Source organism: Lepidochelys kempii, chromosome 14 (genome assembly GCF_965140265.1).
Source record: "Lepidochelys kempii isolate rLepKem1 chromosome 14, rLepKem1.hap2, whole genome shotgun sequence".
NCBI lineage: Eukaryota > Metazoa > Chordata > Testudines > Cheloniidae > Lepidochelys > Lepidochelys kempii.
Window position 1 is genome coordinate 32646037 of NC_133269.1, and position 70934 is coordinate 32716970.

A 70934-nucleotide genomic window follows, 5' to 3' on the forward strand; every position below is an offset into this window, starting at 1 on the left:
TAAAACGGATTTATTTGGGGTTTGGATCCCATTGGGAGCTAGTTGCTGGAGACAGGTGACCTGTTGAGCAGTTTTGGGTTAAAGTCTGCAGCGTTGGGGGTGTGGCCCAGACCTGGGTCTGTGTTTGCAGCTGGCAAGCATGTCTGGCTCAACAAGGCAGGGTTCTGGAGTCCCAAGCTGGAAGGGAAAATGGGCTCAGAGGCAAATTCAGCACGTCAGGTGACAGGGCATTGCAGGTGTTCTCCTCACCCTGGTCGAATGCCTTGTGTGGGTTGTACCTGGGGGGTGCAGGGGTGGAATGAGCCGGGGACGTCTGCCCGTTTGAGTGATCCATAGCAGGCATACGAGGCACTTTTGGGGGAGCCTTGTCCAGGCCTGCCATGGGTCAGCTCTCTCAAACCACCACCCCTGGCAGCACAAGCCTGACCTTCCAGCCCCCTGCAGGCCTCGCTCTCTGTGTACAGGTTAGCGATCGACACTCCCAAAACCTCTGAGCGTCCCTCGGGAGTTCTCAGCCCGTTCCCCGGAGCACATGCAGAACTGTGACTCTAATCCCACAGGCGCGGTCCACAGCAGCTTGTAAGATTCAATTCAGGCCAACCACTCTATTGAGAACACAGCAATTAGATATACAGAAAACAGGAATGAGTTTATTTTCAAAGAACAGAGATGCAAGCGAGAGTGAATAAATACTGGTAACACCCATTGTTTCATGTTCTGTGTGTATATAAATCTCCCCATTGTATTTTCCACTGAATACATCCGATGAAGTGAGCTGGAGCTCACGAAAGCTTATGCTCAAATAAATTGGTTAGTCTCTAAGGTGCCACAAGTCCTCCTTTTCTTTTTGCAAATACTGGAAAGTAATGGTAACATAGGATTTTGTTTTCTAACACTTTCTAGAGCCGGGGTTCTCACAAATTTTTGGCAGCCTCAGAATGAGGCTCTGACAATACTTAACTAACTGTAGGAAAAACAAACCAATAAATTACATGTGCATATTTACATAGGGATTTTTTGCATACTCAATAATAAATATAAGGTACAGTTGTGTCTTATCTTTACTGGACCTAAACACAGAACAAACCAGTGCTTTGCACAGTCTTGTCTTTTTTGTTGTTCTTTTGCTTTTTTGGTCAAAGGTGGACTGCTGTACAACAATTCTGAACTAAATTTAAAAATGCTTTACATAATAGAAAGGATAATGACGAATAACGAAAGAATGTATCTGCCAATATGTCCAAAGTTTCTTTCACACAAAAAAAAACCCAGTCAACATAGCCCAGTAATAATAATGATAACAGTAACAACAAAATCTGAGCTGTTGCTGTTGTCTTTTCAGCTTGGTTTTTGCATCATTTAACAGCTTGCGCCTCTGAAGCTCACCGTAGTAATTTGGTTCAACTTCCCTTGCACAAGTGCTGTAGGGACGTTGCACGACATACATTTCAATTTGATGAATTTCTCTCTCACACTGCAACTTGTTCAGAAATGGAATCAGATGGCTTCGGAAACACAGGAAACTGCCTTTCCCCCTGGTGCTGAAGTGTTTCTTTTTCTTTCTATGTTTTGCTTTTCTTAGCAGAAGGTCCCAGAGGAGCCACCTGCTGTCACATTCAAGGTCATTTTCTGGCACTAGATTACCTGAAATACTTTCTGATACCCAGTCACATATTAACTTTTTCACCTCCCTCCCCACCCCCATGAACAATCGCAACCTACCCAAACACCACGCAGTGAGATGGCCCATAGCCACTTACAGAGCTACAATAACATGAGATGTAAACACAGTGGTTAGAGGTCTATAAAATCATGAGTAGTGCAGAGAAAGTGACTAAGGAAAAGCTATTTACTTGTTCCCATAACACAAGAATTAGGGGCCACCAAATGAAATTAATGGGCACCAGGTTTAAAACAAATAAAAGGAAGTTCTTCCTCACACAGCGCACAGTCAACCTGTGGAACTCCTTGCCTGAGGAGGTTGTGAAGGCTAGGACTATAACAGGGTTTAAAAGAGAACTGGATAAATTCATGGAAGTTAAGTCCATGAATGGCTATTAGCTAGGATGGGTAAGGAATGGTGTCCCTAGCCTCTGTTTGTCAGAGGGTGGAGATGGATGGCGGGAGACAGATCACTTGATCATTGCCTGTTAGGTTCACTCCCTCTGGGGCACCTGGCGTTGGCCGCTGTTGGCAGACAGGATACTGGGCTGGATGGACCTTTGCTCTGACCCAGTATGGCCGTTCTTATGTTCTTAGCCAAAGAATACACTTTGTGACTTGAAAGAAAACCACACCTATGTAGCTCAGCTCTGCCGGCATGGTACTATTTAAAAGGGAGCACGCATGAAGATTTATGGCATTTAGAAGACACCTTTAATACTTAACATCTGAGCGATTGTTGGGGCACTTTGGAGGCTCTTGTGGCTGCAAAACAATCAGCTGCTGGCTGCATTTGAGAAATGCTGTTCTGGAGTCTAAATGAACAAGGCCTTCCCTTAGCCACATGCTGGGGAAATGAGGTAAGACTCCTTCTCATGAGATCACTCCCTCTCAGCTGCAGAGAAAAGCTTGACAACGTAACCCTGAGTTTAAAAGGTTCAAAAGCAGATGGCACATACGGAGTTTAAACGAGACACACTTATTGCTTGAGGGCCCCACTGCCTGATTTTGAGATCTTGGCTTGTTCAAGTAGGTGTGAGTTGTATAAGTGTCACTTCTAGGAGTCTCATTTTGAGCCCCTTTCGAGTGCGGTCTCTTTTCCCATCTGTCAAGGTTTCTTCCCCACTTTGAACTCTAAGGTACAAATGTGGGGACCTGCATGAAAACCTCCTAAGCTTACTTTACCAGCTTAGGTTAAAACTTCCCCAAGGTACAAACTATTTGACCCTTGGACTTCCACTGCCACCACCAAACGTTTAACCGGCTTTCTGGGAAAGTGTTGTTTGGAAACGTCTTTCCCCCCAAAATCCTCCCCAAAACCTTGCACCCCACTTCCTGGGGAACGTTTGGTAAAAATCCTCACCAATTTGCATAGGTGACCACAGACCCAAGCCCTTGGATCTTAGAACAATGACAAAAGGATTCAGTTCTTGAAAAGAAACATTTTAATAGAAGAAACAGTAAAAAGAAAAGGATCACCTCTGTAAGATCAGGGCGGTGAATACCTTACAGGGTAATTAGATTCAAAACATAGAGAATCCCTCTAGGCAAAACCTTAGGTTACAAAAAGACACACGGACAGGAATATTCATTCTATTCAGCTCAACATATTTTATCAGCCATTTAAAGAAATCATAAGCTAACGCATATCTAGCTAGATTACTTACTAAGTTCTAAGACTCCATTCCTGTTCTGTCCCTGGCAAAAGCCTCACCCAGACAGACACAGACCCCTTTGATGTTCTCCCTCTTTCCAGCTTTTGAAAGTATCTTGTCTCCTCATTGGTCATTTTGGTCAGGTGCCAGCAAGGTTATCCTAGCTTCTTAACCCTTTACACGTGAAAGGATTTTTCCTCTGGCCAGGAGGGATTTTAAAGGTGTGTACCCTTCCCTTTATATTTATGACACCATCACATACATCTCAGGTTTGCTACAGATCCACCGTCTTCCCATGTAGCACCGTGAGCTGCTGACCCCTTTCTCGTCGTTCAGATACGCGCAGTCACCTCCTCCTCTTAAGTGAAACCTGCCACACAGAAGCCAGGGAGCTGCAGTCAGGCAGAGGCCGGGCATTTCACACCAGTCCCAGCCAGGGGAGCCATTCTCCACAGTGCAGGCCTGAGTGCGGAGCAGCTACTCTCCCAGCCCCTCAGGAGCAGAGCTCAGGACAGCGGGGGCTTTGCAGAACCGCTGACTGTTCCTGACCCTCTATGCTGAGCAGCCCACAGGGGTGCTGAAGAATGGACAGTCCCCAGCAGGACAGAGAGAATTTGTTAGACTGATTGTCAAAAGGGACCGGCCCTCTAACAAGAGGGGCAGACCATCACCAGAACCAGACGACTGAGCAGGAAAAGCGGGGGACAGGAAGGATCTCGCCTCCTTGAAACACATGGAGCAGAACCAAGATGACACTGAAAGAAGAAATTGCATTCAGGGGTTTCCTTCTCCGTTGATCTATAACTCTTGAGCTTTCCATTGGGCATGGGGGAAAAAGAGAGTGTTGAAGAAGTTCCTTTGTGAAAGCATGTGTTCCTTGTTTGTAACCCTCACGTAAGTCTCCCAGAGTTCATCTGGTGTGGAGGGTGGAGCTCTAGGGACAACATGCCTCTCGGGAGATTTGGGAGGGTTCAGCACTGGTTTTGGATCCTACAGCAGCTGATTTGCAGGGTCCCACATCCTAAGGAGCATACCAGACAGGGAGTCTGTACCCCAGGAGAATGCCACAGAGGCTCGAACTCAGGACAGTGTCTGGTAGCTCTTCAGACCCAGTGAGGCTGGAAGCAGGTGGGATCCAAAGGTTGGGTCCAATACAGCAGAATGGGGACTGTCCATTGGGGAGCCCTGACCCAGCGCCAAAAGAGCCTGATTTTTCAAAGTACTGAAGTAACCCAGACCAGAGAAGTGGGGGGGGTCTCCATCCCCCTCTAATGGCTGGCCTGCAAAAGAGCTTTATCAACCGGGGGGGAGTTTCAGTTAAAGAAGTGGATTCTTTCGCTCCTATGGCAGAGGCTCATGCTTCTACTGCTGAAGTCCCAGGGTTCAAGCAGCGCTGGTTTTGTGATCACACTTGGAGCCCACTGAAACCCATCGCGGGGTGTTGGGCAGCCATCACTACTGTACCCTGTTCCCGTGGGAGCCCCAGGCGTCCAGCACCTGTGAACCGCAGGCTCCTTTAACATCGGTGCCTTGTTGCAGATTCAGAGGCCTCACCAGCCAAGTCACTCAAACCTGCCGGCTGCAATCCCCAGCGGGACCTGCACCTGCCATGCAGTGCTCGGCATGTTGCCCTCTCTAGCAGCCACTGTTAACCTGAGCTCCCTGCTGCCTCCTTTCCCCAGGGGGGGTCAGACACCCCAGGGACCTTGCTGAAGAGGGCTGGGGGAGAACAGCGAGTGTCCCAGCTGAAATCCCAGCGCGCAGCGAGGGCATCTCTGGCTATGGCGGGCTCTGTCTCCGGCCCAGCACCGTGCTGCGGGGAGGAGCCGAGAGTTCAGGGACACGCCGGCTCCCATCGGTCTCCGATACACGCAGGACGCGAACGGACCAGGGTCGTGTCTGGTGGTTTCACTAGCACTGAATGGTGGATCTACCTGAGCTCAAACCGCTCAGACACCAGAATCCCCAAGCCCAGGGAATTAGTCCAGAGGGGTGAGAGAGACTCACAGGTGGTTGAATTTGGTACCATTGGCCCATTTCCAGGGCTGACCCTGCTCCCTCCAGAGGCCGATCCAGTGGTCATAGACACCCTTATGGCGCAGCAGGAACGCCTTAAAGAAAGCTGAGGGACAGCAGGTATCAGCCCCACCTCCCATGCTCCCCCCCACCGCCCCTCCAGGGCTCTGTGCTGCAGAGAATCCCAGTCACATATTGAAGGGTGCTCAGTTTATTTTCAGGGGGGATTTTCCCCTCCCTCTTGCAAAGCACAAGATCCCCCGGGCAGTCTTAACCCTCCCACCGCACACAGCAGCCCCACCCCGGTGCTCCCAGTCACCCACACCCCAAGTCCCCCTGAGCTGGGGGCAGCTGTTGGGTCTGAGCTCTCTGCAGAGATGTCTCTTCTCACAGAGCAGCCACCGCTCACCCCAGCAAGGCAGGAGGAGGGAGGGAGGCAAGCTGAAGTGGGAGGGGTCAATGTGAAAGGATCCCCTCCTCCCCCGCCTCCTCAGCTGGCTGCTCCTTTCCCATCCCCACAACAGGAGCACTGGCTGGGTTCTCAGTCCCACTCCAGCAGCCAGCAGGCCAGGAGATGCTTGAGCCAGCCCTGCCCTAGACAGAAGCTGTCTCCCTATTTGGGGAGGGGGGCAGCGGAGAATGGGCAATCCCTGTGATCACACACAGACAGTAGGGCCCTGGGCCCAGCCAGGGCTGGCGTTCAGCGGCTGGAAGTTCATTCACTCCGGCCTCCCAGCACGGGAGGGCTCACAGCTGCTCCTCACCCCACGGGGCAGAGCCCAGGTCCTGCTGCAGCAGCCATCCCTGTGCCCAGATTAGTGTCTGGCAACTCGAGAGTCTCTCACCGTTTCCTGCTCACTGTCGATCCCAGCCAGGGAGGCACCCGGGGCAGAGCAGCGGCTTCGGCTGTCGGTCCAGCTCCCTTCCGTCTCTGAGAAATAGTAGCATTTCCCTCGGTATCCCATCCAGCCGTCCGGGCACGAGGGGCTCGCAGGGGGGCACAGATCAGCTGATGAAAGCTGAGAGGTCAGCGCTGAGAATGAAACAGTCACATGGAGGGTAAGAATTGCAACGAGAATTGGGCATTTGACTGGTACAAAAATTGGTCAACTGACCAGTCAAATCTGTCAAAGAGTGGTCAGATATTTTAAAATACCAATTTATCAGAATTGGTTACCTCCCGCCAGGAAGAAAAAGAGCAAGACGTCATTGTCTCCAGTAGGTTTAGCTTTCGATAGATATGGATCTACCTAATTTTTTAAAAAATGTACTTCACTGAGTTATTTTAGCTCAGAAAAAAAAGGCAAAACAATGAAACCAAGTTCTGGAAAACACCAGTGAGGCTCCAAGACGCAATCCGAAAGGCAGGCTGCCTCCTACCCCCAGGGCTCTCGCTGGAGCATTTGACTGCGGCCAAACAGGCAGTCAATTGACCGGCTTGCCAAGCCCATTGGGACCCCCAGCTGGGGCTGGTCCACTGCAATCAGATGCAGGGGGACGGAGACGTTTGTCACTGTAAATTTGCCTGGCAAGAAGGATTCCAGGGACACTCCCAGCCTGCGAGGGACTGACACAGCTCAGAGCATTTCTGGTGGGATAACTCATATGACTGGAGTACTGTCATGGATGGTTATAAACTGTTCAGGAAGGACAGGCAGGGCAGAAAAGGTGGGGGAGTAGCACTGTATGTAAGGGAGCAGTATGACTGCTCAGAGCTCCGGTACGAAACTGCAGAAAAACATGAGTGTCTCTGGATTAAGTTTAGAAGTGTGTGCAACAAGAGTGATGTAGTGGTGGGAGTCTGCTATAGACCACCGGACCAGGGGGATGAGGTGGATGAGGCTTTCTTCCGGCAGCTCACGGAAGCTACTAGATCGCATGCCCTGATTCTCATGGGTGACTTTAATTTTCCTGATATCTGCTGGGAGAGCAATACAGCGGTGCATAGACAATCCAGGAAGTTTTTGGAAAGCGTAGGGGACAATTTCCTGGCGCAAGTGCTAGAGGAGCCAACTAGGGGGGGTGCTTTTCTTGACCTGCTGCTCACAAACCGGGTAGAATTAGTGGGGGAAGCAAAAGTGGATGGGAATCTGGGAGGCAGTGACCATGAGTTGGTTGAGTTCAGGATCCTGACGCAGGGAACAAAGGTAAGCAGCAGGATACGGACCCTGGACTTCAGGAAAGCAGACTTCGACTCCCTCAGGGAACGGATGGCCAGGATCCCCTGGGGGACTAACTTGAAGGGGAAAGGAGTCCAGGAGAGCTGGCTGTATTTCAAGGAATCCCTGTTGAGGTTACAGGGACAAACCATCCCGATGAGTCGAAAGAATAGTAAATATGGCAGGCGACCAACTTGGCTTAATGGTGAAATCCTAGCGGATCTTAAACATAAAAAAGAAGCTTACAAGAAGTGGAAGGTTGGACATATGACCAGGGAAGAGTATAAAAATATTGCTCGGGCATGTAGGAATGTTATCAGGAGGGCCAAATCGCACCTGGAGCTGCAGCTAGCCAGAGATGTCAAGAGTAACAAGAAGGGTTTCTTCAGGTATGTTGGCAACAAGAAGAAAGCCAAGGAATGTGTGGGCCCCTTACTGAATGAGGGAGGCAACCTAGTGACAGAGGATGTGGAAAAAGCTAATGTACTCAATGCTTTTTTTGCCTCTGTTTTCACTAACAAGGTCAGCTCCCAGACTGCTGCGCTGGGCATCACAAAATGCGGAAGAGATGGCCAGCCCTCTGTGGAGATAGAGGCGGTTAGGGACTATTTAGAAAAGCTGGACGTGCACAAGTCCCTGGGGCCGGACGAGTTGTATCCGAGAGTGCTGAAGGAATTGGCGGCTGTGATTGCAGAGCCACTGGCCATTATCTTTGAAAACTCGTGGCGAACCGGGGAAGTCCCGGATGACTGGAAAAAGGCTAATGTAGTGCCAATCTTTAAAAAAGGGAAGAAGGAAGATCCTGGGAACTACAGGCCAGTCAGCCTCACCTCAGTCCCTGGAAAAATCATGGAGCAGGTCCTCAAAGAATCAATCCTGAAGCACTTGCATGAGAGGAAAGTGATCAGGAACAGCCAGCATGGATTCACCAAGGGAAGGTCATGCCTGACTAATCTAATCGCCTTTTATGATGAGATTACTGGTTCTGTGGATGAAGGGAAAGCAGTGGATGTATTGTTTCTTGACTTTAGCAAAGCTTTTGACACGGTCTCCCATAGTATTCTTGTCAGCAAGTTAAGGAAGTATGGGCTGGATGAATGCACTATAAGGTGGGTAGAAAGCTGGCTAAATTGTCGGGCTCAACGGGTAGTGATCAATGGCTCCATGTCTAGTTGGCAGCCGGTATCAAGTGGAGTGCCCCAAGGGTCGGTCCTGGGGCCGGTTTTATTCAATATCTTCATAAATGATCTGGAAGATGGTGTGGATTGCACTCTCAGCAAATTTGCGGATGATACTAAACTGGGAGGAGTGGTAGATACGCTGGAGGGGAGGGATAGGATACAGAAGGACCTAGACCAATTGGAAGATTGGGCCAAAAGGAATCTGATGAGGTTCAATAAGGATAAGTGCAGGGTCCTGCACTTAGGACGGAAGAACCCAATGCACAGCTACAGACTAGGGACCGAATGGCTAGGCAGCAGTTCTGCAGAAAAGGACCTAGGGGTGACAGTGGACGAGAAGCTGGATATGAGTCAGCAGTGTGCCCTTGTTGCCAAGAAGGCCAATGGCATTTTGGGATGTATAAGTAGGGGCATAGCGAGCAGATCGAGGGACGTGATCGTTCCCCTCTATTCGACATTGGTGAGGCCTCATCTGGAGTACTGTGTCCAGTTTTGGGCCCCACACTTCAAGAAGGATGTGGATAAATTGGAGAGAGTCCAGCGAAGGGCAACAAAAATGATTAGGGGACTGGAACACATGAGTTATGAGGAGAGGCTGAGGGAGCTGGGATTGTTTAGCCTGCAGAAGAGAAGAATGAGGGGGGATTTGATAGCTGCTTTCAACTACCTGAAAGGGGGTTCCAAAGAGGATGGCTCTAGACTGTTCTCAATGGTAGCAGATGACAGAACGAGGAGTAATGGTCTCAAGTTGCAGTGGGGGAGGTTTAGATTGGATATTAGGAAAAACTTTTTCACTAAGAGGGTGGTGAAACACTGGAATGCGTTACCTAGGGAGGTGGTAGAATCTCCTTCCTTAGAGGTTTTTAAGGTCAGGCTTGACAAAGCCCTGGCTGGGATGATTTAACTGGGAATTGGTCCTGCTTTGAGCAGGGGGTTGGACTAGATGACCTTCTGGGGTCCCTTCCAACCCTGATATTCTATGATTCTATGATTCTATGATTTCACCCCAGGCACAAGATCAACAGCTGGACGTTCAACCTAGCAACAAACAGCAGGTGAACAACTGAGAAGAATGTGGGAACTTTCACTCAGGGACATGAAAGCCACAAGGGGGCGCCAGAAACCACAGCCATGGGAAGTGACCTGTTGCACTGTGGGCCAGGAATGATGGAACTTAATTCACCTCCTACCTGCAGACTTTTCTCTCCCCAAACACAGCAGCAAGAAAGGCACTTTCTGGAAGCCCTCACGGCAGTGTAACCCTTTCAGAGCCATGAAAGAGCAGCAGTGGGGTCACCCATAAGTGACACCAAAGAGGATTTGAAAGGCCTGTCTAGTTGAGAGGAGTTGGACTCAAACCCCTCCAGATGTTTTCGAGCACGTCACTTTTGTTTGCACCACAGTAACTCGGTAGCTGGTTTTCAAGCCTTCCCATGTGGCTGGCGCTCAGCGAGGAACAGACACTCTAAGTTGGGAAGAGTTAGGAAACGTGGCAGCGGTGATCAGAAAGCGAGCATGTGTTCACCTCACTCACAAGGCATGTCTGACCCTGTAGATTTCACTGTCCAGTGCACGGTAGCCCACACCCCTGCCCTACTGAACTGAGCAGAGAAGTCAGTGACGAACAGTTGATGGCACAGGCTGTCTCCACCATCCATCTCCAGCTCAGATGCCACATGTTCTGCAGAGCTCCCTGCACCTGCAGGTGTGTAACCAACCTTAAGCTCACAGATTCCCACCTTACACAGCGAGAACCAATGCTGCCCATTGCAACAGCCTGCCATTACAGCAGGAAGCTGGGATTCAGGGCGCATCTGTATCCGAGCAATCTGCACCAGTATAATCACAGTGACGCAGTGACATCAGGGCAAACACCTCCTGGAGATGCGCTGGAGCAGTGCGGCTCGCTCTGGTAACTTCCTGCAGCAAACTGCACCAAGGCAAGCTCCTTTGTGCACCAGTGCAGTGCGTCTGCTTTAGCGGTTTGCACCAATTCAACTACACGGACGTCATGACATCGGCACAGAGGATTCCTAATGCAGACGGACCTGGATTCAATCCCCTCTGCCAGCTGCTAAACCCTCCTGGGGCCCAGTGATCGGATCCCAGGACAATAGAGAAATCCCACCCCCGACATTCCCCAGCACGCCCTGCCCCTGACAACGGGGGGATACAACAGGGTTCATGTTCACCGCAAACAGACGCCCTCTGCATGAGCACACGCTGTCTGTGCAGCCCGGGGGAGTGAATGGTGCTAAGGGACCCTTCATGGCCAAGCTCAGCGATTGGGGGGTTTCCACACTGCGCTGGTGGAGGGGTCTTGACTTAATTCTATGGCTCATTTCAATAACACGGCAGCACCTGCCGCCCGGCCACAGGCGTGACCTGAAGATCCAGGAAGGCCAAGCTGGTAACCTCAGAGTAACACAGGGAAGGCAAAGGGCTCAGGGTTGCACTGCATCCTGTCCCACTGGACACCCTGGTCAGGGACTGCTTCATGGCACGTGGCAAAGGTGACTTGGGTCCAAAGTGCTCAGAGATGGGCTGGGGGGGCTAATGTCAGTCAGATCGTCCTGACACAGAGAGTGCCCAGGTGCAGGGGTCTGGGAGGAAGATCCCCCAGGAATCCTCTGCCCCAGGGGCAGAAGCCGGACAGGCCGGGAGGAGAGAGTGAGTGTGGCAGGTCACGGGGGAATGGGATGGGCGGAGATCATAGATGGAGGGGAAGGGAGCGGGGCGGAAGCTGGGAACTCACCTGCCAGAGCAATGATGGCAGCAATCAACGCAGACCATACAACTATCACTGCAACCACAACTCTACAGGTTGGACTTTTCTTGCAGTTCCAAGGAGGGTCTGAAACAGAAAGACCCGTCAGGCAGGGCTGGGAGGACACGTCTCACTGACAGCACCGGGGCTGGAGCTGCCCTGCAACATGCACCGTTCTTGTCTAGTTTTTGTAAAGCTCTCCAACACCACTTTCTACAAACCATTACCCTCTGATCCCACTGAGGGTTTCCAAAAGTTAGTGCCTGTCTCACCCACCGCAACCTGCAAGGTCTTGTGCCAGCAAAGGGAAGCTGCTCCCAGATCTGGAGCTGCATTCGCATGTCCTGAGGGCTGTCCTGCACCATGGTCACTACGGGCAGGTAGGTCATCAACCTCCATCTCTGTCCCAGCTGCAGGATGGCCTCTGGTTCCTGCTCCCTCAGGCACCTGGAGATACTGAAAAAGGGGTGGGGTTGGCAGAACAGGAGAACACCCCATGAGGTTAAGAAATGGCAGTGAGAGCCTTTTCCCTCCCTGGGAGATTATGGTGTCCCTCTGTGGGGACTCCCTTCCTGGCAGATGCTAGTGAGCTATTGAAAGAGCTCAGCCTGTTTAGATTATAAAAAAGATTGGGTGGTGACATCATTGAAGTGTTGAAGTGACTTCATGGAGAGAAAATATTGGGTATTAAAGGGCTCATTAATCTATCAGAGAAAAGCATAACAAGACCCAGTGGCTGGAAACTCAAAAGAGACCAATTCGTAGTAGAAAGAGGGCACACATATTCAACAGTGAGGACGAATCACCAAAGGAAGAAACTAGAAAGGGAAGTGGTGGGAATTCCCCACCTCTTGATGTCTTCTAATGAAGACTAGATGCCTTTCTGGAACGTGTGTAGTCAAAAATTAGCTCCTATGCTCTACAGAAAGCATGTGATATGCAGGGGGTCAGATGACACGCTCTAATGGTCTCTTCTGTCCATAAAGTCTGCTAATTGATGAAAAATGAGCAAGCATGGGGAGAAGCCTCTGATGTTTTACTGTGTTCGGCTTGAGCCCACAATGAACGCTCATTGAGAGGGGTGATCCAGGGGAAGCAGCTCAAACATCCAATGTGGCTGGACAGGGGCAGGACATCAGCACTGCAGGGGAGGGGTGGGTGTGGCAGTGACATCACAAGGGCCTTTGGCAGGACCTCAGCCTATTGGACAAAGGTGGTAGGGAGGCGATGACCTCACAGAGAGATCTTGACATCAGCCAGGCAGGACAGGGGTGCAGGACAGGGGCCACCTCGGAGATCCCTGTGGCTTTGCTTCAGCACGTCTCCTTCTCGAGGTCTCTCCTAGAGGACTGAGAGAGCATTCACTTTCACATTCGTGAGCGCAAGGAGGACCCTCTTCGGAGTTTTCTCCTTTTCTTTTAGTGGTTTTGCTCGAAAACAGACGTCCCTGTATAGAAGGTAAGAGCCTCGGAGAGGTTTGGAACCTGTTCAGTCTGATCCATCAGGTGTCGGCTGATTTTTAGGAATGGAAAACACTAGATTGCGGGGGCAGCATTTTATTTCCGACCTAAGACTTTGTCTCTTAGAATTACTGGGGACATTGGGGTTTCTCCTTTTTGTTTTCCCTTTTCCTGTCTCTCCCTCCTTTCTCGTCTTCTCTTGCATCTTTGTCCTTTTCCCCTGCTTTCCTTTCACCACCAGGACCTGTCTGTGCGTGTGGAGTTGGGACGGAGGGGGGGAGGGGGGGTTGCACTCCAACTCTCATTGCGGGAGGCCCTCCCAAAGACATGTGGCTGGAATAGTGCTCTAAGAGTGACTCCCTCCGGTGGTGACCCGGGACATCTGGTGAGAACTCTCAGCTTTCTGCTTCTCAGAGTCTCAATGCTGATTGGGGGAGTTTGGGGCTATTGTGAGGGAGGAGGCTCAGGTCCTTGTGACCCTCTTTTAAGACCAAGGAAATAGGGCGTAACCAAACATGTATTTGATTGCACTTGCCGCTTTTCTCCATTCATTGTCTTGGAGTAATTCACGATTCTCTCTCTAATGGGCTAGTTCTTCTAAAATACTTTCTAAAGGATTAGGTTTTAATAAAGCCAAATGCAACCCCATACCTCCAGTAACAAAGGAGTCAGGCGGCACCCTACAGAATTGGGGACAATCCGCTGGAAAGCAGTGACCCTGAAAAGGATTTTTGGGTCATAGTGGACAAGCTGTTCAACATGAGCTGTCAATGTGAAACTGTGTTAAAAAAGGTTAAAGCCATTCTTGGCTGGATAGAGTAGTGAGGATGGAAAGGGAAGTGAAAGAGCATTGGTGAGACTGATGTTGGAATGTTGAATCCAGTTCTTGTGTCCACATTTTGAATATTATGTTAAAACAATTGGAGAGGGTGCAGAAAAGATTCATAACTGAGTGATGGGGATGATGCCCTATTATGAGACATTGAAAAAGCTCAATCTGCTTAGTATATACAAGAGAAGAATGAGAAGTGAGTTGCTTGACTTCATGGAGAGAAAATGTTGAGTATAAAAGGGCTCTTTTATGTCTCAGAGAAAGGCATGACAAAACCCCATTATGGAAGCAGAAATCAGAAAAAGGATAATGACAATAAGACCCAGATTTGTAAGAGGGTGGTGTTAGGGGGCTTATTCCTTCACCCACTTACTTCCCTGGTCCTTCTCACATGAACAGAGAGCAACAATACCCGAAGTCCAAAGGTGCAAACAATTCGATGTTTATTGGGGTGAACTTCCAGCAAGCATGATTCCAGTTTCCTTCCTTAGTATCCTCCTTCCCAGCTCTGACACCACAGAGCCTTACACCTATGTCCCTGTTCCGATTCCTGCCCTTAGCCAAGCATGATTCCAACTTCCTTACTCCCATTCCCTGTTCCCATTTCCCCCTTTAGCAAAACATGATTCCAATTTTCTTACCCCCATTCCCTGTTCCCATTTCCCCCTTTAGCAAAACATGATTCCAATTTTCTTACCCCCATTCCCTGTTCCCATCTCCCCCTTTAGCAAAACATGATTCCAATTTTCTTACCCCCATTCCCTGTTCCCATCTCACACACCCACATGCCCCCCCCCACCCCCCCACCCCCCATTGACTACAGATTATATAGTAAAACTTGAGTTCTGCTTAGCTATACCTTAACCAATCATTTTCCTGAAATTTAACTAACCAATCCTAACATAGTGTAACATGATTATGTAACCAATTATATCCCACCACCTCAATTAGTTTACACCTAGCAAAATTAATTATACAGCAGACAGGAACAATCACAGAACCAGACAGAGATTATACAGACAAACAACAGCAAAGTGGGAACTATAATGACAAAACAATACAGAAGTGAGGATTTCACATCCCAGCTATTGATAAGTGAGTTCTTGCCAGACAGGATGCTATCAAACTAAGTTTCCTTTCACATTTTCTAGGCACTTCCCTTTCTCTGGAGGTGATAGGAATACAGTCCTGTCCTGATAGTGCCTAACAGCCCAATAGCACCTTATTTCAATGTGACTAGTTTGGAATGTGAGGATGTGACCGTTCGCTTCCCAGTTTATGGCTGCCTCTGCTGCTTAGCCAAAGGCCTTAGCCTAAGAACAGGGCCTCAGACTGTCACAGTAAGAGAAGGCCCTTACACCAGCAGACAGTGATTTTGATTCTTTCTTTTATACCTCTATCACTAGCCAAGTGATAAGAATACACCTAAATTCTTAGAGTATAGGCCTTTACAGACAGGCCTGAATATCTATATCCTAACAGGTGGTTTGTCATTGGCACAAAGTACCAAGAGAAATGATGGCTTCTCCATCTCTTGATCTCTTCGAATAAAGACTAGATGCCTTTCTGGAAAATGTTTGAGTAAAAGAAAAGCCCAGCTCTTCTGACATACAGGAGGCCTTAGGATACGCAGGGGATCAGATTAAATGCTCGAATGGTTCCTTCTGGCCATAAAGTCAACTAACTTGTGAAAACCTAATTGCGGCCTGGGGAAGAACTTCTGTGTTCTACTATGTAGTCGGTGTCACCCCACAAGGAAGTGACATTGAGTGGGGTGATCCAGGGGAAGCGGCTGAAACATCCAATGTAGCTGGACAGGGGCAGGACATCAGCACTGCAGGGGAGTGGTGGGTGTGGCAGTGACATCACAAGAGCCTTTGGCAGGACCTCAGCCTATTGGACAAAGGTGGTGGGGAGGCGATGACCTCACAGAGAGAACTTGACATCAGCCAGGCAGGACAGGGGTGCAGGACAGGGGCAAGCTCGGAGATCCCTGTGGCTTTGCTTCAGCACGTCTCCTTCTCGAGGTCTCTCCTGGAGGACTGAGAGAGCATTCACTTGCACGTACGTGAGCGCAAGGAGGACCCTCTTTGGAGTTTTCTCCTTTTCTTTTAGTGGATTTGCTCGAAAACAGACGTCCCTGTATAGAAGGTAAGAGCCTCGGAGAGGTTTGGAACCTGTTCAGTCTGATCCATCAGGTGCTGGCTGATTTTTAGGAAAGGAAAACATTAGATTGTGGGGGCAGTATTTTATTTCCGACCTAGGATTTTGTCCCTTAGAATTACTGGGGACATTGGGGTTTCTCCTTTTTGTTTTCCCTTTTCCTCTGTCCCTCCTACCATTCTCTTCTTGCTTCCTTTGTCCTTTTCCTCTGTTCTCCTCCCACCACCAGGAGCTCTGTGTGTGGAGCGGGGTCCGGGGGGGTTGTGGGAGGCCCTCACAGAGAGGTGAGACTGGACTAGTGCTCCGAGAGTGATCCCCTCGGTGGTGACCGGGGCCATTCTTTGGGCTATTTAATGAGAACCCTTAGCCTCCCACCCCTCAAAGTCTCAACCTTGATTGGCTGAGGAGGGGGCTATTGACAGGGAGGAAACTCTGGTCTTTGTTGTTCTCTTTTATGACCAAGCAAATAAGTCACAATCAGTTATACGTTTGACCAATGTGGATGCTGCTCTCCATTCATTGTCTCGGAGCAGTTCATGATCCTCTCGAACATTCCAGTTCTTCTGAAATAATTGCTGAATAATTACTATGAACAATTGTTGGTCTGTAGTTCATTTGAGAGCAATTCTGCTACTGACTGGCTGCATCAGCTAAGACAAGTCCCTGCTCCTTTCTCAGCCTTCGTTTCTCCTTCTGTCAAGAATGAATAACAATCCTCTCCCACTTACCTCACCATGGGTGGATGCTGGGGATCCACTGAACAGTGTCACTCGGAGCAGTGCAGACTAGGGGGTGTCCTATCACACTGAGCCATATCAGATTATAACCTAATATTCAATTTGACTTGTATTTTATTGTTTTGAAATTGTGAAAAGCAGTAACTACTTAGCTCAGAGTGAAGCATCTCATCCAATTTTCTAGAGCATAGTGTCTCCCCTTTGTGTATGACGAGACAGTTGAATGCACTGTGACGGACAGGAGATGCTCTTGTTTTGCAAACAGATATTTTTGCAAAGAATTTTCATCCTACTTGTTATGATTTCAAGAAACAAAGTGGTTTCGTTTGAATGGATTTTCTGACAGAAAAAGGTTTCCATGAAAATGTTCACACCTTATTTCCTGGGCCTTATCCCTGCCTCTGGGGGGTTGTTGTCTGTTAGTTAGAACAGGAATCAGGACAGTTGTCTTCTCTTTCTGGCTCCGTCACCGCTTCGCTGTGTGACACCTTGGGTAGGTCCAATGGGAACAGGGTCAATTCTCTAACTCCAGGCAGCAGGAAGCCTGGGTGAGATAAGGGATGTTAAGGCCATCTGCGAAGGAGAAAGGGATGTTTCCAGGTGTTGAATGTCAAGAACTCTAAACTTTGCTAAAATGGATAGTCTCGAGAAACAAGAACTAGTTGGGGCCAAACTTTAACCATTGTCTTCTATAAAGCCCATTCAGGAATGTGAGTCCCAGAGAGCCATAGAGAGGGGGAGCAACTTGCCCAAAGTCCCACAGATCAAGAGGCAGCAATGGAAGCAGGAGTGACACTCTCTCTCAAAGGCAGGGGGACCAGACATTAGGGCCTGGTTGCAATTGCCAGCTGTGGGAGGGAGTGTGCGACAGTGGTCAGTGAAGGGGTCCATCCATGGCTCTGACACTTGGTGTGACCCTGTGGTCGCAGCTGAGGCCCGTTTGCCGTCAGTAGGGTTGGGGTCCCATGGCTACAGCCCAGTGGGTTTGGGAGGTTCCAGGAAGGTGAGTAAAGTGCTGGGATGTCAGGATCCCGGAGGCGCTGTCACCTCCGCCCTAGGGCCGTGTTCTGCACCCCCTGCTGCTGGCTGAGTTTCTCCGTCCCTTGGCAATCAGACAGACTCTTGTTTTCACAGCCAGTCGATCGCCCTCGTGTCATCACCCTGCCTGCTGGCTGGGCAGGGTAACTCCTGAGGTCACCACCCTCTCCAGCCTGCCTTGGGCTTGGAGAGTGAGGAGGAGGGTGAGGGACGTCTGCTGATCCTGAACATCCGCCATCCATTGTACCATCACTGAGAGCACGTGAGTGGCATTCGGGTTCCTCGGTGTCTTCCCCTCTCTGTTTGGGGGAGAGACTATCTCCAAAGGGGGATTTCATTTGCAAACAGCCCCCAAGAGCCCCTCACTCTTAGGCCAGGCAGGGGCTTCTCCAGAGCCGTCTCCAGTGTGTTTGGAAAGGTTCCAGCAATGGGGCTTCCCAGCCCTTCCCCTCCCAGCCCTTCCCTCCCAACCCTTCCCCAGGCTGAGAGTCTCTGAGGTGAGCCAGACCCTGTGAGCTGCTGAGCCTGGAAATCAATGGGGAATGAGGAGGGCTCTGTGCTTCCTGTGCCGAGGGCCTTTGTGACTTTGATGTGAGGAATGATTTCCCAGGAGAAGTCCGGACTCCTGGCTTCTGTTCCTTCTCTAGCCTGGGTGGGAGAGTGGCCTGGGACGACAGGAGGGGACTGCTTCTCCAGAGTAACCGATGGTCTTTGGGACTGACCTCATTGCTGGAAAAGGATGAGACTTCCTGGCTATTGCAGCAGCAGGGATTATGAGGGGGAACGTTGGGAGCGGATCATGCAATGAACTCCTGCCCGTGTGTGTAGATGGCATTCCCTGCACTCCTGTGCGGGCAGAGGGGGCGGCTGTGGTTGGAGGAGGGAGGAGGAGGGACGGAAAAGGCCCAGGAGTGAAAGGCTGCCTTGAGCCCAGTCTCACCCCTGCTCCCCGCTCGGTTCCAGGATGGCCAGGCTCCTGCGGATGTTGCGGAGGAAGGCTCTGCAGGTGGCCCCAGAGCCTGAGGGAAGCAGCTGCCGTCTTCCCAAGGGGCAGAGCAACCCCTGCATCCCTGCTGGCGGGGAAGCAGGTCCCATCCAGGCCAGACGGCGGAAGTGCCCGGCCTTCTGGAAAAGGACCCCGGCTCCCGGCGCAGGCGCCGAGCTGGGAGAGGCCCCGACCAGGCCCCAATGGAGCTGGCCCAGGCTGCGGTTTGGCAGACAGGACCCAGCCCAGGAGGGGCGCCGGGCAGGGTGGCTCTGGGGCTTGTTGTGTGGGCAGCAGCGGCCCCAGGAGCCCAGACCTCCTTCCCATCAGGAGGCATCGCCCTGCCCGGTCTCTGAGGACCTTCCAGCCCCTGCAGGCCAGGAGGGGGAAGGTCCCTGTCCCAGCACCGGCAGCTCAGCATGGGACAGCGGCAGCACCTGGGCATCTGGCAGCAGCCAGGCCGATGGAGGCCACTGCTTTGTTCCAGGTGAGGAGCCGGGCTGGGCTCCGGGAGGGCTGAGGACGGGATGTGAACACCCTGGGCCCAGATGCTCTCCCAGGGATACGGGGGGGGGTCCCAGCCCAGGTGTCTGGCCTGAGCCCCGCGAACCCCACGGACAGCAGCAGCCATCACACAGCTGCCCCTTCCGCACGGGGACCTGGGGGTGGGGGCATGAAGAGCTGCTGCCACTTTGGTCCTTGCTGCTCCAGGGCCGGGGGAATCGGCACCTCCCCTGGAGTCCTGGCCAGTGGAGGGGGGGTTCTTCTCTGGGCTTCTGCAGCTGTTGGGGGCTGAAGGCATCCCTGAGAGGGAGGTTTGGGGCCCCATCTGCCCTGGGTGCCTGAGGTGGGAAGGGGGGTCTTGAATCCTGCTCTGCCCACCACGCCCCTGTCCTTCCCTCCCTGGTGCAGGGACCCCCCTGGATTCGGAGCAGGAGGAAGGGGTGGACGTGGCCAAAGATGAAGCTGCTCTCAAGGTCATCCGAGAGCAGCTCCAGTGCAGAGATAAGGTACAAATGTTCCCCACTGGGCTGGAACCAAGATTGTCCTGTCCCTTCCCAGGATCCCCACCCCCTGCCGAGGGTCTTGTGCCTCCTGATCCACCACCCCCAATGGGACCCTTTTACATCCATGATGTGGGACCCCCAAGATGGGGGTGTCCCACAACAGCCAAAGTCATCTCCCCCCACAGGCACTGTCCCAGTTCCTGATCCTGCTTGTGTAGGAGTGGTGGGGGATTTGGACAATAGGCGGGTCCCCACAATCCCCCATTGAGGCCTGAGCCCTGGAGCTGGTGTGGGTGGGGCAGGAAGGTCCCTCATTAACAGGTTGTCTCTCGCTATACCCCACTCCCGGTGGGTACAGGATGAGGGGCAGCAGCTCCTGTTCCTTCAGGCCATCTACCCCGCATGTCTGGCTGCACGGGAGAGAGGGGAGGACACGCTGGAGCCGCGCTGCTGCAAGGCGGCTGTGGTGAAGAGGATCGTGGTGAGTGAGACACGCCATACGGCAGCTGGAGGGAGGGGGAGAATTGTGGGGCTGGGGGACAGCTGAGAGTGGGGGACAAGGAATCTCATGGTCCCAGCTCAGTCGTCGGGATGGGGCTGAATGGGGGCAGTTTTGACAGGGAGGAGGAGAGAAGGGGATTGGGAGTGAGCTGGGCAGGAATCCGAGAAGGGGGACAAGTCGGATGGGCAGGAAGGAATTGGAGGAGCGGGAGGTGGTGGGGGATCCTGCTGGCCATGTGGGGCACTGGCTGTGTCATCTCCTCACTGGGAGGCGTCAGTCGGGCCTGAATCTCACATGCTCCTTTGTCTCTTTCACGTCTCACAGGAGCTCATCGAGGAGCTTCCCGATGACTCGTCACCCAGCGCCGTCCTCGCCCACTCCCTGGCTGCAGTGGGCTACCTCTGGTACTGAGACAGCCCCACCCCCCAACCCTGCCGGCTCCCCTCACCCCAGTGCTGCTCAGGCCCAAGGCTGGGAGTCACCATCACTGTCCCTCCCAAGTCACCTCCCAAGAGTGGCGCCTCTGGCAGAGATGGTGGGGTGGGGAGGGTCACTCTCTCCTGGCAGGGCTCTTCTTTTCACTCCCATAACATGACAGGGGCCTTGGGGAGGGGCTCACTCCCGGGCTCCGATACAGGAGGGGCAGCAGGCTCCAGGGAACAGCAGCTATTCCTGTCCTGCCACTGTCTGTCTGGGACACCTTGGCCTTGTCATTCCCTAGCGAAGTGCCTCAGTTTCCATTCTCGCCAGACTGTGCCTCTATCCCTGTGGCTTGGTGTCTGTCTTGGCGACAGTCCCACCCAGTACTGCACAGTCTAATAGCAGCTCCTCTCTCTTGCCAGCACCATGAAACCTGCCCTGGAGCCAGCCCTAGAGACCCACCTCTTGCGAGCTGCCCTTCACTCCGTCTTCACCCTGGGCACGGAGAAGGACACCACCGGCATCCAGGTACCTCCTCCTCCATCCTCCTCCTCTTCCAGAGTAGTCCTTGGTCCCTACTCCCTTGATTAGCTGGAGCTCCAGATTTAGGGGTGGGGTAGTGGAGATGGAACAAGCTGCAGGCTTGGATCCTTCCCTCCAGCAGGGAAGAGATTACCCCTCCCTGGGGGATTTTTCTTTCTTTCTTTCTTTCTTTCTTTCTTTCTTTCTTTCTTTCTTTCTTTCTTTCTTTCTTTCTTTCTTTCTTTCTTTCTTTCTTTCTTTCTTTCTTTCCTAAGCCGTGTTTGGCCCAGAAGCCCAGGTTCCATCCATAGCAACTTGGCTGTTTCCTACTCTTCTGCCTACAAGGCCCTCTGCAGAGACCTGCTAAGCTCATGGAGTAAAGGTCCAGGGGTCATCAATTCTTGCAAATTGCCTGCAGTGGGATGTGAAGGAGAGAGGCCAGGAGATGTGTTTGGGAGTCTCCCCAGTGCTTCCCAGAGACCCCTCTTCCCATCCTGTGGCAGGTGTAGGCCCAGGTTCACTAACTCTGACCCATGCTTTGCAGACTCTGCACAAAGTCATCCCAGAGGTCCTGGATGCCATGCTGGGGAACCTGCTGGCAGAGTCCCCAGACACAGACAGGCTCCACTTCATCTTGGAGGTGAGCCCCATTTCACCGTAACTCTTTGGGGGACTGGTAAGGAGAAACTGGAAGATCCATTTTCTACTCTGTCCTCCTAGCTGGGTCCCCAGTGGGCCGTCCTTGGTTGGTGGGTCAGTGCAATGTAGTGTCAGGTCCTTCCTTCTTGAGGAACAGAGGAAGGAGCTGGGACTCCAAGCCAGAGCTCTGCCTGGTTCTGCTGAGCACTAAGCACAGGGCTCCTGGCTGTCTTGGGGAGAGAGAGTCTGAAAATCCACCCTTCCCTCTCCCCTCCAACACACAGAGCCCATGAGATTAGGGAGCTACTTCTCAGAGAAGAGGCACATGCTCCTTCCTAGATAAACAGGAGGGCCCCAGGGAATCAGCCCTTCCCTCTGATCTGCTCTGACATTCCTGGGGGGATTGTGCTCTCAGTCACTCCCTACTTCCCCCCAAGGATTTGCATAGCAGGGAAGGGCCGAGGGTTCAGTCTTCTTTCTGGTGAACTGTTCAGGAATCAGGAATTCTGGGAGGATGGGACCAGCCCCTAGATTGTCCCAATCTAGAGAGATGCGGAGAAGTTGTGACCTGAAGGGTACAAGCTGCATCCTGGGGGAAAGAATCCCCTTCTAAAGCTCTGCCATCAAGGACTCAGCTATTTCCCCCTGCGCAGAATGTCTCAGGCCCCTGGGGCTGGAGGCGTGGGGGGCTCATTTGTAAAGCAGGAGCAGCTGGCCACTGAGTCTGACCTGCCTCCTTTCCCCACAGCATGTCAACCTCTGGGTCGTGTCCAGGGTGTCGCAGGAGCGAGCCAGGGCCATCAGGAGCAGCACAGCCCTGCTGAGATACACAGTCACTCTCCCTGAGTTTGACGTAAGTGAGCTCCGAGCCCAGCTTGCTGGCTCCAGGTGGAGGCGGGCTGGCTCCAGCGGGCTGCAGGATCTGCTGCTGCTGCCGGGGCTGTGGCTTAGGAGGGTTCTTCATGGGGAGGCAGAGTCAGAGCAGGACTGAGCTAGCTTGAGTCAAGTTCTTCTTGTCCTGGTTCAGTGTTGACCCTGGGCCTTTAAGGGGACCATGCTCCAGCCCCTGCTTGGCATCCCGGGCTCCCTTGGCAGCAGAGCAAATGAAGGTTCGATCTCAAGCTCCTCTCCCCCAGCATCTCCTGTAGAGGGGCTAAGGGGAAGGAGCCCTCTGGCCCAGGGCAGACAGGGAGCTGAGAGGAAAATGCTGATGGAGTCCCCTCTGCTCTCCCTTCCATTAGATCTCAGCCGAGTTCCCTCAGATGGGTCGCCATGTGGCCCAGCTGGCTCTATTTGTCAGCGATCCAGACAAGGACATCAGCCGGCAGGCCAGGGAGGGGACTTACCGGCTCTACCAACTGCTGCTCCAACAGAAGGGTAAGGAACCCAGCTGGGACACGGAACCCAATAGGGGACTGAGAGTGACCATATGTTGATAATGGGACCCTAGACCATTTCTCTCAGACTGACCCCAGCCGGAGGACAAGTCTCTCTCTGCCTCTGTTCTTCTCCATTCCACTGTGCAGCCACCAATGGGATTGGAAGGACACAGAAACTGCAACCAGAATGAGGAGAAAAGTCGCTCTCTCTCTCTCTCTCTCTCTTCCAGGTCTGACCATACATGACGTGGAGGATCTCTGGTGCTATGACTGGCACCAGGACAGAAGGCTCTTAGGCTACAAGAATACAGCCAGAGTGGGGGAGGTAAGGGCACTGTGCCAGGGCATGACACAGCTCAGGGAGTGTAGCTGGCTGGGTTCCCTGCAGTGGAGGCCTCCTGAAGACAGGAAAAGAGCCTGCTCCTTATTTCCAGCTCACAGTTCCTCATCCAGCAACCAGTGGGACACGCTGGTGCCAAAGGTCCCACACTGGGACTGGGCCAGGAGTCTCCTTGTTCTTGTCAGGCTGCAGGTTGGATTCCCCTTGAAGAAACCAAGGAGCTGCAGAGGCCATTCCCAGCGAGGAGAGAAATCACTAAGCTGCGGGGAAGAGACCTTTGGTCTGTCAGCTCCAACCCCCTCCTCCCCTCAACAACACACGCACACTCCTCTAGCCGCTGAGGTGCAGGAGATCTCTCTGCTGGAAGCAAGACAGAGTCCCCTGTCGTCTCTGTGCCCTGCACCGCAGAGTGGGCCTGCTCACACACATTAGAGATCCATTTCCAGCCCATCCTGGCCCCTGCCATAAATTGCCTTCCCGAAAGAGCCACTGGAGGCTTTGGTCCCTCAGCATCTGCGACCTTTTAATAAAGGGGCTTCCATGAGCCCTGGGACCCTGAAAGCCTCCTGGGGAATGAACTGCCTTGGCGACAGCAGCTCTCTTCCCCACCCTTTGGGGCACTAGACGCCATTGGACCGCCAGGAGTTGGAGGCTGGCTCTGGGCAATCTACTCGAGCCTCATGTCCTCTTGGTTTTAGGTCTTTGAAAAATTCTTCTCCGTCGGGCAGAGAAGATCCTTCGTACAGACAGCATTGCTGGCCATCCACGACCCCCTGCTGCGTGTCAGCCAGGCTGGGCTGGTGCTGGTCTACTCCCTCCTGGGGGAAGCCCAGCAACTGATGGGGGACACGGTAAGCAGCTGCAATTGACTCAGAAGCTTGGGGTGGGACCCAGGGCCTCATTCCCATCCTCTCGCCATTTGCTGGCCTGCTAGCAAGGAGCCTAGTGGGGACTTCTGGCCTTCATGGACTTCTGTTCTTAGGATGTGGTGCTCTGCTATCACTCCTGGGAAGGACAGGAGAGTCCCCTAAGTGCCCTCTGGGAACCTTTCCTGCCCCACAGAGCTGCACCCATTTCCCCATGGCCTAGTGTCCATGTCACCCCAGCCACCATCGAGAGTTGCTCCCATCCCTGGCAGCCTGGGAGGCCAAGGACTGACTGGTGATGGTGACTGACTGAGGCACATGGGTGTGGAAAGCTGGTCTTGCTGCTGGTAGGGCCTGACCCGCTCTCGAGAGATTGGGAGGATTCAGTCGTCAGGGGCTGCTGACCTGCCCCATTCACCAGGGCTGCCATCCTGTGGTTTCAGGTTTTGTCACTGGGGTGTCTTGGGGAAAGGTCTCAAGCTCTCCCCATTCCACTTCACTGCTGCCAGAATCCCTCCCACCCCCCGCCACCCTTCTAGAGCCCCCTCCCTGCCCTACCTGGGTGGGGATGGAGGTAGGGGTGGAAGAGAGGGTCCTCCGAACTTGAGCGGTGTCCCCAGGTGGGTTGGAGGTGGAACAGCTGTCACGGGCACTGATGGGGAAGTGGCAGGAGCTCACCCTACAAGGAGGGGGGTTGGCACTGAAGGTCACTAGAGAGGACAGCAAGCCTCCATCCTGGGGGTCAGGAGGGTGAATCTACCACTCAGACATGAGCAGCTGCTGGGTGGAAATGATGGTGCTGGTTCCAGGTGCCCTTAATCCTCCCTGATTCCTGGGGAGTGTCTCAGTCTCTGACATGTTCTCGTTCCCCTGCAGCATGAGGATGTCACAGCCAAGGTCATGGGCCAGCTTCACATGATTCGGCACTTGCACCAGATGCCCGAGGCGCTGCAGGGGCTGTGGCTCATCTGATGCTCTTCAAGGTTCCCCTCCCTGTTCAGCAAGTCCCGCTCCCTGCTGCAGGTACTGCTGTGTCTCACTATAAATGGGGGACTAGTGGAAGCAGAAATGGTGGCCCCTGGCACTCACAGGAACTCTCTCCCATCTCTGTGGAGCTGTGTCCTTCCCACGGCCCCCCAGATACCTTCATCTGGGGCAGGAGCTCTTTCCCTCACACCCATATCCCTCCCCTCTTTCCTTGATCTCACCCCCATCCCATTTCCCATGCTCCCAGGCAGAGATCTTCCTGCCCCATATGGCGCAGAAGGACCTTTGCGTCAGGGCTATAGACTGTCTGCCCAACTGAAGCTCAGGAAGCTCCACCTTTGAGGAGGTGAGGATGGGACAGAGGCTCCGGGCTAGCTTCATCTCCTGCCCTTTATTCTTCCTTTGGCCCTTCTCTGGGCTCTCAGAGTCTGACATGAAGAGGAGCCTCCTCCCCCCGTGTCTTCTAGGTCCTGGGGTGTGTGACAGCCTCCCAGATGGGTGCAAGCAGTAGTAGTTCTCAAAGAGGCCTAGAGGGAAGAGCCCACTCCCTCTTGGAGGTAAGAGCCATTGACTTCTTTGGGCAAAATGGGTTTCTTGGGGGAGAAATGGGATCCCTGCTGCATAGCCTGGCTGGGAGCTTCCCCCATCCCTGGGACAGAGACATCTTCATCAGTGTGCCACCCTTTTTTGTTCCAAGCAGGAGGCTCCCCAGAGAACTCCTCCTCAAACCTGTTCTCCTGGGAGCGTTTCTGGGAGGAGGCTCCCGTCCCTCAGTCTCCAACTCCATCATGCAGTCTCTTTCACCTAACATCTCCGCTCTCCAGCTCCACTTGCCGCAGCAGGACAAACGGACCTTCAGCTCGTAGGGAACAGACTGTGACCTCCTTCTGATCAGCAATGGGGTTTCACCATCCCCTCAGCAAACCTGTCAGCCGGGCTGGACCGGATTTGAAGGAGGAGGGTATCTAACAGGGTGGCTTGGCCTATGGCTGCCTAGCCTGGGGCTAGGCCAAATTGATGACCAAGTGAGCCCCACCTGAGAGGAAACAAGGGAAAACAGCAGCAAAAGTCCAGAAGCAGAGCGAGCTGTTCAGGAGATGGCCTTGGGCCAAACCCTGGAGTCCAGGGTAGGACTGGCTTCTCTCACTGTCCCTAAGGAAGGGGACATAGAAGACCATAGAAACCCAAGAAGGGCAGGCCGAACCGAAATCAGGCTGAGGAAGAACTCCCCACGAGGGTGGAAGGCCTTGTTTCTGTTCAAGACATTTTGGGACTTTGTTTGCAAAGAGCACGACCCAGGAAGGAGTGGAGTAAAGGACAGTCACCTGGTTGGAGGGCTGAGTTCCCAGCCAACAAACTGCAAGAGTGAGTATGAGCGCGGTTGCTAGCCCAGCGAGAAAGCAATGACACAAGGCCTGGCCAGCATCTAGCAGTGAGTGAACTCTGGTACACACCCAAAGTGGCCGTGTTTAGAGCCCTGGGTAGGCTCTTCTGTGGGAATTTCCCATGGGTCAGTGGGGCCGGAATCTCTCCTGCTCCTTTGGTTTCTTTGTGCTTCCCACAAGATGTCTGGTGAACTGCCCTTGGACTCTGGGCCCAGCACCGCTCAGAAATTATTCGCTACCTTCAGAGAGACAGGGCACAGCTCAGCCTGTTGGGTAGGCTGGAGAATCACACTTCACTCGAACACACAACACTGAGGTGGTTTGGGAAGTATAGTAACAAAGAAGAGATTTAAGTGATACTAAGCAAGAGAAAGAGACAAATTTCAAAGAGAGAAACAAAACACAACACACTTTGTAGTGACTAAAACTGAATCTTAACAAGTCACACTCTTTGCCTTAGCAGTTTCCAGACTAACATATCAGCTTTCCTAACAGACCTTCTTTGATGTCCCTGTAGGGTAGAAAACTTCTCTGTCGAATCCGCTGATTTGATTGCTTCGTCTTCTGGTTTCAGACCCTCTGTTATCCTTCTGGGGTGCCTGGACCCTGATTGTAACATCTCTCTGGCCCAGCCTCTTACACAGATGTGTGCTGCAGCCAGCCCAGCGCAGGGAGCAGTGGGGACAGATGATCTCCTCCTGTCAGACCAAGCAACAGGGGTCCCATTGAGGCTTAGATGGAAGATCCCAGGCATCTCCTGGAGGTAAGAACCGTCCACTCTTCTGGGCACTTGGGGCTGTTGCAACAAAGAGGGGGCTCCTGTTCCATAGCCTATTTGTCCTCATGACTGTGTTTTTTTCTTCTCAGAGGATGCGCCCGGGACCCTGGAGACTGTTTCGTGCAGGAGGTTTGAGCAGGGAGAGATCACTCACTGTCCTGACCCATGGGTCATTAACCCGGGTCTGCAGGGTTCCTGGGAGCAGCCACCCTCCAGCACGCCACCTGGAAGCCTACGAAAAACTGCTTACCTAGGACTGACGAAGTCCAGACCCAGTTTGAAGCTCCTATTGGCAGAGTCCCAGAGCAGCTAATCGGCCCCCGGGACCTCCTTAAACCAGCAGCAGGAACAAGAAGCTGTCTGAACAGCCGAGATCCTCCCCGGCTCTGGACCGTGTGTTGGCTGTTCCTGCTCCCACTCCCCAGGCTTGATTTCCTGGCATCCTGACTCGGGGTGACTCATCTGACTTGAGGTTCTGAACACAATTTGTTCTTTTGCTTCTGCTCTTCCAGTGTCCTGACCCAGCTGACTCTCGACTCCTGTCTTGTGAGTGTGGACTCTGCCTCTGACCACTAGGTCTGGCTGCCCATGACCCGGCCATGACAATGACTTTTCTACAATTCCTCCAATGCCCTTTTCTGCTCTCCAGCTCTGCTCTCCCAGCAAGACACACCGATGCCTTGGCTCCCAGAGTCCTGCTTACCTGCTAGTCAAGGGCTCATGGGGAGTGTTTGTCTTGCCCCCTCCCCCACCACAGCTGCTTGTCCTCGGGGACTCTCCCTAGCGCAGAGGAGAATCCGTCCTGGCAGCAATTCAGGAAGTCACAGAGGGATGGTCTGCTCAGCTCTCTCTGCAATGCCACTGCCCGAGACCATTACGAGTGGGTGCCCAGTGACTGTGCCGGCAGCTCCTTGAGAGACTCCTGGGGGCAGGGTAGTCGTGTTTCACGATCACCGCGGGAAGCCATGCGAAGAGTGCGGCATTGAGGAGACTCTCCTGCTGTCCCAAAGGGTTTCTGTTCTCCTGCACGGTCAGACCATGGGGCCAGGTTGCAGAATGGGGAAGAGCTGTTTGGTGACGAGTCCGAGGATTCACCATACAGGTGGCAGCAGCTGCAGATCCTGAAGTCCCTGTGGTCGGGTTACCATGCGTCCGGAGTTTCCCAGACATGTCCGGCTTTTTGGGTTTTAAATTGCCCTCAGGGAGGAATTGGTAAAACTCTCCAAAGGGCCGGGATTTCCCTCCCAATGCAGCACTCTGGGGGCGGAGGGGGAGCTGCGCGCTCTGTGGGGGAGCACGGCACTGTGTCTGGCTCCGCACCCCAGACACACTGCTCTGAGCAGCAGGGTACGGGGGCCGGGGGGGCTGGAGAAGGGGCATGGGGTCCCAAGGGACAGTCAGGAGACAGGGAGCAGGAGGGGTTGGATGGATGAGGGGTTCTGGGGGAGCCTGTCAGGGGGTGGGCATATGAAAAGGGTGTCGGGGGAGTCAAGGGACAGGGAGCGGGAGGGGTTGGACGGGGCAGAGGTTCGGGGGGGAGTCAGGGGCAGGGAGCAGGGGGGATTAGATGGGTTGGGGGTTCTGCGGGGGCAGTCAGGGGACAGGGAGTGGTTGGATGGGTGTGGGAGAGCCGGGGGTCTGTCAGGGGGTGGGGGTGCGGATAGGGGGCAGGGCAGACAGTGGAAAGGTAGGGGCTGGAGTTCTAGGGGGGCAGTTAGGGTGGAGGGGTCTAAGGAGGTGGCAGTTGGAGACAGGGAGTAGGAAGGCTTAGATAGAGGGCAGGGTCCTGGGAGGGGGCGATCAGGGGACAAGGAGCAGGGGGGTTGGATGGGTTGGCGGTTGTGTGGGGGGCAGTCAGGGGGCAGGAAGTGGGAGGGAGTAGATAGGTGGCAGGGCTACCATTCTCCCCCCCCACCCCCCGGAGTGTCCTCTTTTTTGAAAGTTCAAATATGGTATCCCTACCCCATGGGCCCAGCCTCCACTCCTGAGAGTTCAGGCGAACCTCCCCCTGTTCTCAGGGAGGCTTTGGCTTTGGCGGCTGGGCCTGCCTGCCGAGACAGAGGACTCAGTGTTTCCATTAGGCTGCTCAGTTGCCAATGCAGCCACCCAAAGACGTGAAGAATGGAAGCGAAAGAGCAAAGCTGGACCCTCCGCTGATCTCCTGCAACCAAGTGAGCCCAGCCTGGGAGAGACGAGAGAAAGCTTCAAGGTGGCTGGTGGCTGCATGGAGCCAGGGGAGGAGAAATAAATAGTTCATGATGAATCCTACGGGCTTTGTCTTGTGTGGTGAAGGGTTTAAAATGGGTCTAGTTACTATCACATTCAACTTTACAATCGCTGTGTCTGATTGAAGGGCAGGTCTAGAAAGTTCAGAGGTCGCTCGAGGAGCTTCAAGTCTCAGATTCTGTCCCTATTGCCTGCTTTGACCAGCTGATCTCAACCCAACACCGCCCTCAGGTGGTCGCAGTGGTGAGCTTTTCCCTCTTTTTCTGGATTCACCCCGGCATGGGGACAGGATCCATGTGGCCAAGGAAATGGAGAGGCATGGGGGTCACTTGCAGAGGCATGCAGAGAACTTGCAGAGTTGCCTGTTCATGCAGTTCCTATGGGGGAAGCACGGTAGGGTACCGTGCACTCCGGGGCACCATTTCCAATTTTGGTGGTGGCGGGGAGGATAATTTCACCATGATTCCAGGGGCTACTTAGGCACCTGAAAACTCTAGTGTTTTGACAGATAACTTAGCAATGAGCTGACAGGAACACTTGCCAGACTGCTTTCTGGGGAAGACAGAAGAATGGATCCAGGGAATGGTTCTGTAGCTCTGAGCTGTTTGGACACTTTCAGGGAACATTCCCGATGCAAGACAGAGATCCCCAAAGTTATCCTGGGTAACCCTGAGAGACTTATGGAAAACTAGCAGATCCCACATCTCTGCTGTCACTTTGCACGGACAAACTCGGACTGTCCGAACCTGTTCATGTATTTTACCTGCTTTAACCTCTCAAGAACTTTCACATATAAAAGAAAGAAAATTAAATAAATGACATAGGTACACCGATCTAGGGCCGTAGTGTAAAGCCGATCTCAGAGTTGTCCCATTGAAATGGAATTATTCACAGCAGTAATTAAAGTTAAACATGCACATAAGTGTTTCCAGGCCCAAGATTAAGGCCACAGCTTATGAGAGGTGCAGATGCAAGAAGAGAAGAGCTATGCAAAAACTGAAATGCCACTTGGAACCTGGCCCAAACAATGCATCATGAAAAATAAACTCATCTTGTTATACAGTAACAGAGCTGGTTCAAAAGGGTTTTACACTGACAATGCAACCTTTGAACTAAAAATGCCACTTTGGATTACATTGATCATTTGAAAAAAGTTACCTCTTTAAAAAAAACATTTTGGATTTCTCTGCCCACTTGAGAGAGAACATGGAGTTTTTCCCACCAAAACGAAACAAAAAGTTGATCATTAAAAACATTTCCAAATAAGTTTGGAAGAATATGGCGGGGGAGTGGTTTCTTCTTCAATTTTCATGACCCTCTCCACCCTACCTATTTTTGACCAGTTCTAATTGTGAATAAATGTCTGTCTGTACATGAATGATAAATATGTCTGCTACTGAAACATTTACAAACAATGGCTCTCATCAGGAGCACTGAGGTCACATTACACAGAGAAACACCCAGGCCTGCAGGGTTCACATTCACCAGGACATAAACCGCCCCAAGACGGGAATGTCACACACAACACAGCTCGACTGGCCCGTGTTGGTTAGGTGCATGTTTTGCTGTTGCTGGCAAATTGTGCTTTTCTGAGGGTGGGGGGGAGTTATATTTGAAAGGAGTTCTTCATCCTCTCCCACTCTCATCCAGGGGTGCCAGAACAGGGGAGACCAGGGCCCACCACTTTTTACTGGCCATAAGTGTGAGCGACTGGATGATGGGGGAGAGAAGGGAGTGGGGAGGGCAGTGTTTTGGGGGCAAGGGGCGGCATGAAGTGGGAGCTCAGGGAGAAAGGCGGTGTGAGGGAGGGCCTCAAGGAAAAGGGCAGTTTGAGGGGGCAGGACCTCGAGGAGAAAGGGTGGCACAGGGGGTGGGCCACAGTTTTTGTGCCAGCAGCCCCCCACCACCACTTTTAGGAAGCTTTTGCCCATCCTGCCCTCATCCCAAATTAATTTGTTGCAGTAAGAAAACTTTGAGCAACAAGGGGACTTAGAGACCCACCATATAACCGCCAAAATCCTCACCCGCCCCTCGAGCTGGGCAACAGAATTTTTTGGTCACTGGCAATTCCAAAAAAGAGATGGAAAAAAAACGGTTTCAGGTTGAACAAAACTAACATTTTTCCAAATTTTTGATGAACCAAAAAGCTTTAAAAAAAAGAAAAAGACCCAGGAACATTTCAAGGGTTATAACTTTTTGAATTTTTAAAATAAAAGTGAAGGACATTTTTAAATAAAAAATAGTTTCAAACTGAAAAATCAAAATGGTTTGTTTGGAAAGTGTCTAAATGAAATGCTTCGACTTTTTAAGAACTAGGGGGAGGGTCTGGACGTGAACAATTCAGCAGACTGGATACGAAATCGCAAACAGGTCTCCTTCCCCATTCTCCAGGGCTGGGTCTCGATTCCTGTTTCTGGTTCCCTGGGCCTGGTCCCCGTCCCTGTCACACACTGCGGGGAGCTCAGATTCCTGGGAATCCTGCGGACTTCCAGGCTACTGGGAGGGATGAGTCAGCAGCTTCCTGAGGACAAGTTGCGAATAGGCAAACACTTTCCCTCTACCTTTCCAAAACCCACATAGGTATAGTGAGACCAGCACCCCCACCACCCCCACCACTCCACGCACCATGAGACGATTCCAGGACGCTGGCTCTGAAACAAAAGAGAGAGAAAGGCCCCATGACTAAGGGACTCCGTTAAATCATCCCACTGCTGCCATGAGGATCCCAGAAGATGAAGACGTTCCTGGGGTACAGTAAGAGCTGAGTTGGGTCGAGTGCACATGGGCAGCACTCAGAGCAGCGGGAATGAGATCTCCAGGCTCATTATCCCCATCGGCCAACCTGACGGAGGGAGAAAGGTGAGCCCGGCAAAGCAGCCCCTGTTCCAGACTCTGGGAACTGGGATTTTTAAGATGCTCCAAGATGGGGTCCCTCAGGTTCTTAAGGTTAGAGGGGACGGTTAGGATCATCTCCTCCAGCGTCTCCTGAAGCATGGGGAAGGGCTAGCCATGGTGGGAAGGGTGGGGTTTGAAGATGTATACAGGAAAATGGGGGCTGGGGTCACTAACACATTGCTGATGGGTGAGGGGCACGATTGGTTTCTTTGCCTTGAGGAGGGGGCTCAGCTTTTAAAAGTTTTGGGAAGAATAATTTAGTCTGAGCCCTGGCATAACCCAGGCCAGAGAACGTCGCCTACTGATTCCTGCACCCAGTCCAGTGATTTATGGCACTGACTTGGCATTGAGAAGGATTTTATCATAGGCTTACATCCAGCTGCAGAAGAGAAAGGGCATTAGAAGCTGAAAGACCCCAGAAGTGGCTCTGGTTTTCTACTCAAAATAACCACTCGGGGCTGATTTTCCCCAGCCCAGCACCTTGCAGTCATGCACCCACCACCTAGTGAATTTGGTGTGCAGGCAGGCTCCCAAATCCAGACAGTGGCACGTCACATCCGCTTTGCCCTGGTGTCAGGGACTGCCCTGAGCGCCCACCCTGCAAACACTTACGCACCTGTGCCCTCCCACTGCGATCCAAGGCTACTCCTACAGATGGAGTTGAACATGTGGTTAAAGTGTTTGCAGAGTTTCCAGAGAGCTGAGGCTCCATGTAAAAGGAACTATACTTCAGTTATTCCAATCTTGGGTTTATGAGATGCTCCTGCCCGCCCCCTCCCTTCACAGCTGAGTCTCCCACCCAGTGGAATTCTCCAAGGAACTTCCCACTCCGAGACCCTACACACTGTGTCCAGCGCTAGCTGTCCCTCTCCCAATCCCATGCTTCAGGACATAGTCTGAACGCCACCGAGGTCAGTAATTAATTCCCCACCTGCATTTACAGCATGGTAAAACTAGCCATGTATGTTACAGCGGGTTCTTGCTTTTCCTTGAAGCATCAGATATTGTCCCCTGGGCTGGACCAGACAGGACAGCAGCCTGAAATGCCCTGCGGCATTGACTTGAACTCAGACTGACCCTGTGGAAAACGGGCTCAGCCACCTGGACAATTAGGTAATCTTGGCGAGCTGTGAGATTTCAAACAAGTTGTGTTTGAGTTTGGCTTGGCAATCCTGGGTCAGGGACTGACGTGAGGGGTTGGGAGACAATAAAGGGAAAGGGTCTGAGAAAGGGCGTCCCTTACAATAAATCGTTCAACCAGTCACTGTTGAAGTGAGATGCTTTACAGATGCTCACAGACAGGCTCTCCCACTAGCAAGAATTTGGACGCTCTGGCTCCCTGCTGGGACCACCTTTGCTATTCACTTGCAAACAGGGTGGATAAAAATCAATGATTTTAAAAAAAAATCAAAAAAATTGGATTTTTTTGATAAAATGGTTTTTGCCCCTCAAAAAGCTATTTAAAGATAGTTTTAATTAAGATACATTCTAGCTCAAAGATCTCTCATCATGGAATAGGGATGATAAATTCTAATTCTATAGTATGAGACAATATATTCATGTAATGTTTAAGAAAAGTTTTGTAAATGAGTTCCAATACTTCATGGATGAAGGACCCAATCTTATGGGGTTCCACAGGCTTCTGTATAGATTGTGTAGGTTAATCTTTCTATCTACCCAATGGGATTCAGTGCTCAGTCTAGAAGATACCATCAGAGATGTTTAGTTTTGCAGTTCTCAAACTGTGGATTTGTGTCTCCAGAGGTAACATGGTTGTTAACAGCAAAAATGTTTTCAAAGAAATAAATAAATAAATATGGAGAGGTGATATACAGCCTGGCAAGAAAATCCTCCAAATATTAACGATTAACCTGTTGAATTGGAGATATTTATGAAGTCATTGGGAGGGGAACTATCTGCTTCAATAACCTTGGGTAAATGAAATAACCAAACAATCATTCATTTTCTGAGATAGCTGTAAAACTCATCTGAAAAGTTTTCAGAATAAATCACCCTTTAAAAATGTATAGTGTGTACCTTCTAAAAATGAAACCTACATCTATCTCTGAGTTGTGAAGAACATGTATTAAGGTTATAACAACCAACAAGAATACACTTTTATGTAGAAATCCATGATTAAATCGAGTCGTCCTGACTAGTGATTTAAATCAATTTGATTTAAAATCAAATCCACCCTGTTTTTGCTGACCAACAGGCAGTTCTGCTCCCCAGGCCCTTCCGGGGTGTCACTGCCCCAAACTCAGCTGTTAGAAAACCAGGAAATGCTCAGCTGAGATCTTCCCCATGTAACACTAGGAAAGAATCTTAGCACTACAGCGGAAAACGAACCACAGAGCTCTGCTAACCAGGAGGAGCTCAGTTATAGGTGCCGGTTCCCCCTTCAGGTGGTCTTGTTCCTGAAGGTACCTCTCCCCTTGACAACCCTTCACTCCCCACCCATTGCACTTCATGCAATTCTGCTGCAGGGCAGCACAACGGGAAGCGTGCAATGCAATTATTCTCATGTCCTTCCGTCCATTCTTGGTCCTGTAAGGACACTGAAGTGCCAGGCCTTCAGCAGCTGCAGTGAGAGCGAGAGGGTCTCACACTCTTGTGCATCAGGCCACGTTTATAGAGCCCTGTGTGAGTACAACATTTGTTTCTGCACACGATCCACGGCTACGAAGCGGATCTCTGCAGATTTGCAGGGCGCTGCCCATTTATACCTGGATTTAGGAGCCGAACTCTGGGCATTATTTTGCAAAACCTGCTCAAGACTTTTAGAGCTTTTTCGTAGCAAACCATGGCGTTTTTTAAACCCCCGACATTCCATGACTGAGCAAAACATCTCCAGGAACATCAACAATGCTGGCTCGAAGAGAGGTAGGACTCTTCTTAAACAAAAAGATTTTAAACGAACAACTTGCTACCAAAAAGTTTGAGATATTTGCTGTGGCAGAACAAAGGGGGTTTTGATCTAAAAGAATGTGACCCCAAGCTTCTTACAATTCGTTCTACAGGCATGGGGCTTGTGCATTTTCTGCTGGGGCTTGTCCGGACAAAGAGTCAGAGCTCAGCCCTAACAATCAACCGGGAGAGCGGAGTCAGAGGTGAGGAAGGCCTGGGAAGATCCTGAGACAGGGAATGAAGGGGTGTCACATCCACCTGCTCCTTCCTGTAGGTAGATCACAGAAAGATCTAGAGGTGAGTGCCGGGGGTTTCCCTGCCATGAGTGGGCAGCGTGTAATTAACAAGGGCTGCTTCTCATACTCACACACACACCCCCCATCACGCCATGCACACCTCTCACGCCGGCACCAGATCTGATTTCATCTCATGCATTTACACAGCACATCTCTGCAAGCAGATTATAACCCCCAGGGTCCATAACTCCAGTTAACTCTGCAGTGAGGACATGCTCCCCCCAGCCCCAAGACCTTAAAACCCAAGGTCGACTCCCCCTGCTCGAGAAGACACACGCTTCAACCCTGCCCCACCCCGCAGCCCCAGTTCCCTAACCTGGGGCTTGCCAGGGGATTCTCTGCTTGTGATCAAGTGGGGCTGGCTGGATGCAAGGCGCTGGCCAATCCTCTCTGCCTCCAGCTGCTAAACTGCATTCAAAGAAAGTTTACAAAATAATCCCTCCCCCCTCCTCTGTGTGTTCTTTCCACGCGCTCTTCCCTCCGTCCCTATTCTCTGCTCCTCTCAGTCTCGCCTGCTCAGCCAGCAGCTGGGGATTTGCAAATAAATAAATAAAAATAAAAAAACTGGACAAAAAAGCCCCAAATATTTTCTGTAAAATCGACATGGGCAGGACCACCAGTGCTGGACCTGGCGGGGCCGCCCCCCCCCCCCCCCCCCCCGGCTTGAAGCGGTTTCCATCTTATCCAGGGTTTACAGTTTGGCTCAGTGGCTCTCTGCCCCCTCACTGTACAAATGGTTCCAGCGCCCCTGGGCGGGACAGGGCCTGAAGAAAGGGGCATGCGGAGGTGTTGGGAACACATGGGCCCTGCAGCTGCCCCCCCGCCATGCCCCCCCCACCCCAGCTCTACCTTCTCTAACCCCCAGACAACACACCTCCCCCTCCCCTTTTCTGCTTAGGACTCCAGCCCCACTGAACGGGCCAGACGGGAGATGGAATCTCTTCCCTGAAGTGCCATCCAAAAACCCAGAGGGGCGGGCTGGAAGGAAGAGCCCCAGAAACACCCCGACCCACGGCATGGCAGAGGCGCAAAAGGAACGGGCGAGATCGGCGGCAACTTCACCAAAAGCTAAGGCCAGCCCCCCGTCACCTGACTCTACGAAAGCGCAGTAAGCTGGTGGTGTAAACGGGGCATGGGCAGTTCCACCAGACGATCAACAGAGCCGGTTAGAGATTCATTTAACAACTCCGGAATGGCTTTGCAATGGGAGGAGAGTTTTCCGAGCCATGCTTTGCTTCCTGAGGCGGTCAAGATTTGAGCTTTACTAGAGGATTGTACAGGATTCAGGCATTCTCTAGTTCCTCCTTTGTCAGCCCCTTGCCCTAACACCCTGCCTGCCCTGGGTGCTCAGCTGAGCTCTCCCTAGCTGCCTGGTGCAAAACCAGAACTATCCCATTACTCTCCCCTGCTGTGTCTCTCTCCCTCTCTCCCCTCAGGCCAGGCTGCTGCTGCCCCAGGGGAGCTCACTGGGGTCGGGGGTGTCTCTGTGCTGGGTCCCCGGGGCTGTTGCAGACGCTTCCTCCTGCTGGGGCTGGAGGCCCTGTTCAAGCTCCCCTTGGAGAGAAGCGCGCTGTGTTCTCAGGAGCAGGACCAGCCCCGCAAACCGACCGCCCGGCTGTCCCAGAGGTTCCCGAGCCCAGCGCTCACCCCCAGCCCAGCCGCATCCAGCAGCTTCTCCCTGCGCCAAGGCACCGCAGCCCGTGGGGCATCTTCAGGGCAGCGGAGCTCCAGGTACTGCCGCTTCTCTGCCCAGGAAAGGGATGGGGAGAGGCTGATGCTGACCCTGTGGGGCTGAGCTGAGCAGCAGCAAGTGCAGCCAGTCCCTGTGGGGATCCCCGATGGCTCCCTGGCTCCAGCTGCTGTTTGGGAGGCAGGGAAGGGGCCCTACAGCCAGGCAGGCTGCACAGCTGCACGCCCCATAGGTGCTGGGGCTGGTGCTGGTAGGGAGGTATGGGGAGGTGGGGATTTCACAGCAACTTTAACTGATACACTGAAATGTTTCCATCAACATTTTGTGCTAGGGAAAATTGGGTGTTCGATTAAAGACAATTTTTTGTGGAAAGTGTCATTTTAACAGGAAAAAATCAATTTTTTGTTGGAAAATTCAAAAACCAAAAATGGTTTGGATGATGTGGGGTTTTTTGTTTTGTTTCTTCCCCAATTTGGGACTAACTGTTTTCCGGTGCTGGTAGAAGGTTTTGGCGGGGTTGGCCATTCTTGGCAGAAGTTTTTCATGATCTTGCTCTCCTGGATGGGGAGAAAAGCTTGAAAAGGTGACACCCCCCGCCAAAAGGCTCCAACACCAGGAGCTGGAGAACAGAACCCAAACTTGTTGGCTTAAAACCAACGAGACTTTAAAAACAATCGTTTTTCAGGGGGGCTCTGACTTTTGATTTTTTTTTTTTTGGTCACTTGCAATTGGCCACGTGGGATAGAACCAGCTTGGGCAGGATCCAGATGTTAGCCCATCTAGAGAGGCCTGGCAGTGGCTCATACACAGCTGCTGTGGGAGTTAGGGACAGGAGAGTGATTTTCTGAAATTACACCTAGCAAGGGAAGGAGCCGGGGAAATGCAGTATACCCTGAGGAATCAGGGACACTCAGGGGGAGGCCACAATGACGCTGCTCAGGAGTTTTGCTCTGACATGCTCAGCCCTCGTGGAACAGAGCCCCCGGCCTTCCCCTCCACGGGCACTGACTTATTTTTCCCCGTAGATGCTCCACCCCTGTTCGGCCCTTAGCCCCTACTCTTGTTCCACCTCTTTCCCAGGGCACCAACTCCTCACCGCGCTCTTCACCCTTGTATCTCTCCAAAGCCAGCCAGCCAGAGCGGGGTGGCACCTCCTCCCACCCCACAACGACCCCTTGCTGCAACTGTCATGAGTAAGTATCGGGGAATGAACCCCTCTGCTAGGGCTCCCCCAGGCCGGGATCTCAGTGTCTGAGGGCGGGGGGGATTTGCTGGGGGGTGTCTCTGTTTTGTGCTCTCCCAGCTCCGCTCTTCTTTCTCTGTTAATCCTCCTGGGGTGGAAGCCACCTTCCAGCTCTCCGCTGACCTGCCTGTGCCCCTCTCCTCTCTCTGCCAGGCCTCTGCCTTCACTGGGAGCTCTCGCTGGGGTGGGGCTGCTGCGGACTCTGCTCTGAGCTCTGCCTGCGTATAGGGGAGCTGCACTGGAGCCCCTGGAGGGGTCAGGGACCGCAGGGAGAGCCAGCATCTTGCAGGGTTTCCTATTTCACACCGATCTCTCCACCATTGCTGCACCCACGGCCCACTGCGCTGGGAGAACCATTGAGGGCCTGACTCTGGGGGGTGGCTTTGCCAGGAGCTCTGTCCTCCAAGAATCGGCCCAGAGATGTCTGGAAACTAGGCCACGGTCTGAGATTGACCTGCTTATTCTGATACCTGTTGCTCCCAGGCTTCCCCCAGCTGCTCTTGGCCAGCGGATGCAGCTCTTTGTCCCCATCTAGTGGCCACATCCCAGCTTTTCGCTCCCTCTTGCTTTTCTGTCAGTGAGCTCAGCAGTAGGCAAGGCGCTGTAGAAGACACTGTGAGGGGAGGAGAATTACATTCATGGAGGTGTTGCCGGCACCCAGTGCCAGAGGCGAACAACAGCAGGGGGGGTTTGTTACCCGGTATGCGTCACTTAATAATCACAACGGGGTGGAGAAGCAGAAAAGTTTATTTGCAGCTGCAAACAAGGTACAGGGGGAATAGAATTTTAAATTTTGCACATTAGAGCAGGTCATTACACACACTTTTATATTCCTTAATGCGACTGCACTACACATTAGGTAATTAAAACTTTGCACAAATATTTTGTTTTTTTTATATGGTTTACAACAATGTTTATTTTTTGCAACTTTTAACAAGCATTTTTAGCAACTTAAACGACCAGCACATCTTGTTTGGCCTTGTAGCTGTTTTTTTTATTATTTTTAACTTGGCGTTAGCAAACTTTACACTATGAAGCATTATATGCGGCTGCTACATTGTTTTAAGAGCAAAAGAGCTTACTCAAACCAGCCAGGCCTGAATTTTATTAAGGGGGATTGAGAAGAAGCTCTTAGGGCTTTAGCAGGGAGACTTTTTTGACCTTTATGGCCTTTTATTTTTTTACTTTAACTAGTGGCCATGTCCTGGGGTTTTTAACATTTTTTTTTTGAGACTATTTATTTTTATTGCTTGAGTTTTTTTATTTTTATTTACTTACTAGCGGGCTATGCATAAAATTAAGATTTTTAAAACTATGCAAAATAAGCATTTTTACCAGGACTATATATAACATAGTAAATATAACATGATTCATACAGGAAAAAAAACTTAAATAATAGGCTAAATAACTTATTTAGCTACGGGGAAAGGCTTCAACTAGAAAATAGAGAGCTTAGCTAATTTTCTCTGGTTTGCTGATGAATGCTCTTTGCTAGCTGCTTTAGGCGTTGGAAATCAGCTTTTACGGACGGCTCTGCATCTGTTATATTAAAGCAACACATGCTTGCAAACTCCTGGCATAGGTGACCATGGCGTAGAAGTAAATAGTCTACAGCCAGCCTGTTCTGTAGCATGCCCTGACGTACTTCCCCCAACTCATGTGAGAGTTGGGCCAGGACGGCTGAGGTTAAATTAATGGCCTTTGCCACTGTGCAGGCAAGGTGCTCTACTGCGTGGTAATTATGCACCACAAGCCCAGGGATACTAACGAAAGAAAAGGCCAGAGCTGCTGCCTTAGTCTCTGAGAATAAGGTTCTCTGAGAACGACGTTGCGTTCACTGCACTCTGGGCCAGTGCCAGCCAGGTATCTACGGGTACAATGCTTGAAACAGCAGTACCGGTTAGGCACATGGCTAAGAGGGGGAATAAAATATACTTTTTTATTTATTTTTTTGCTTTTTTGGTGGGCTGCTGTTTAAATAGTAATTTTAGTCTAAGATCTTCACTGGAGGGGGCTGAATGCACGGTCTACCTTTCAGCCGGGGGGCGGGAGGGGGGGGGGGGGTTTGACACGTCTTTCAGCTGGGTATAATGAATCTAATTCTTGTGTCCCTCGGCATTTGCTGCCGTGTGGGAGACCAACAGGACCCTTCCACACTTTCTGGAGGGGCTCGTCTTTCCAGGTACGTACAAGCACTGAATCACCAGGCTGCAGGGAGTGGATGGGTGAGTCCAAGGGTAGAGGCTGGGAATCCTTAGCATACCTGTGAAGAGACAAAGAACAGCAGACAGAGAACACATATACTGAGAGAGAAACTTGTTTTTTAATTTTTACTTTTTTTTTTGACATAAGCGGTGTACTATTTATAGGCCGTGTTTTTTTAAACATAATTTTAAAGGGACTGAGCTTTAATTTACCCTTTGGGAGAGCACGGCTGCGGAGCAGAACTAGGGGCAGGGCATCAGGCCACAGTAGGGAGGCCTCCTGGCATACTTTCGAGAGATGTTGCTTAAGGGTCTGATTGATCCACTTCACTACCCCACTGGCTTGCGGTCTCCAGGGTGTATGGAGTTTTCAGGGAATCTGTACGGTGTCTGAGATGCTTTGGACGATTTTTGACGTGAAGTGTGTTTTATTGTCAGATTTTATTCACTGGGGAAGTCCAAAGGGAGGAATAATCTTTTTAACAAACTTGAGAGCCACTGTCCTGGCAGTGCAATTGAGACATGGAAAGGTTTCTGACCATCTGCTGAATCCATTTACTATGACAAGGAGATACTTGAACTTTTGGGTCCGGGGAAACTTATCAAAGTCTATTTGCCACACCCGTCCGGGGCCTGGAGTGGGTTCCAGGGCCGCTGGTGGTACTGGGTGTCCTGATTGGGGGTTATTCTTTTGACAGACTAGGCATTTTGTTTGTACTTGGGCAGCTAGGGCTCCGAGTCTGGAGGTTATGAAGTACTTTTTTATTACTTGGATAAGTGCCTCCCTGCCAGCATGAGTGGTTTGATGTAATTTTTGTAATACTGGCAGAATTAGGCCCTTTGGTAAGAGGACTTTCCCTTCTGGGGAATGAAGCCATCCCTCCTTTTCCTGGAGACCAAGTTTGTCAGCTAGCTGTTTCTCCTCCCCAGAATACTGAGGGGTCGGGAGCTTCCCCACTGATGGGATAAGGGCATGCATATAGGTGTTTTTAGTCTGAGGGAACAGCAGGGTGGCAGCATGCTTTGCCTCTTTATCTGCCCTGGCATTACCCCTGGTCACATCTTGATCCTCCCTCTGATGGGCCTTATAGTGTCCCACTGCCACTTCCAAAGGGAGTTGCACTGCCTCTAGAAGCCGGAGGATTTGGGGCCCGTACTTGACTGGGGAGCCTTGGGCTGTCAGCATTCCCCTCTGCTTCCACAGGCCAGCAGGAGCATGCAGCACCCCAAAAGCATATTTGGAATCAGTGAAAATATTGACCTGTTTTTTTTTGGACAGTTCGAGTGCACGGGTCAGGGCCACTAGCTCAGCCAACTGGGCAGAGGTCCCAGCGGGCAAACTTTCAGCTTCCACGGTGTCACTGAGGGTTACAATAGCATAACCCGCCGTTTTTTGCTCATTTATTACCATGCTGCTACTATCAGTGTACCACTCATAATCTGCATTTGGGAGGGGCACATCCTTCAAGTCCGGGCGGCTAGAATATTGGGCATCTATGATTTTTAAACAGTCATGTTTCTGTTTCTCAGTTTTTGGTAAGAGGGTGGCAGGGTTAAGGGATGGACAAGGCTGCAGCGTGACCTCAGGGTTCTCTAAGAGCTTTGCTTGGTATCTTGCCATACGCGCTTGTGTGAGCCAGAGGCCGCCCTTAACATCCAGTAAAGCGCGTACCATGTGTGGTGTAAAAACCTGTATTGTTCCCCCTAGTGTCAGTTTCTCTGCTTGTGCCAGGGTCAGGGCGGTGGCTGCCACTGCCCGCAGGCACGCTGGCCAGCCCTTGGCTACTTGGTCCAGTTATTTCGAAAAATATGCCACCGGACGTTTTCATGCTCCTAGCAGCTGTGTGAGTACTTCCAGGGCCACCTCCTTTCGTTCATGTACATACAACTGAAATGGCTTGGAGAGATCTGGCAGACCTAGAGCCGGGGCTTCCATTAGCTTGTTTTTTAGGATTTTAAATGCCCTGTCAGCCTCTGGGGTCCAATGAAAGGGGTCATGGTCTGCTCCTTTTACACAGTCGTACAGGGGTCTAGCCTATAGTTCAAACTCTGGGATTTATATTCTACAGAAGCCTGCCATCCCCAGAAATGCTCTGAGCCGCTTGCGATTACTCGGGATAGGAACTTGGCATATGGCTTTTATTTTTTTATTTGAAAGCTGGCGTTCCCCCTGCTGTATGTAGAACCCGAGGTACTGTACCTGCGGGAGAGCAATCTGAGCCTTACTTCGTGCTACCCGATATCCTTGGAGTCCCACAAAATTCAGGAGACTAAAAAATCTATTTCTTCATTTCCCACCCGCATTTTTACTCGGGGTTCCGGGGGTAGGATGATCTGTTTCCCCTGACACCCTTATTTTTGTTTTTTTATCGCCATCATAGAGGTACTTCCCCTTTTCTTTTTGTTGGGCACTTATTTTTTTAGTGTCCCTCTTGCCGACACAGGGCACACTGATTGCGCCCCAGTCGTCTTTTTCGCGGGCCTGGACGTCCGTGGCCACGGCCCCCTTTTTTTTGTTTACTTTTCTTCGTGCCTGCCTGCACTGCCGCTACCATTAATTTTACTTGCTTTTTTTTTTTTTTTACTTCTTTTAAACTATGCACTTGATTTGCTGCTTCTAAAATCTGTGCCATGGTCATACTTATCAAATCCTCCTTTTTCTGTAGCTTTCTCTTAATGTCGGGGGCTGCCCTGCTTGTAAATAGTTTTTTAATAATTGCCTCAGTTTGTGGATTATTAGGATCTGCATTGGTATACTGTTGGATCGTGTTTCGAATGTGCTGCAAAAAAGCTCCAGGGCTTTCCTTTGGATCCTGCACTACCTTCTATGGTTTAGTTTAATTATTCTGTCTGACAGCTGCATGACGGAGTCTATACAGTAGCAGCTCCTTATAGAAGGTGTGGTGGGTCATAGCCTGATTGTCATTTGGGTCCCACCTAGGATTTTTTATAGGAACTTGATTATCTGGGATCGGGACATTGTTACGGTCTTGGTCATATCGCCTTTTCGCTTTTTTCCTTGCTTTAGCTATGACCTGTTCTTGTTTAACCTCAGTCAATAATGTTTGCTGAAGGACATTACAATCATCCCAGCCTGGCTTGTAGCTGCTAAGACATCCCTCAAAGACCGATACCAACTTGCTTGGGTTGATAGAAAATTCTCCATCCTGTGCTTTGAAAGCGGCCAGGTCCATAGGATTAAAAGATGCATGAGTATAGACCTGCATGGTAAGAGCTTGTCCTTTCTATTGCATTAGGGGCGATTTTAGTCGTGGTAAGTAACGGGTATAATCCAGCAGATGGAGCCTGAACCCCACTATGAGCTTCACTAAGAATCTTACTTTGAGCCTCGCTCTGTGTGGGTGTAGGGGCCGAAGGAGACACCGGATCTGCCATTACATTTGGGGTGGGGATCCGGGGACTGACATTAATTGCTACAGGGCCAATCGGGGTTAAATTACAGCATTGTAAAATATCAGTATGAGACTATAAGGTTATAAACAAGTAAGCATACGAATGCTTATTCTACTTCCCCGTTCGCTGACAGAACAGGAGTAACTGGAGGATTGTATTATGATTTAGTGATCCTCCGGGAGGCCACTGTTCTTGGTCCTCTAATTGGTACTGAGGCCAGTCAACTGTACAAAATCGCTTTAATTTACCCTTAGTCATTGGATCTGATCCAAATATCTTCCAATTTACTAAAATACACTCTAGGGGCGTGCATCGTACCGTACCTCCCGTGCTCTGTTCCTGTCCGATACCTACAGGGTAACTGTGGGTGTCCCCAGGTTCCAACAGAGCATATAATCCGGATTTCAAAAGGTTCCTACCTTATCCAAGGGACCGGTTCCCCAACATCGCCCGCAGCTGCTCCTCCCCTATATCCAAGGAACAGGTTCCTCACCGTCTCCCATAGCTGCTTCTCCACTATGTGAGTGTCTTGCACCGTCGTTCCCTCCGGGGTTGATCAAACTCCTTCTCCTCTGAGGCCCGCAATGAACTCACCGGTGTGTGCTGGGCGTCGGTTGTCGCTGCAATCCTCGACTTCCAGAAGGGATCTGGGCAAGGCTAAATTGCATCCTCGTCACCCCATGTTGGGACTCCAAAAGCTGTTGCCGGCACCCAGTGCCAGAGGCAAACAACAGCGGGGGGGGGTTCGTTACCCGGTGTGCGTCACTCAATAATCACAATGGGGTGGGGAAGCAGAAAAGTTTATTTGCAGCTGCAAACAAGGTACAGGGAGAATAGAATCTCAAATCCTGCACATCAGAGCAGGTCATTACACACATTTATATTCCTCAATGCTACTGCACTACACATCAGCCAATCAAAACTTTGCACAAATACTCTGCCTTTCTTATATGGGTTAGGACAATGTTTATTTCCTGCAACCTCTAACAAGCATTCCTAGCAACTTAAAGAACCAGCACATCCTGTCTGGCCTTGTAGCTCTCTCTCCTATTATCTTTAACTTGGCGTCAGCAAACCTTACACTATGGGGCATTGTCTGCATCTGCAACATTGTTTTAAGAGCAAAAGAGCTTACTCAAACCAGCCAGGCCTGAATTCTATTCAGGGGGGTTGAGAAGAAGCCCTTAGGCCTTTAGCAGGGAGACCTCTTCGACCCTTATGGCCTTCCATCTCCTCAACTTAACTAGTGGCCATGCCCTGGGGTCTCCAACAGAGGTAAATGGAAAAGGGGATGTAACCAAAGGTAGATGGGGCCAGACTAACCTGAGCTCTTTCTTTGAGCTGAGAACTGGTTGTTTAGAGAAGGGAAATGCAGCAGATCTAATATACTTGGACTTCAGTAAAGCATTTGATACGGTATCACGTGGGAAATTCTTAGCTAAATTAGAGAAGACGGGGATCAGTACAAGAATTGTAAGGCGGGTAAGGAACCAATTAAAGGGGAGAAGTCTGGAAACTCAACTATGGGATCGGAGGGAGGTTCCTAATGGAGTTCTTCAAGGATCTGTTTTGGGATCCATCTTCATTAATCTCTTTATTAATGGTGTTAACCCAAAAAGTAGGAGAGTGATAACAAAACTTACTGATGATTAAAAAGCTGGGAAACATGGTCTGTCCAGAGGGGGTAGAATATTATACAGGAAGATCTGGATGACCTTGAAGACTGGAGTACCAGAAGAAGGATGACATTTAAAGGTACCAGGTGCAAAATCCTCCACTTAGGGTCTAATAAGAAGAATTTCTTCTTGATGCTGGGGCTCATCAGTTGGAGGCGACAGAGGAGGGGCGAGACCTTGATGTGTTGGTCGATTATACGGTGACTGAGCCACCCATGTGATGTGGCCATGAAAAAGGCAAATGTGATGCTAGGATACATCAGCTGAGGCACTTCCAGTCGAGACAGAGAAGTACGAAAGTACATGGCCCTGGAGAGCCCTCCTCTAGAATCCTGTGTATGATTCTGATCATTCGAGAAAGATGAATTCAGAGTGAAACAGGTACAGAGAAGAGTTCTCAGGATGATCAGGGAATGGAGGGCCTGTCTCACGAGAGAAGGCTGGGAGAGCTGGGCTGGTTTAGTCTAGCAAAACAAAGGCTGAGAGGGGATCTGATGGCTCTCCATAAATACATCGGGGTAAACACCAGGGAGGGTGGAGAGCTGTTCTAGCTAAAGGACAATGTAGGCCCAAGAACAAAGGCGAATCAACTGGCCAAGAACAAGTTCAGGCTGGGAGATTAGAAAGTTTCTAACCATTTGAGGAGGGAGGTTCTGGAACAGCCTCCCAATAGGGGCAAACTTTATTAGTTGTAAGAGAGCATTGGACACATTTGAGTGTGACTGTATGAGAGGGTTGCTTGTGGGATGGGGGTGGACTGGGCAACCCTGAGGGTCTTGTCTGGTATATGTCTTATGGTCCCAAGTCTCTTGCTTCAGCTGGTCACATGCAGGGGTCAGGAAGAGATGTTCCTCGCCAGTGTATTCTGGGTTCGGCGGAGTGTGTGTAAGGTGGGTAAGGAACAGAAAGGAAGCCCTGCTGGAGCTGCGAATGGGTTTGGCTGGTGTGGGGTTGCAATTGGCGTGTTACTAATGAACGGTGAAGCCTTGAGTTATGGAGCTCACTCGAAGTGAGTGCCAAGGAAACCCGCACACCGCCCCGCTATGTATCCTGTATCTGCCACAGAAGGAGCGAAGAGAATCAAGAGAGCTGTCTGGGGTGACCTAAGGCCAGAACCGCAGGGGGCTCTGGGGTGGCAAAGGAATATTGACAAAACTGGGCTAGCAGGGAGCTGCTGGTCAGGATGAGGGGCATGAGATCTTTGTCTACAGTGAAATGGTTGTCCAATTCGGTTCCTAGTTTGATGTTTTTGCCTTCATCCCTCCACCTGCATGAGCAGCACAAACCTCTGTGCACTTGGCCTCTAACCCAGCCGCAGGGCTCTGTGCTTGTAGATTTCAACCATGCTTCGTACTTTGCTGTGAATATCACATTGCAGCTGCCAATGGGAGATGCTGCCAGGGATTTCTATGGAGCAGCAGATAGCCCAAAAGCCAGGGCTCCGACGGAGCCCCAACACGACCCTGACAGCAGCGACATGGAGGAGATGGAGGTGGAGGAGATGGGAGAATGGGAGGGCGAGGAGATGGATGTGGATTAGAACATCTCGGATTTGAGAAGTGCTGGGTGTGCATATGGCACCATACGATGCACCCACACGAGAGGGGCTTCCTCACCTCTCACTGTTTACAGAGCTAGGCATCTCAGGGGTTCTCTTATATATATTTTATTATTCCTTTCTTCTTTGCACTTACACACTTTGAGCAGATTTAGGAATGAATAAATGTTCCGTTTCCAGTGGTGCCAACAGCTCTGGGATTCGGACACGATACGGGAACAGTAGGGTAACGTGCATCAAATCTCTTCAATCCAGACAGCGTGATCAGCATGGGCAGCAGGTGTCATGGGGCTGTGGGCACTGAGGTTGCAGTGCCCCGGGGCTGGGGTCTCGCCCCCCGACCTCTGCCATCCAGTGCTGGGGCTGTGGGCTGTGGTGAGGGTGCTTTGGGCTCCTGCGGGGGAGAGGTAGGTAGAAGGGGAGGGAGGGGAGCAGAAGGGGAGTGGCGGGACCTCAGGCACAAGGGGAAGGGCCAAGGGCTAGGCTTCCTGGGTGGCCAACTCACTGGCAACCAGTGCTGATCGCAGAGTAGACAAATGATCGTCAGGCTTTGTGCTGACCAGGTCTAAGTCAGATCAGCCTTGGGGCTGCTCTAATGTACATTCCGCTCCACATAGGCCCGGGTAAGCTGAGAATAGCTGTATTACAATGCCTTCTGGCCATGGGAAGCAGGGCAGTTGAGGCCTTTCCACCAGCCAGGGAAGCCTCTATCTGCAGGTATCCTCTGAGGGTATTGACCCTGTGACATTGCACTTCATAAGCTTTATAAAAATGTTTAAGTGTGAATATGATGTAACTGGAATATGCTTTATGCAAAAGGTCTCTATAAGTTTTGTAATGAGACCTTACAAATCTACTGAGTGTGTTCATCCTATTTGGATGAAAGTGTCATTCTTGTATCTGAAATTAGGAATATGAGATATCACTCTGAGGTCCTACTGTAGTTATGCAAAGTGTGGGCCATTAATGGTGGCTTAGAATCTTGATGGCTCCCATTAGCTAGGACAACTGACTGTAGATGGCTCTGTTCACCTGCAAGCCTTCACCGCATACGTGCGGGCCAGTCCTGAAAGAATGGAGGGGGGCTCACAGGACATGTGAACATGTCACATGATACTTGAATCCGTCTTTAACCTGGTGCTTTTCCATTTAGAAGGAGGAGTGGAAACCCAGAGAGACCGTGAGAGGATTCCCGCCTTGTGCCAAAGATATCAAAGGGAGTGGAACAGAACAAAGGGGGCTGCCAGTCATAAGAAATCCCCGAGTTACCACCTGAGCTGGAACAAGGCTGTACCAGGGGAAAGGATTGGGCCCAGACTGGAGGGAGTCCAGTCTGGGAAAGAAGCTTATTGGAACATCTCTCAGGGTGAGATTTATCAGTATTCCGTTTCTTAATGTATTAGGCTTCGACTTACGTGTTTTGTTTTATTTTTCCTGGTAACTTATTTGTTCTGTCTGTTATTACTTGAAACCATTTAAATCCTACTTTTTATATTTAATGAAATCACTTTTGTTTATTAATTAACCCAGAGTAAGTGATTAATACCTGGGGGAGCAAACAGCTGGGCATCTCTCCCTATCAGTGTTATAGAGGGTGGACAATTTGAGTTTACCCTGTATAAACTTTATACAGAGTAAAACGGATTTATTTGGGGTTTGGATCCCATTGGGAGCTAGTTGCTGGAGACAGGTGACTTGTTGAGCAGTTTTGGGTTAAATTCTGCAGCGTTGGGGGTGTGGCCCAGACCTGGGTCTGTGTTTGCAGCTGGCAAGCATGTCTGGCTCAACAAGGCAGGGTTCTGGAGTCCCAAGCTGGAAGGGAAAATGGGCTCAGAGGCAAATTCAGCACGTCAGGTGACAGGGCATTGCAGGTGTTCTCCTCACCCTGGTCGAATGCCTTGTGTGGGTTGTAACTGGGGGGTGCAGGGGTGGAATGAGCCGGGGACGTCTGCCCGTTTGAGTGATCCATAGCAGGCATACGAGGCACTTTTGGGGGAGCCTTGTCCAGGCCTGCCATGGGTCAGCTCTCTCAAACCACCACCCCTGGCAGCGCAAGCCTGACCTTCCAGCCCCCTGCAGGCCTCGCTCTCTGTGTACAGGTTAGCGATCGACACTCCCAAAACCTCTGAGCGTCCCTCGGGAGTGCTCAGCCCGTTCCAAGGAGCACATGCAGAACTGTGACTCTAATCCCACAGGCGCGGTCCACAGCAGCTTGTAAGATTCAATTCAGGCCAACCACTCTATTGAGAACACAGCAATTAGATATACAGAAAACAGGAATGAGTTTGTTATCAAAGAACAGAGATGCAAGCGAGGGTGAATAAATACTGGTAACACCCATTGTTTCATGTTCTGTGTGTATATAAATCTCCCCATTGTATTTTCCACTGAATGCATCCGATGAAGTGAGCTGGAGCTCACGAAAGCTTATGCTCAAATAAATTGGTTAGTCTCTAAGGTGCCACAAGTCCTCCTTTTCTTTTTGCAAATATTGGAAAGTAATGGTAACATAGGATTTTGTTTTCTAACACTTTCTAGAGCCGGGGTTCTCACAAATTTTTGGCAGCCTCAGCATGCGGCTCTGACAATACTTAACTAACTGTAGGAAAAACAAACCAATAAATTACATGTGCATATTTACGTAGGGATTTTTTGCAGACTCAATAATAAATATAAGGTACAGTTGTGTCTTATCTTTACTGGACCTAAACACAGAACAAACCAGTGCTTTGCACAGTCTTGTCTTTTTTGTTGTTCTTTTGCTTTTTTGGTCAAAGGTGGACTGCTGTACAACAATTCTGAACTAAATTTAAAAATGCTTTACATAATAGAAAGGATAATGACTAATAACGAAAGAATGTATCTGCCAATATGTCCAAAGTTTCTTTCACACAAAAAAAACCATAGTCAACATAGCCCAGTAATAATAATGATAACAGTAACAACAAAATCTGAGCCGTTGCTGTTGTCTTTTCAGCTTGGTTTTTGCATCATTTAACAGCTTGCGCCTCTGAAGCTCACCGTAGTAATTTGGTTCAACTTCCCTTGCACAAGTGCTGAAGGGACGTTGCACGACATACATTTCAATTTGATGAATTTCTCTCTCACACTGCAACTTGTTCAGAAATGGAATCAGATGGCTTCGGAAACACAGGAAACTGCCTTTCCCCCTGGTGCTGAAGTGTTTCTTTTTCTTTCTCTGTTTTGCTTTTCTTAGCAGAAGGTCCCAGAGGAGCCACCTGCTGTCACATTCAAGGTCATTTTCTGGCACTAGATTACCTGAAATACTTTCTGATACCCAGTCACATTTATAACTCTTTCACCTCTCCCCCCCCAGCCCCATGAACAATCGCAACCTACCCAAACACCACGCAGTGAGATGGCCCATAGCCACTTACAGAGCTACAATAACAGGAGATGTAAACACAGTGGTTAGAGGTCTATAAAATCATGAGTAGTGCAGAGAAAGTGACTAAGGAAAAGCTATTTACTTGTTCCCATAACACAAGAATTAGGGGCCACCAAATGAAATTAATGGGCACCAGGTTTAAAACAAATAAAAGGAAGTTCTTCTTCACACAGCGCACAGTCAACCTCTGGAACTCCTTGCCTGAGGAGGTTGTGAAGGCTAGGACTATAACAGGGTTTAAAAGAGAACTGGATAAATTCATGGAAGTTAAGTCCATGAATGGCTATTAGCTAGGATGGGTAAGGAATGGTGTCCCTAGCCTCTGTTTGTCAGAGGGTGGAGATGGATGGCGGGAGACAGATCACTTGATCATTGCCTGTTAGGTTCACTCCCTCTGGGGCACCTGGCGTTGGCCGCTGTTGGCAGACAGGATACTGGGCTGGATGGACCTTTGCTCTGACCCAGTATGGCCGTTCTTATGTTCTTAGCCAAAGAATACACTTTGTGACTTGAAAGAAAACCACACCTATGTAGCTCAGCTCTGCCGGCATGGTACTATTTAAAAGGGAGCACGCATGAGGATTTATGGCATTTAGAAGACACCTTTAATACTTAACATCTGAGCGATTGTTGGGGCACTTTGGAGGCTCTTGTGGCTGCAAAACAATCAGCTGCTGGCTGCATTTGAGAAATGCTGTTCTGGAGTCTAAATGAACAAGGCCTTCCCTTAGCCACATGCTGGGGAAATGAGGTAAGACTCCTTCTCATGAGATCACTCCCTCTCAGCTGCAGAGAAAAGCTTGACAACATAACCCTGAGTTTAAAAGGTTCAAAAGCAGATGGCACATACGGAGTTTAAACGAGACACACTTATTGCTTGAGGGCCCCACTGCCTGATTTTGAGATCTTGGCTTGTTCAAGTAGGTGTGAGTTGTATAAGTGTCACTTCTAGGAGTCTCATTTTGAGCCCCTTTCGAGTGCGGTCTCTTTTCCCATCTGTCAAGGTTTCTTCCCCACTTTGAACTCTAAGGTACAAATGTGGGGACCTGCATGAAAACCTCCTAAGCTTACTTTACCAGCTTAGGTTAAAACTTCCCCAAGGTACAAACTATTTGACCCTTGGACTTCCACTGCCACCACCAAACGTTTAACCGGCTTTCTGGGAAAGTGTTGTTTGGAAACGTCTTTCCCCCCAAAATCCTCCCCAAAACCTTGCACCCCACTTCCTGGGGAACGTTTGGTAAAAATCCTCACCAATTTGCATAGGTGACCACAGACCCAAGCCCTTGGATCTTAGAACAATGACAAAAGGATTCAGTTCTTGAAAAGAAACATTTTAATAGAAGAAACAGTAAAAAGAAAAGGATCACCTCTGTAAGATCAGGACGGTAAATACCTTACAGGGTAATTAGATTCAAAACATAGAGAATCCCTCTAGGCAAAACCTTAGGTTACAAAAAGACACACGGACAGGAATATTCATTCTATTCAGCTCAACATATTTTATCAGCCATTTAAAGAAATCATAAGCTAACGCATATCTAGCTAGATTACTTACTAAGTTCTAAGACTCCATTCCTGTTCTGTCCCTAGCAAAAGCCTCACCCAGACAGACACAGACCCCTTTGATGTTCTCCCTCTTTCCAGCTTTTGAAAGTATCTTGTCTCCTCATTGGTCATTTTGGTCAGGTGCCAGCGAGGTTATCCTAGCTTCTTAACCCTTTACAGGTGAAAGGATTTTTCCTCTGGCCAGGAGGGATTTTAAAGGTGTGTACCCTTCCCTTTATATTTATGACACCATCACATACATCTCAGGTTTGCTACAGATCCACCGTCTTCCCATGTAGCACCGTGAGCTGCTGACCCCTTTCTCGTCGTTCAGATACGCGCAGTCACCTCCTCCTCTTAAGTGAAACCTGCCACATAGAAGCCAGGGAGCTGCAGTCAGGTAGAGGCTGGGCATTTCACACCAGTCCCAGCCAGGGGAGCCGTTCTCCACAGTGCAGGCCTGAGTGCGGAGCAGCTACTCTCCCAGCCCCTCAGGAGCAGAGCTCAGGACAGCAGGGGCTTTGCAGAACCGCTGACTGTTCCTGACCCTCTATGCTGAGCAGCCCACAGGGGTGCTGAAGAATGGACAGTCCCCAGCAGGACAGAGAGAATTTGTTAGACTGATTGTCAAAAGGGACTGGCCCTCTAACAAGAGGGGCAGACCATCACCAGAACCAGACGACTGAGCAGGAAAAGCGGGGGACAGGAAGGATCTCGCCTCCTTGAAACACATGGAGCAGAACCAAGATGACACTGAAAGAAGAAATTGCATTCAGGGGTTTCCTTCTCCGTTGATCTATAACTCTTGAGCTTTCCATTGGGCATGGGGGAAAAAGAGAGTGTTGAAGAAGTTCCTTTGTGAAAGCATGTGTTCCTTGTTTGTAACCCTCACGTAAGTCTCCCAGAGTTCATCTGGTGTGGAGGGTGGAGCTCTAGGGACAACATGCCTCTCGGGAGATTTGGGAGGGTTCAGCACTGGTTTTGGATCCTACAGCAGCTGATCTGCAGGGTCCCACATCCTAAGGAGCATACCAGACAGGGAGTCTGTACCCCAGGAGAATGCCACAGAGGCTCGAACTCAGGACAGTGTCTGGTAGCTCTTCAGACCCAGTGAGGCTGGAAGCAGGTGGGATCCAAAGGTTGGGTCCAATACAGCAGAATGGGGACTGTCCATTGGGGAGCCCTGACCCAGCGCCAAAAGAGCCTGATTTTTCAAAGTACTGAAGTAACCCAGACCAGAGAAGTGGGGGGGGTCTCCATCCCCCTCTAATGGATGGCCTGCAAAAGAGCTTTATCAACCGGGGGGGAGTTTCAGTTAAAGAAGTGGATTCTTTCGCTGCTATGGCAGAGGCTCATGCTTCTACTGCTGAAGTCCCAGGGTTCAAGCAGCGCTGGTTTTGTGATCACACTTGGAGCCCACTGAAACCCATCGCGGGGTGTTGGGCAGCCATCACTACTGTACCCCGTTCCAGTGGGAGCCCCAGGCGTCCAGCACCTGTGAACCGCAGGCTCCTTTAACATCGGTGCCTTGTTGCGGATTCAGAGGCCTCACCAGCAAAGTCACTCAAACCTGCCGGCTGCAATCCCCAGCGGGACCTGCACCTGCCATGCAGTGCTCGGCATGCTGCCCTCTCTAGCAGCCACTGTTAACCTGAGCTCCCTGCTGCCTCCTTTCCCCAGGGGGGGTCAGACACCCCAGGGACCTTGCTGAAGAGGGCTGGGGGAGAACAGCGAGTGTCCCAGCTGAAATCCCAGCGCGCTGCGAGGGCATCTCTGGCTATGGCGGGCTCTGTCTCCGGCCCAGCACCGTGCTGCAGGGAGGAGCCGAGAGTTCAGGGACACGCCGGCTCCCATCGGTCTCCGATACACGCAGGACGCGAACGGACCAGGGTCGTGTCTGGTGGTTTCACAAGCACTGAATGGTGGATCTACCTGAGCTCAAACCGCTCAGACACCAGAATCCCCAAGCCCAGGGAATTAGTCCAGAGGGGTGAGAGAGACTCACAGGTGGTTGAATTTGGTGCCATTGGCCCATTTCCAGGGCTGACCCTGCTCCCTCCAGAGGCCGATCCAGTGGTCATAGACACCCTTATGGCGCAGCAGGAACGCCTTAAAGAAAGCTGAGGGACAGCAGGTATCATCCCCACCTCCCATGCTCCCCCCCACCACCCCTCCAGGGCTCTGTGCTGCAGAGAATCCCAGTCACATATTGAAGGGTGCTCAGTTTATTTTCAGGGGGGATTTTCCCCTCCCTCTTGCAAAGCACAAGATCCCCCGGGCAGTCTTAACCCTCCCACCGCACACAGCAGCCCCACCCCAGTGCTCCCAGTCACCCACACCCCAAGTCCCCCTGAGCTGGGGGCAGCTGTTGGGTCTGAGCTCTCTGCAAAGACGTCTCTTCTCACAGAGCAGCCACCGCTCACCCCAGCAAGGCAGGAGGAGGGAGGGAGGCAAGCTGAAGTGGGAGGGGTCAATGTGAAAGGATCCCCTCCTCCCCCGCCTCCTCAGCTGGCTGCTCCTTTCCCATCCCCACAACAGGAGCACTGACTGGGTTCTCAGTCCCACTCCAGCAGCCAGCAGGCCAGGAGATGCTTGAGCCAGCCCTGCCCTAGACAGAAGCTGTCTCCCTATTTGGGGAGGGGGGCAGCGGAGAATGGGCAATCCCTGTGATCACACACAGACAGTAGGGCCCTGGGCCCAGCCAGGGCTGGCGTTCAGCAGCTGGAAGTTCATTCACTCCGGCCTCCCAGCACGGGAGGGCTCACAGCTGCTCCTCACCCCACGGGGCAGAGCCCAGGTCCTGCTGCAGCAGCCATCCCTGTGCCCAGATTAGTGTCTGGCAACTCGAGAGTCTCTCACCGTTTCCTGCTCACTGTCGATCCCAGCCAGGGAGGCACCCGGGGCAGAGCAGCGGCTTCGGCTGTCGGTCCAGCTCCCTTCCGTCTCTGAGAAATAGTAGCATTTCCCTCGGTATCCCATCCAGCCGTCCGGGCACGAGGGGCTCGCAGGGGGGCACAGATCAGCTGATGAAAGCTGAGAGGTCAGCGCTGAGAATGAGACAGTCACATGGAGGGTAAGAATTGCAACGAGAATTGGGCATTTGACTGGAACAAAAATTGGTCAACTGACCAGTCAAATCTGTCAAAGAGTGGTCAGATATTTTAAAATACCAATTTATCAGAATTGGTTACCTCCCGCCAGGAAGAAAAAAGAGCAAGACGTCATTGTCTCCAGTAGGTTTAGCTTTCGATAGATATGGATCTACCTAATTTTTAAAAAAATGTACTTCACTGAGTTATTTTAGCTCAGAAAAAAAAGGCAAAACAATGAAACCAAGTTCTGGAAAACACCAGTGAGGCTCCAAGACGCAATCCGAAAGGCAGGCTGCCTCCTACCCCCAGGGCTCTCGCTGGAGCATTTGACTGCGGCCAAACAGGCAGTCAATTGACCGGCTTGCCAAGCCCATTGGGACCCCCAGCTGGGGCTGGTCCACTGCAATCAGATGCAGGGGGACGGAGACGTTTGTCACTGTAAATTTGCCTGGCAAGAAGGATTCCAGGGACACTCCCAGCCTGCGAGGCACTGACACAGCTCAGAGCATTTCACCCCAGGCACAAGATCAACAGCTGGACGTTCAACCTAGCAACAAACAGCAGGTGAACAACTGAGAAGAATGTGGGAACTTTCACTCAGGGACATGAAAGCCACAAGGGGGCACCAGAAACCACAGCCACGGGAAGTGACCTGTTGCACTGTGGGCCAGGAATGATGGAACTTAATTCACCTCCTACCTGCAGACTTTTCTCTCCCCAAACACAGCAGCAAGAAAGGCACTTTCTGGAAGCCCTCATGGCAGTGTAACCCTTTCAGAGCCATGAAAGAGCAGCAGTGGGGTCACCCATAAGTGACACCAAAGAGGATTTGAAAGGCCTGTCTAGTTGAGAGGAGTTGGACTCAAACCCCTCCAGATGTTTTCGAGCACGTCACTTTTGTTTGCACCACAGTAACTCGGTAGCTGGTTTTCAAGCCTTCCCATGTGGCTGGCGCTCAGCGAGGAACAGACACTCTAAGTCGGGAAGAGTTAGGAAACGTGGCAGCGGTGATCAGAAAGCGAGCATGTGTTCACCTCACTCACAAGGCATGTCTGACCCTGTAGATTTCACTGTCCAGTGCACGGTAGCCCACACCCCTGCCCTACTGAACTGAGCAGAGAAGTCAGTGACTAACAGTTGATGGCACAGGCTGTCTCCACCATCCATCTCCAGCTCAGATGCCACATGTTCTGCAGAGCTCCCTGCACCTGCAGGTGTGTAACCAACCCTAAGCTCACAGATTCCCACCTTACACAGTGAGAGCCAATGCTGCCCATTTCAACAGCCTGCCATTACAGCAGGGAGCTGGGATTCAGGGCCCATCTATATCAGAGCAATCTGCACCAGTATAATCACAGTGTTGCAGTGACATCCGGGCAAGCACCTCCTGGAGATGCGCTGGAGCAGTGCGGCTCGCTCTGGTAACTTCCTGCAGCGAACTGCACCAAGGCAAGCTCCTTTGTGCACCAGTGCAGTGCGTCTGCTTTAGCGGTTTGCACCAATTCAACTGCACGGATGTCATGACATCGGCACAGAGGATTCCTAATGCAGACAGACCTGGATTCAATCCCCTCTGCCAGCTGCTAAACCCTCCTGGGGCCGAGTGATCAGATCCCAGGGCAGTAGAGAAATCCCATCCCCGACAGTCTCCAGCACGCCCTGCGCCAGACGACGGGGGGATACAGCAGGGTTCATGTTCACCGCAAACAGACGCCCTCTGCACAAGCACACGCTGTCTGTGCAGCCCGGGGGTGTGAATGGTGCTAAGGGACCCTTCATGGCCAAGCTCAGCGATTGGGGGGTTTCCACACTGCGCTGGTGGAGGGGTCTAGACTTAATTCTACAGCTCATTTCAATAACACGGCAGCACCTGCCGCCCGGCCACAGGCGTGACCTGAAGATTCTGGAAGGCCAAGCTGGTAACCTCAGAGCAACACAGGGAAGGCAAAGGGCTCAGGGATGCGCTGCACCCTGTCCCATTGGACACCCTGGTCAGGGACTGTTTCATGGCGCATGGCAAAGGCGACTTGGGTCCAAAGTGCTCAGAGATGGGCTGGGGGGGCTAATGTCAGTCAGATCGTCCTGACACAGAGAGTGCCCAGGTGCAGGGGTCTGGGAGGGAGCAGGAGGAGGGTCGGGGAGGAACATCCCCCAGGAATCCTCTGTCCAAGGGGCAGAAGCCGGACAGGCCGGGAGGAGAGAGGGACCGTGGTAGGTCACGGGGGAATGGGATGCACGGAGTTCGTAGATGGAGGGGAAGGGAGCGGGGCGGAAGCTGGGAACTCACCTGCCAGAGCAATGATGGCAGCGATCAAAGCAGACGATACAACTGTCAGTGCAACCACAACTCTAGGGGTTGGACTTTTCTTGCAGTTACAAGGAGGGTCTGAAACAGACAGACCCGTCAGGCAGGGCTGGGAGGACACGTCTCACTGACAGCACCGGGGCTGGAGCTGCCCTGGAACATGCACCGTTCTGTTGATTGCTCCTTCCGTCAGACACTCTGGGAGGGGAGCCCAGAGGGTCAGGCAGACCCCCCCACCAAGGGCAGATGGAGGGTCCATGGCTCCCTAGAGCTACCCTGGGGCTGTTACCAAGATCCGGCTCTGGTTGGGTAGCAGGGCCGCAGAGCAGCAGCAGGGCCATGGTAAGAGCAGCAGCTGTGGGGAAGTACAGACCCTCCCCCTGCTCTGGGCAGGGAGCCTGAGGGGAGGGATACGGACCAGGGCTGCTCTCGGCCCCGCACCCCAGGCAAGTGGAGGGTCATCCACAGCTCCCTGCAACTGTCTGCACTGCAGCTGCCAGCCAGAGGTGGGGTGGGGGGACCTCAGGGGGAAGAGGAGGGGGAGGGGCCAGTGACAAAAAGTGGGAGGGCCACGCCCCCTTCCAGCACTCCAGGCAGTCTCAGTGTCTTTCTCCAGCCTGCCCCCAGGCAGAGATGCCCCATTACCTGGGTTCCCTCCAGGCTCCAGGTGTCCATTGCCATTAACACACAACTCCTACAGCGGCTCTTCGCTCTCAGCAACCCAGCTGCTGGCCCCATTGTCCCTCTCAGCGACACTCAGGCCACAGACGCTGCTGCAGGTGCTGGGCTGGGGTCAGCTCCTCTCGGTCTGAGTGGGTCCGATTTGGCAGCAGCAAAGCCGAGGCAGAGGTCCTGGCCCTGGCTCCCCGTCCCTGCTCCAGACTCTCCAGCCGATGTGAACCCGAGACAGACTAAGCAGGACAGGTCAGGGGTGGGGGAGGCCATTTGTGGTTTCTCGTTGCCTGCCCAGTATGCAGTATGCCAGAGGTGGTGCCATGATGATTAAAACCCCTTAACTCCTATCGGCCCCTCCGCCCCCAGGGCCGCAGAGACCTGATCTCCTACAGGCCCCGCCCACCAGTGACAGGCACCCAGCTGGGGGGTGGGGGAGAAGACCCTCCTCACACACACAATCCTCCTAGAAGTAAGTGTGAGTAGGGATATCATAAGGGGACGGGGCTGGGGCTCGAAACAGCCCTGTCCCTGGCCCAGCCCCCTCCTGGCAGGACGGGACTTGAACCAGTGTCCTGCACTCCTCTGCCCGACCCTTCCTTTCCCTTCCCGGGGGGGCTCTCGAACCCCCCCCGTCCTTCGGCCCGGGGCCCGCCCTCCGAATCGCCCCCTTTTGGCCCAGAATCCACCTCCCTTCGGCCAAGAACTGACCCTGCCACAGCGCTGCCCTCCCCATGCGGTCCCCAGCCACCGCCCGAGCCCCCCATTTGGAGCCCCACCCCCATGCGGTTCCTAGACACCCGCCCGAGCTCCGCCCCCATTCCAGCCCCACTCTCCCTATTTGGAGCCCCGACCCCCATTCAGTCCCCAGCCCCGAGCCCTTCCCCTCCCGGCCACCGCCCCATTCGGGCCCACTGTGCCCCCTCGCCCCGGCCCGGCTGTGACTGTAACCAGCCCGCAAACCCCGCCACGCAGAGAGCGAGCCACCGCGGAGCAGCCAGCAGCACCCACCCTCCCTCCCAAGCCCTGGGTGGCTCTTTCAGGGACCCCTGGGACCGGGAGCGTCTCACCCACAGGAATAGCGCCCAGCGGCGCAGCCGTGGGGAAGGAGGTGAGGTCCCGCGCACCAGCCAGGCCGACTTGCAGCCGCATCCCGCCGTGTGAGTTCACAGCCACAGCACGACCTCAGCCACAGCTGAAACGCCAGTGCCCGATTTCCTCACAACAGCGGCCGATGCACATGCCCCCTGCCCTCAGCCCCGCCTCCATTTAACCCGGCTCCCCCTTCTCTATTGCATCAAACAAGGTGCACAAGTACTCCTTTTCTTTTTGCAAATACAGACTAACACGGCTGCTACTCTGAAACCTGTCATGGTGCAAGGCACTGAATTTAGCCGTATGGAGTGGAAATCTATCAACTTCATGAAAAATCTCATACAGATACAGACAGACATCATCTTCCTTTCCAAATGCAAACAGATGGACATCATACCAAAAGGACTGAAGGTAAAAACTCCATTACAATCTACATACCACACAGACTATGCTGACAGCCTGTGCCACACGCTCTCAAAGAAACTGCGGAACCACCTGATCAACATCCTCTACAGCAAACAGGGAAAGATTAAGAATGAGCTCTCAAAGCTGGATACTCTCATAAAAAACCAACCTTCCACACAAACTTCCTCATGGCTGGACTTTACAAAAACTAGACAAGCCATTTACAACACACACTTTGCTTCTCTACAAAAGAAAAAGGACACTAAACTCTCTAAACTACTACATGCCACAAGGGGCCACAACAGTGGTTCCCTTAATCCACCCAGCAATATTGTTAATCTATCCAACTATAGTCTTAGCCCAGCAGAAGAATCTGTCCTATCTCGGGGCCTCTCCTTCTGCCCCTCCACCCCCACGAACATGATACAATTCTGTGGTGACCTAGAATCCTATTTTCAACGTCTCCCACTCAAGGAATATTTCCAAAACACCTCTGAACAACATACTAACCCACAGAGACCTTGCTACCAACACTACAAAAAGAAGGATTCTAGGTGAACTCCTCCTGAAGGTTGAAACAACAGACTGGACTTCTACAGACGTGCATGGGCTGAAATAGTGGAAAAGCAGCATCCCTTGCCCCATAACCTCAGCCGTGCAGAACACAATGCCATCCACAGCCTCAGAAACAGCTCAGACATCATAATCAAAAAGGCTGACAAAGGAGGTGCTGTTGTCATCATGAATAGGTCGGAATATGAACAAGAGGCTGCTTGGCAGCTCTCCAACACCACTTTCTACAAGCCATTACCCTCTGATCCCACTGAGGGTTACCAAAAGAAACTACAGCATTTGCTCAAGAAGCTCCCTGAAAAAGCACAAGAACAAATCAGCACAGACACACCCCTGGAACCCCGACCTGGGGTATTCTATCTGCTACCCAAGATCCTTAAACCTGGAAATCCTGGGCGCCCCATCATCTCAAGCATTGGCACCCTGACAGCGAGATTGTCTGGCTATGTAGACTCCCTCCTCAGGCCCTATGCTACCAGCACTCCCAGCTATCTTCCAGACACCACTGACTTCCTGAGGAAACTACAATCCATCGGTGATCTTCCTGAAAACACCATCCTGGCCACTATGGATGTAGAAGCTCTCAACACCAACATTCCACACAAAGATGGACTACAAGCCATCAGGAACAGTATCCCCGATAATATCACGGCAAACCTGGTGGCTGAACTTTGTGACTTTGTCCTCACCCATAACTCTTTCACATTTGGGACAATGTATACCTTCAAATCAGCAGCACTGCTATGGGTACCCGCATGGCCCCACAGTATGCCAACATTTTTATGGCTGACTTAGAACAACGCTTCCTCAGCTCTCGTCCCCTAATGCCCCTACTCTACTTACGCTATATTGTTGACATCTTCATCATCTGGACCCATGGAAAAGAAGCTCCCTGGGGGCAGACAGCTGGGTGCGTTTCCCTTCCGTGTTGCTGACCTGCCCAGCTGAGCGGGGCTGCAGCCGCGGGACCCTCTCCCCGAGCCTGGCGGCTCCCAGCGGGGCAGCCCGTCCCCTCGCTGCTCCCTCTGCCTGCCCACCGGGGTCACTCTGAGCCCGCTCCCCGGGCGGGGGGGGGGGGGGGGCTCTGGCTCCAGGGGACATGAGCCTGGGCGAGCTGCGAGCCGGGCTCCAGGCGCCGGCTGCCCACGGAGCGATTGGGGGCTGGGGGTCTCCTCCAGCAGGTGAGGAGGGGCTGGTGTTGTGCACGGATCGGGGAGAGGGCGAGCAGGGAGGTGCCGGGTTGGGGGGGGAGAAGAGTTGGGTGGGTGCATCGATCACACTGGGGAACGCGGGGTCTATTGGGGAGGGGGCTGTGTGCTGACCAGATGGGGGAGGAGGTTCGGGTGGGGTTATTGGGGAGTGGGCTGTGCACTGACCAGATGGGAGCGGGGGCAGGTGGGGTCTATTGGGGAGGGCGCTGTGCGCTGATCAGGTGGGGGTATTGGGGAGGGGATGGGGCGGGGTCTATTGGGGTGGGGGCTGTCTGCTGACCAGATGGGGGAGGGAGTCGCGCGGGGTCTATTGGGGAGGGGGCTGTGCGCGGACCAGATGGAAGGAGGGTTAAGGGGGGCAAAATAGGCGGGTAACCTGCAGGAGCTGAAGTTGCCTCCCGAGACAAGAGCTCTGCTGCTGGGCAGCAAATCACGAGCGCGGATCGTTTTGGGGTGGAAGGGGAAGTGATTTTTCTCTGCAGTGAGAGAAGACGTCTCCGTTGGTCCCCAGGGCAGACTTCGTTTCTTTGTCTTTTAACTGATGGGCCAAAGTGTCCTAACGCCCCCTCTGAACTGCCGTCCCAGCAGCGCCGCGTGTCTCAGCCCGCCGTGTGGGGGGAGTCTGGGGCTGACCCTCACTTGGAGTCCCAAGCAAGCACTGAGGACGAGGCGCTGAAGGACGGGATCTTACTGGAGGGCAGCTGAAGAGATTTTGTTCTAGCAAAGCGCCAGCTCTCTGCCTAAAGCACCGATCTCCTGCCTGCTCTGAAATCCACCCGCTGACTTGGAGCCTTGACAGTTTGTGTGCCTCGGGGGGGGGGCACAGGGCCATTTGGACAAGGGATTTCTGAGATCCCCTCCTCCCCCTAACAAAACCCCCAACCAGCTAAAGTTGATCTGCTTTCCATACAGCCAAGGCTGCTCAGATCACTGCAGCAGGGTTTTAAATGCATCCGATGAAGTGAGCTGTAGCTCAGGAAAGCTTATGCTCAGATAAATTTATTAGTCTCTGAGGTGCCACAAGTCCTCCTGTTCTTTTTTTAGATGGCTGAGAGTTCTCCAGCAGAGTGCAGGGCGACCCCCAGCCCTTTGGGGGAGATCAAATGACCACGTTATGAACCACTTTGATTCTAGGTTTGCCTGCTGCTCAGCCGGTGTGAGACTCAGACGCCAAGCAGATCACACTGTGCCCGTGCAGGGAGAGAGGGGAAGGAGCTTGAAAGCTAGTTATGGGTGCCTGTCACGGGTAGGCAGGGCATGTAGCAGATCAGGTCTCTGAGGCCCTGTTTGTCAACCATTCAGTTTTCTTCAAGTTGCAAGGAGAGAGGCTTGTAGACGGCCTGGAGAAGAAATCGCTTTGCATGAGGATTCTGTCGATGTTGAAGCCGAGGGGTGTTTTCTGCAAAGGGAGGAGGTGGGAAGGAACCTGCTTTACGGCTCAGGCTCTGTCTGCACTTAAAACACGATAGAATCATAGAATCATAGAATATCAGGGTTGGAAGGGACCCCGAAGGTCATCTAGTCCAACCCCCTGCTCAAAGCAGGACCAATTCCCAGTTAAATCATCCCAGCCAGGGCTTTGTCAAGCCTGACCTTAAAAACCTCTAAGGAAGGAGATTCTACCACCTCCCTAGGTAACGCATTCCAGTGTTTCACCACCCTCTTAGTGAAAAAGTTTTTCCTAATATCCAATCTAAACCTCCCCCACTGCAACTTGAGACCATTACTCCTCGTTCTGTCATCTGCTACCATTGAGAACAGTCTAGAGCCATCCTCTTTGGAACCCCCTTTCAGGTAGTTGAAAGCAGCTATCAAATCCCCCCTCATTCTTCTCTTCTGCAGGCTAAACAATCCCAGCTCCCTCAGCCTCTCCTCATAACTCATGTGTTCCAGTCCCCTAATCATTTTTGTTGCCCTTCCCTGGACTCTCTCCAATTTATCCATATCCTTCTTGAAGTGTGGGGCCCAAAACTGGACACAGTACTCCAGATGAGGCCTCACCAATGTCGAATAGAGGGGAACGATCACGTCCCTCGATCTGCTGGCTATGCCCCTACTGATACATCCCAAAATGCCATTGGCCTTCTTGGCAACAAGGGCACACTGCTGACTCATATCCAGCTTCTCGTCCACTGTCACCCCTAGGTCCTTTTCTGCAGAACTGCTGCCTAGCCATTCGGTCCCTAGTCTGTAGCTGTGCATTGGGTTCTTCCGTCCTAAGTGCAGGACCCTGCACTTATCCTTATTGAACCTCATCAGATTTCTTTTGGCCCAATCCTCCAATTTGTCTAGATAGCTGCTGCAGCCCTTTAGTACAGACACTTCCCACAGCAACGGGACTCCGAGTCCAGCGCTCTAGGCCTCGCTGCCTCCATTAGTACAGAAAAGGGTGAGAAAAATGATGAGGGACGTGGAGCAGCTTCTGTGTGAGGAGAGATTAATAAGACTGGGACTTTTCACCTTGGAAAAGAGATGACTAATGGGGGATAAGATAGAGGTGTAAAAAATCATGACTGATGTGGAGAAAGTAAATCAGGAAGTGTTGTTTACTCTTTCTCATAACACAAGAACCAGGGGTCACCCAATGAAATTAATAGGCAGCTGGTTTAAAAGAAACAAAAGGAAGTATTTCTACACACAATGGAGAGTCAACCTGTGGAACTCCTTGCCAGAGGATGTTGTGAAGGCCAAGACTATAACAGGGTTCAAAAAAGAACTAGATAATTTCATGGAGGACAGGTCCCTCAACTGCTATTAGCTAGCATGGGCAGGGATGGTTTCCCTAGTCTATATTTTCAAGAAGCTGGGAATGGGTGACAGGGGATGGATCACTTGATTACCAGAGCTCCTGTGATTCTGGGTTGTTTTTTTTTTAAATCTCTCCACAATTTTGGTTGCAATTGAAACTTCTAGTTAAAGCGATCAGTGTGGGGGGAGGGCGGGGGCTGGACTCTCTGTTGCCTTGCACTTTGTTTGTGTCACCTTTACACTGATGCAAAGTGAGCATGAAATACCAAAAGAACTGCAGACACTAGTGTAAATGACACACACCAGGATCAGGGTATGGCTGGATTGGGGCCCAGAACTCTTCCCTCACCCACCCATCACGGCACAAGGAGTTTGATCCTGGGCCTCATGCCAACTGCCCATAAGGGGCAGCTTAGAAATTCTTTGGTTGCACAAAGCTGGTGTGTCTCCCTATGTCACCTGCCTCCTCCCAATCTTTAGTCTGGGGACTTGGTGTGGTAGCAAAGAGAGTGTGGTGCATAATGCTGGCTCAGAACTGCTGCCACGACAGCCAGTGTAACTTAGAGCAGCCTCAACGGTGCTCTACGTTTTATGTCAGGTGCTATTTCAGGCACCAGCCAGCCAAATCTTGGGGGAACAAAAGGGTGACTTCAAGCCCCCTTTTCTCATCCCTCTCTGCTGAGCCAAGTGAAAACTTGGCACTGCTGAGAATTCAGACCCAGGCATAAGGCAATGGAGAACGCCAATCTTTCTTCTGCTGTGAAGAGTTGGTAAAACTCAAAGCCCAGATGGCACCGTTATTAAGCCCATTATTTTTTTCTCTTTGCTATTTAAAAATAATGAGATGCAAAACCAATATGAGTGCAGCAGTAATGTTGTGCGGTTCGGACACACAAGTTAAGTTTCCTATGACAACACGAACTTGATCAACTTGCATGTCTGGAGCATATTTTTCCTCTTCCTGTTGTTCTTGTTGTATTTCAAAATTTACCACCCAGGGTTCTTTGTGGCATGTAATGCGGCTTGTATTAAAAACGCCACAAACGCAAACTTACAGGAATGGCCCAGAACTTGACAGCTTACAGGAGTGGCCGCTACAGGGATCGGGGCTGAGTTTAGAGGGCACAATTTTCAAAAGCACCAAAGTGACTAAAGTGGACTTGGGAATTTTACCTCTAGTCTTCCTTATGAATTAATTTTTTATTTTTATTTTTTTTTAAAGGGAGCTGTAGCCTGTTTTCCACAGGGTCAGTCTGAGTTCAAGCCAATGCCGTAGGGCATTTCAGGCTGCTGTCCTGTCTGGTCCAGCCCAGGAGACAATATCTGATGCTTCCAGGAAAAGCAAGAACCGCTGTAACATACATGGCTAGTTTTACCATGCTGTAAATGCAGGTGGGGAATTCATTACTGACCTCCGTGGCATTCAGACTATGTCCTGAAGCATGGGATTGGGCCAGAGGGACAGCTAGCTCTGGACACAGTGTCTAGGGTCTCAGAGTGGGAAGTTCCTTGGAGAATTCCACTGGGTGGGAGACTCAGCTGTGAAGGGAGGGGGCGAGCAGGAGCATCTCATAAACCCAAGATTGGAATAACTGAAGTAATGTTCCTTTTACATGGAGCCTCAGCTCTCTGGAACCTCTGCAAATGCTTTAGCCACGTGTTTAACTCCATCCGTAGGAGTAGCCTTGGATCGCAGTGGGAGGGCTCAGGTGCGTAAGTGTTTGCAGGATGGGCGCTCAGGGCAGTCCCTGATGCCAGGGCAAAGTGGATGTGAAGTGCCACTGTCTGGATTTGGGAGCCTGCCTGCACACCAAATTCACTAGGTGGTGGGTGCATGACTGCAAGGCGCTGGGCTGGGGAAAATCAGCCCCGGGTGGTTATTTTGAGTAGAAAACCAGAGCCATTTCTGGGGTCTTTCAGCTTCTAATGCCCTTTCCCTTCTGCAACTGGATTTAAGCCTATGATAAAATCCTTCTCAATGCCAAGTCAGTGTCATAAATCACTGGAGTGGGTGCAGGAATCAGTAGGCGACGTTCTCTGGCCTGGGTTATGCCAGGGCTCAGACTAAATTATTCTTCCCAAAACTTTTAAAAGCTGAGACCCCTCCTCAAGGCAAAGAAACCAATCGTGCCCCTCACCTGTCAGCAATGTGCTAGCGACCCCACCCCCCATTTTCATGGATACATCTTCAAACCCCACCCTTCCCACCACGGCTAGCCTTTCCCCAGGCTTCAGAAGACGCTGGAGGAGATGATCCTAACCGTTCCCTCTAACCTTAAGAGCTGAGGGACCCCATCCTGGAGCATCTTAAAAATCACGGTTCCCAGACTCTGTAACGGGGCTGCTTTGCCGGGCTCACCTTTCTCCCTCCGTCAGGTTGGCCGATGGGGATAATGAGCCTGGAGATCTCATTCCCGCTGTTCTGAGTGGTGCCCATGTGCACACGACCCAACTCAGCTCTTCCTGTATCCCAGGAATGTCTTCATCTTCTGGGATCCTCATGGCAGCAGTGGGATGATTTAACGAAGTCCCTTAGTCATGGGGCCTTTCTCTCTCTTTTGTTTCAGAGCCAGTGTCCTGGAATCGTCTCCTGGTGCGTGGAGTGGTGGCAGCGGTGGGGGTGCTAGTCTTACTGTACCGATGTGGGTTTTGGAAAGGTAGAGGGAAAGTGTTTGCCTACTCGCGACTCGTCTTCAGGAAGCTGCTGACTCATCCCTCCCCGCAGCCTGGAAGTCGGCAGGATTCCCAGGAATCTGAGCTCCCCGCAGTGTGTGACAGGGACGGGGACCAGGCCCAGAGAACCAGAAACAGGAATCGAAACTCAGCCCTGGATAATGGGGAAGGAGACCTGTTTGCGAATTCGTATCCGGTCTGCTGAATTGTTCACGTCCAGACCCTCCCCACAGTTCTAAAAAAGTCGAAGCATTTCGTTTAGACACTCTGTTTGCCCAGCTCGAGGGGCAGGTGAGGATTTTGGCAGTTATATTGTGGGTCTCTAAGTCTCCTTGTTGCTCAAAGTTTTCTTACTGCAACAAATTAATTTGGGATGAGGGCAGGATGGGCAAAAGCTTCCTCAAAGTGTGTGTGGGGGGGCTGCTGGCACCCAAACTGTGGCCCAGCCCCTGTGCCACCCCTTCTCCTCGAGGTCCTGCCCCCTCAAACCGCTCCTTTCCCTGAGGCCCCCCCTCACACCGCCTTTTTCCCTGAGCTCCCACTTCATGCCGCCCCTTGCCCCCAAAACACTGCCCCCGCTCACTCCCTTCTCTCCCCCATCATCCAGTCACTCACACTTATGGCCAGTAAAAAGTGGTGGGCCCTGGTCTCCCCTGTTCCGGGACCCCTAGATGAGAGTGGGAGAGGATGAAGAACTCATTTCAAATATAACTCCCCCCCCACCTTAAAACAGCACAATTTGCCAGCAACAGCAAAACATGCACCTAACCAACTCGGGCCAGTCACACTGTGTTGTGTGTGACATTCCCGTCCTGGGGCGGTTTATGTCTTGGAGAATGTGAACCCTGCAGGCCTGGGTGTTTCTCTGCGTAATGTGACCTCAGTGCTCCTGATGAGAGCCGTTGTTTGTAAAAGTTTCAGTAGCGGACATATTTATCATTCATGTACATACAGACATTTATCATTCATGGACATACAGACAGACATAGCGAGGGTGGAGAGGTTCATGAAAGTTGAAGAAGAAACCACTCTCCCCCCCATATTCTTCAAACTTATTTGGAAATGTTTTTAATGATCAAATTTTTGTTTCATTTTGGTGGGAAAAACTCCACATTCTCTCTCAAGTGGGCAGAGAAATCCAAAATGTTTTTTTTAAAGAGGTAACTTTTTTCAAATGATCAATGTAATCCAAAGTGGCATTTTTAGTTCAAAGGTTGCATTGTCAGTGTAAAACCCTTTTGAACCAGCTCTGTTACTGTATAACAAGATGAGTTTATTTTTCATGATGCATTGTTTGGGCCAGGTTCCAAGTGGCATTTCAGTTTTTGCACAGCTCTTCTCTTCTTGCATCTGCACCTCTCATAACCTGTGGCCTTAATCTTGGGCCTGGAAACACTTACGTTCATGTTTAACTTTAATTACTGCTGTGAATAATTCCATTTCAATGGGACAACTCTGAGGTGGGGTTTACGCTACAGCCCTATATCGGTGTAACTATGTCGTTTATTTAATTTTCTTTCGTTTATATGTGAAAGTTCTTGAGAGGTTAAAGCAGGTAAAATACATGAACAGGTTCGGACAGTCCGAGTTTGTCAGTGCAAAGTGACAGCAGAGATGTGGTATCTGCTAGTTTTCCATAAGTCTCTCAGGGTTACCCAGGATAACTTTGGGGATCTCAGTCTTGCATCGGGAATGTTCCCTGAAAGTGTCCAAACAGTTTAGAGCTACAGAACCATTTCCTGGATCCATTCTTTTAGCTGTCTTCCCCGGAAAGCAGTCTGGCAAGAGTTCCTGTCAGCTCATTGTTAAGTTATCTGTCAAAACAGTAGAGTTTTCACGTGCCTAAGTAGCCCCTGGAATCAGGGTGAAATTATCCTCCCTGCCACCACCAAAATTGGAAATCGTACCCGGGAGTGCACGGTACCCTACCGTGCTTCCCCCATAGGAACTGCATGAACAGGCAACTCTGCAAGTTCTCTGCATGCCTCTGCAAGTGACCCCCATGCCTCTCCATTGCCTTGGCCACATGTATCCTGTCCCCATGCCGGCAGTGAATCCAGAAAAAGAGGGAAAGAGCTCACCACTGCGACCACCTGAGGGAGCTGTTGGGTTGAGATCAGCTTGTCAAAGCAGGCAGTAGGGACAGAATCTGAGACTTGAAGCTCCTTGAGTGACCTCTGCCCTTTCTAGACCTGCCCTTCAATCAGACACAGTGATTGTAAAGTTGAATGTGATAGTAACTAGACCCATTTGAAACCCTTCACCACACAAGACAAAGCCCGTAGGATTCATCATGAACTATTTATTTCTCCTCCCCTGGCTCCCTGCAGCCACCAGCCACCTTGGAGCTTTCTCTATCTCTCCCAGGCTGGGCTCACTTGATTGCAGGAGATCAGCGGAGGGTCCAGCTTTGCTCTTTCGCTTCCATTCTTCACGTCTTTGGGTGGCTGCATTGGCAACTGAGCAGCCTAATGGAAACACTGAGTCCTCTGTCTCGGCAGGCAGGCCCAGCCGCCAAAGCCAAAGACTCCCTGAGAACAGGGGGAGGTTCGCCTGAACTCTCAGGAGTGGAGGCTGGGCCCATAGGGTAGGGTTACCATATTTGAACTTTCAAAAAAGAGGACACTCTGAGGGTGGGGGGGGAGTGGTAGCCCTGCCACCTATCTACTCCCTCCCACTTCCTGCCCCCTGACTGCCCCCCACACAACCGCCAACCCATCCAACCCCCCCTGCTCCTTGTCCCCTGATCGCCCCCTCCCAGGACCCTGCCCTCTATCTAAGCCTTCCCAACTGCCCCCTCCTTAGACCCCTCCACCCTAACTGCCCCCCTAGAACTCCAGCCCCTACCTGTCCCCTGAGTGCCCTTCCCCCTATCCGCACTCCCACCCCCTGACAGACCCCTGGCTCTCCCACACCCATCCAACCACTCCCTGTCTCCTGACTGCCCCCGCAGAACCCCCAACCCATCCAATCCCCCTGCTCCCTGTCCCTTGACTCCCCCGACCCCTCTTCATATGCCCACCCCCTGACAGGCTCCCTCCAGAACCCCTCATCCATCCAACCCCTCCTGCTCCCTGTCCACTGACTGTCCCTTGGGACCCCATGCCCCTTCTCCAGCCCCCCCGGCCCCCGTACCCTGCTGCTCAGAGCAGTGTGTCTGGGGTGCGGAGCCAGACACAGTGCCGTGCTCCCACACAGAGTGCGCAGCTCCCCCTCCGCCCCCAGAGTGCTGCATTGGGAGGGAAATCCCGGCCCTTTGGAGAGTTTTACCAATTCCTCCCTGAGGGCAATTTAAAACCCAAAAAGCCGGACATGTCCGGGAAACTCCGGACGCATGGTAACCCGACCACAGGGACTTCAGGATCTGCAGCTGCTGCCACCTGTATGGTGAATCCTTGGACTCGTCACCAAACAGCTCTTCCCCATTCTGCAGCCTGGCCCCATGGTCTGACCGTGCAGGAGAACAGAAACCCTTTGGGACAGCAGGAGAGTCTTCTCAATGCTGCACTCTTTGCATGGCTTCCCGCGGTCATCGTGAAACACGACTACCCTGCCCCCAGGAGTCTCTCAAGGAGCTGCCGGCACAGTCACTGGGCACCCACTCGTAATGCTCT

General features: G+C 51.6%; 1 protein-coding gene across 1 annotated transcript; it reads right to left on the reverse strand.

Annotated features, from left to right (window-relative positions):
- Nucleotides 1–1702: 1702 nt before the first annotated feature.
- On the reverse strand, nt 1703–59767 carry LOC140898121 (C-type lectin domain family 2 member E-like). Its single transcript, XM_073311569.1, has 7 exons — nt 59686–59767; nt 57926–58024; nt 11429–11527; nt 6179–6366; nt 5325–5428; nt 3570–3687; nt 1703–2767 (listed from the first exon to the last, which is right to left on the reverse strand). The coding sequence occupies exons 1-7, from the start codon at nt 59765–59767 to the stop codon at nt 2729–2731; spliced, it is 729 nt and encodes a 242-aa protein (XP_073167670.1). The 3' UTR covers nt 1703–2728.
- Nucleotides 59768–70934: the final 11167 nt, after the last annotated feature.

Coding starts and splice junctions, on each gene's coding strand:
- LOC140898121 (XM_073311569.1), bottom strand. CDS start 59,767: ATGCGGCTGCAAGTCGGCCTGGCTGGTGCGCGGGACCTCACCTCCTTC. Junction 11,528..57,925: donor TGCCATCATTGCTCTGGCAG/GTGAGTTCCCAG, acceptor TTTCTGTTTCAG/ACCCTCCTTGGAACTGCAAG. Junction 2,768..3,569: donor AACCTGAGATGTATGTGATG/GTGTCATAAATA, acceptor AAACCTTGACAG/ATGGGAAAAGAGACCGCACT.